Source organism: Salmo trutta, chromosome 23, assembly GCF_901001165.1.
Source record: "Salmo trutta chromosome 23, fSalTru1.1, whole genome shotgun sequence".
NCBI lineage: Eukaryota > Metazoa > Chordata > Actinopteri > Salmoniformes > Salmonidae > Salmo > Salmo trutta.
In genome coordinates this window covers 26,738,129-26,805,051 of record NC_042979.1, presented here as the reverse complement: position 1 = coordinate 26,805,051, position 66,923 = coordinate 26,738,129, and the positions used below count along the sequence as shown (strand labels likewise).

At 42.7% G+C, this 66,923-nt stretch overlaps 2 protein-coding genes across 3 annotated transcripts in view; both read right to left on the bottom strand.

Moving 5' to 3' along the window:
- Positions 1–6,938: 6,938 nt before the first annotated feature.
- Positions 6,939–43,501, bottom strand: LOC115159678 (tumor necrosis factor receptor superfamily member 10B). Its single transcript, XM_029709633.1, has 10 exons — positions 43,277–43,501; positions 21,051–21,222; positions 19,803–19,934; positions 14,765–14,876; positions 14,365–14,498; positions 14,002–14,091; positions 13,827–13,885; positions 12,602–12,907; positions 12,133–12,169; positions 6,939–9,939 (listed from the first exon to the last, which is right to left on the bottom strand). Exons 1-10 carry the CDS (start codon positions 43,310–43,312, stop codon positions 9,638–9,640), a joined length of 1,380 nt encoding a protein of 459 aa, XP_029565493.1. The 5' UTR covers positions 43,313–43,501; the 3' UTR covers positions 6,939–9,637.
- Positions 43,502–60,103: 16,602 nt separating this feature from the next.
- LOC115159677 (netrin receptor UNC5D-like) overlaps positions 60,104–66,923 on the bottom strand; it is a 314,803-nt gene continuing 307,983 nt past the window's right edge. For both annotated transcript variants that reach the window (XM_029709631.1, XM_029709632.1), the window contains one exon: positions 60,104–63,234. In XM_029709631.1, the coding sequence (XP_029565491.1) occupies positions 62,988–63,234 (247 nt within the window). In that variant the 3' untranslated portion in view covers positions 60,104–62,987. The remainder of the gene's footprint in view (positions 63,235–66,923) is intronic.

Genomic DNA, 66,923 nt, shown 5'->3' with positions numbered 1-66,923 from the left:
GCTGAGCGGCCTTTCAGGTTATGTCGATATATGACTTGTTTTAATGTGGATATAGATACATCTTCACAAGGTCCTTTGCTGTTGTTCTGGGATTTATTTGCACTTTCACACCAAAGTACGTTCATCTCTAGAAGACAGAACGCATCTCCTTCCTGAGTGGTATGACAACTGCGTGGTCCCATGGAGTTTATACTTGTGTACTATTGTTTATACAGATGAACGTGGTACCTTCAGGCATTTGGACATTTCTCCCAAGGATGAACCAGACTTGTGGAGGTCTACAATTTTCTTCTGAGGTCTTGGCTGATTTCTTCTGATTTTCCCATGATGTCAAGCAAAGAGGCACTGAGTTGGAAGGTAGGCCTTGAAATACATCCACGGGTACACCCGCAATTGACTCAAAATATGTCAATTAGCCTATCAGAAGCTTCTAATGCCATGACATCATTTTCTGGAATTTTCCAAGCTGTTTAAAGACACAGTCAACTTAGTGTATGTTAACTTCTGACCCACTGGAATTGTGATACAGTCTGTAAACAATTGTTGGAATAATTACTTGTGTCATGCACAAAGTAGATGTCCTAACTGACTTGCCAAAACTATAGTTTGTTAACAAGAAATTTGTGGAGTGGTTGAGTAACGAGTATTAATGACTCCAACCTAAGTGTATGTAAACTTCCGACTTCAAATGTATGTGTATTTCCCTGTACAGGGCAGCTAGAGCTGGAACTAGACTCTGAGCTTGTCCTCATCACTGTGGTGCAGATTCTGGGCTTCACTAACTCTGTGTGTAACCCGCTGGTCTATGCCGCCCTCAACACCAACTTTAAGATGGACTTGTTATGTGTCAGGGGGCTAGGGTCAGTCTGTTGTATCTGGAGTATTTCTCCTGTCTTATTCGGTGTCCTGTGTGAATTTAAGTATGCTCTCTCTAATTCTTTCTGTCTTTCTCTCTCTGTCTTTCTCTCTCTTTCTTTCTTTCTCTCTCTCGGCGGACCTGAGCCCTAGGACCATGCCTCAGGACTACCTGGCATGATGACTCCTTGCTGTCCCCAGTCCACCTGGCTGTGCTGCTGCTCCAGTTTCAACTGTTCTGCCTGCGGCTATGGAACCCTGACCTGTTCACCCGACGTGCTACCTGTCCCAGACCTGCTGTTTTCAACTCTCTAGAGACAGCTGGAGCAGTAGAGATACTCTGAATGATCGGCTCTGAAAAGCCAACTGACATTTACTCCTGAGGTGCTGACCTGTTGCACCCTCGACAACCACTGTGATTACTATTATTTGACCCTGCTGGTCATCTATGAACATTTCAACATCTTGGCCATGTTCTGTTATAATCACCACTCGGCACAGCCAGAAGAGGACTGGCCACCCCTCATAGCCTGGTTTCTCTCTAGGTTTCTTCCTAGGTTCTGGCCTTTCTAGGGAGTTTTTCCTAGCCACTGTGCTTCTACACCTGAATTGCTTGCTGTTTCTGGTTTTAGGCTGGGTTTCTGTACAGCACTTTGTGACATTAGCTGATGGTAGAAAGGCTTTATAAATAAATTTGATTGATTCATTGGTTCACCCTGCTGACTTGGGGCCAGAGGGCCAGAGCCAGCTCGTGGTCAAAAGTGGTGGCCTGCAGGGCAGGGGGGCCCGGGTGGGCATGTTGTTCTTGGAGGGGGGCTCCCACCCCTGTAGTGGAGATGAGGGGGGGGGGCTCAACCAGATGGGGTTGCTGCACCAGTGGAGCAGAGTGGCTTGGGTGCGGCATCCCATGGCCCTAGTGGCACCAGAGCTGGAAGGTGTCACATATAAATCCCCGCCCCCCACACATCTGTTCAGTGTGCGGCTCAAGAAGACGAGCAGTACACTGTTGCTCAGTTTGACGGATCCGCCCCAACGAACAGGGGAGGCAGTAAGTCTGGTACCACAGACTCCTCCTCTCAGTCAAAACCACCCAGCTTCTGAGCTAGCCCACTCACAACTGTTGTCAGAACTGAAAGTAGGACCTTTAGATGCTTACAAAAGGAATAAGGCCATAGATCACTCACTGTGGTGATAGATATAAACAAATTGCACCTGAATGAGGCAGAGAAGAACAATAACCAAAACTGATCTCAGACACGGTTAGATTTAATGCAAACCCCTCTCACTGTGTGTTATGTAGCCTAGGGCTAGATTCAGTGCTCGAGTCAAAACCGCATTGAAGTTCAGCACTATAGAGAGATTGACATTTAAAGGTAATTTCCGATTGAGGTGACACATACGTATTGTAGGGATTTGGTTGTCACAGTGCTTATTACTCCCAATCTAGAGAGTGCTGTGTAATAATTTAAATATTAAAATGTTATTTCTTTGAAAGAACTCATCCATCTGGTCAATTCATGTCAGTATGACAAAACATTGAGGTGAGGGGAATTAATGTTTTTTTCATAGGTGAAAGTTTTTTTTAAAAAGTATTGGTATTTACTTTATAAATGTTTGAATTATGGAAGTATATAACAGCGGCATCTAGTGGCAATAGGAGGGAAATACAGCAGCGTGCATGGAGATGGTGGATAGATAACCTACTCCCTAGATTAATGTGTGTGTGTGGGTGTGTCCAACCCCCCTCCCCAACAAAAAAGAAATACCTTACTGTTGTACTTGTCTTTCTTGCACAAAAGAAATACCTTACTGTTGTACTTGTCTTTCTTGCACAAAACAAATACCTTACTGTTGTACTTGTCTTTCTTGCACAAAATAAATACCTTACTGTTGTACTTGTCTTTCTTGCACAATAGAAATACCTTACTGTTGTACTTGTCTTTCTTGCACAATAGAAATACCTTACTGTTGTACTTGTCTTTCTTGCACAATAGAAATACCTTACTGTTGTACTTGTCTTTCTTGCACAAAATAAATACCTTACTGTTGTACTTGTCTTTCTTGCACAATAGAAATACCTTACTGTTGTACTTGTCTTTCTTGCACAATAGAAATACCTTACTGTTGTACTTGTCTTTCTTGCACAATAGAAATACCTTACTGTTGTACTTGTCTTTCTTGCACAATAGAAATACCTTACTGTTGTACTTGTCTTTCTTGCACTAACGCTCGCACTTGTCTTTTCTTAATAGCACTGATTTAGCTGATAGCTGCTTAATTGAGGAAAGTTCTTGCAATGACGGCGATATATGGTTGTTTCATCTGTAAATGTGAAATGGATCCCCAACTGTAACTAATTGATTGATCAGTTGATTTATTCTTGTGTAAAAGACGTAGGCATATGAGATTTCTACAATAGTGTCACGACTTGTGAGTTATTCAAGAAGAACGATGTAATGTCAATGTAAATACCATCAATACAATATGCCCTCAATTACACTTGTAAAGAGGAGAACACAAACTGTAGGATGAACTTAGCTGTATTTTGGGAGTATTTTGGTTCTCAGTTACTCATGACATGGGTAAGGCCCGATGCCACTATGCATAAAGATCAAGAAATTATGCATTGTCGCTGTCTGGGATCTTCTGCCTTGCTCCTGCCATCTTGCACTGCTCCCTCCCTCTCCCTTCTCTCCCTCCTCTGCGCCTCCCTCCTCCGCTCCCTCTCCTGCTCCTCCCTTCTCCTTCTTCTCCTCCTGCACCTCCTCCTCTCCTCCAGGATCCTTTGGTTCCTCTGGAGGACCGTGGTTCCTCTCGTCTCTAAAGAGGCGGTGTGTTGCAGATGCGGTTGTGACCGTGAGGGTCGTATCTTAGCCCAGCACCACTCCAGAGCCCCACAGATCTTACAACGAGCTCCCTGGAACCAATGGCCCTGTCCAGCCTCCTGGGCTGCCTCACAAGGGCCTGGTGCAGGCAGGGTGGGCTTTGGATATGTCTGGGGCTGAGGTTGGAGCTGGAGTGGAGATGGCTCCTGAAGGAAGGCTCCAGAAGGACCCTGTGGCTCGACCTGAGGTAGCCCAGCAAGAGGCACCTGGGCTGGGGGAGCTTGGGCAGGAGGCCTGGATGGATCCATGGAGGTCTCCTGCTGAATTAGTTGTGCTGGAGAGAAGCTGTAGGGCTGTTGTTGTGGCAGCAGATCCTGTGGTTGTAGGAGCGGAGAGTAGATGGGGCCAGAGTAGTGGGTCGCCTTGTCCTCTCGTTTCACTGGAAAGTCATATTGGAACTCTGTCTCATCTTCACTCATAGGATCATTACTGTGGTCCTTGTACACTCTGTCCCTGGGTGTCCTGATCTCAACGACAATAACTTTACGACTGTCCCGCTGCCCAGACTTCATCCTACTGCTGCGTCTGCTGTGCTGCTGGCTTCCCCTGCTTATTCTTCTGTCATTCTCACTGAGTCTCCGGAGAGGGAGGGTCTCTGGCTCTAGTTCTAGCCCAGCCGGGTGAGAGGGCCCTGGGCTAGGCTGGTGGACCTCCTCCTGGTCCTGCTGCTGCTGGTTCTCAAGCAGGGAAATATGCCTCTGGCCAGACATTTGTCTTGGAGGATGAACTGCTGGTGCTGACAACATGGACACACCATCCTCTGTACGTTTCCTGTTACCCGGTCCCGGTACAGGTCCCAGCACTGCTCCAGCTCGGTGCCTGTGTGACCTTACAACTTCCCCCTCCTCCTCCTGGAGCTCAGCCCGGAGATTATGTCGCCTCTCCAGTCGGGCCCTCCTCTCCTCCTCCATGCGGCGGGCCCTCCTCTGCTGGCGACCCCTGAAGCGTACCAGCTTCCTGGCATTGTCCAGAGGGATGCCAGACAGCTGTACCAGCTGCCGCACAGTGCAGCGGTTCAGGTCGAACGCCCCACTCTTCCTCACCATCTTCACAACCACAACACCACCAGAGCCAGTGGGGGAAAGGTCCCTCTCTCTGCACTGTGTCTGTGTCTCTCAGTGTTACACACAGCCAGGTTGAAAAGTAACAACAAAGAAGTAATGAGAACTGCTGATTGGAATGTCATGGTATTATGACATCACAGACTGCACAGTAGAATTACATTATGACATCACTAATGAGCTAACTATACAGTGGAACAGCATTATGGCATAATGTGGAACAGGGTATGGGTCAATTCTAATTCAGAAAGGGAATCGAATTTAAAATTACAAAGTTGAAAAACGTTTGAAATAGTTTCTCCTTTTCAGTTTATTGAGAAGTAATTGAAAGTACCTAACTCTTTATGGAATTAGAATTTTTCAGTACACTTCCTGAATTGACTGACAATTTTAATTTAACCCAATTCTTATATGGAATGTTGATTTTTTTAAATTTTATTTTATTTCACCTTTATATAACCAGGTAGGCCAGTTGAGAAGAAGCTCTCATTTACAACTGCGACCTGGCCAAGATAAAGCAAAGCAGTGCAACAAAAACAACAACACAGAGTTACACATAAACAAATGAACAGTCAACAACACAATAGAAAAGAAAAATAGAAAATCTATGTACAGTGTGTGCAAATGTAGAAGAGTAGGGAGGTAGGCAATAAATAGGCCATAGAGGCGAAATAATTACAATTTAGCATTAATACTGGAGTGATAGATGTGCAGATGATGATGTGCAAGTAGAGATACTGGGGTGCAAAAGAGCCAGAGTGTAAGGAATAATATGGGGATGAGGTAGTTGGGTGTGCTATTTACAGATTGGCTGTGTACAGGTACAGTGATCGGTAAGCTGCTCTGACAGCTGATGCTTAACGTTAGAGAGGGAGATATAAGACTCCCCCTTCAGTGATTTTTGCAGTTCATTCCAGTCATTGGCAGCAGAGAACTGGAAGGAAAGGAGGCCAAAGGAAGTGTTGGCTTTGGGGATCACCAGTGCAATATACCTGCTGGAGCGCGTGCTACGGGTGGGTGTTGCTATGGTGACCAGTAAGCTGAGATAAGGTGGGGCTTTACCTAGCAAAGACTTATAGATAACCTGGAGCCAGTGGGTTTGGCGACGAAGCAAAACTTCGGCAAATGTATTTCAATCAATCAGGGGTGCTGTGGAACCCCCTGTGGCTATGATTCTATAAGGAAATAAATGACGAAGTGCAACGCTGAAAAGATGAGTGTTGGAGGCTCATGTCTATCAGAGCAGAGAGGGGGAAAGACATAATAGAAAGTTCATCTCTTCAGTTCGGTGCGAGATACAGGCGCGCTTCTCTCTCACCACAGTGTTGTGCTATATAGGCTACAATGTTGCGGAAAACATAAACCCGGCCGCTCCAACATGAATCAATTCTTAGAATATCAAGCACGTTTTCACATTATGTTTTTTAGGGAGCAGTAGAATTATAGAGGAGTCAACATCAATTAAGTGATTGCTTTTATTACACTTATTACATAGCTACCAGTGAAAATAATTTGAAATGCAATAGGAGAGGTACCGGAATTGGTTCCAGAACAAAAAAAATTTAAACGGAGAGGTTTCTGGATCCGGCTCAAATTAAGCACTGACGCCCATCTGACCCAGATTGCGATTTATAATGGACCGTTTTTGGATTGCATAAACAACAATAGTAATTGTGTGCTGGCGGGGATGCAGGGCAGTGTTCCAAACGAAACGACTACAAGTGTGCTTGCTCTAGTTCCTCGACGCCACAGCTAGCAGAGCTAAACAAGTACCTTATAGTTTAAGCCTTTTCTTTGAGTCATAAAAGTGCATTAAAATTGCACTTTGGATTTTTATAAGTACGATTTTCCCTGGACAGTTACTTTAATAATATGCAATTGTTTCACACATTGTTGTATAATATACATTAATACTGCATGCATTCAGTGGTTAATTAATTATTCTAGTTATTCAGTTTTGGAATAAAAAAATCTGTATTTAATACAAGACTTAATCCAGGCTGTATCACATCTGGCCGTGATTGGCCCAGCGTCGTTGGCCCAGCGGCGTTTTTTACTTAACTGACTTGCCGAGTTAAAGAAAAGGTTAAATAAATAAAAAATGTAAAAAATATTTAAAAAATACAAATACAGGATATTTGTACAAACCATTTATTTAAAATTGACATTAAACAAATACAACGGCTTTGCTACATTCGTATCTGAAATCCAGACACAAGCAAACAATTGTCTAAGGGAGAAAATTACTTAAAGAAAACATTTTTGTTCATAAAACATTTACATAGGCAGTATAAACAAGTTTTTAAGCTATGCAACGAATAAACAGAAGTGTGAGGCTTGTAGTAAAATATGAAAAAGTACAAAGAGAAAAAAACAACTATTCTCAAATCAATTGCCAGAGCGCAAACATGATATGAACACCAATTCATAACCCTAACTCCTAAGACTTCATAAAAAAAGCCAAAAGCAGTCTCAAAGGTAATATTGTAACAGAAGGGATGTGTTGAAAAAGGTTGTAGAAAAGCATTATGAAGAAAAAATAAGGTCCCTAGAAATTGATGCAGGCTGGTTTTTCATTGTCTGTCAATAGATGGCAGTGCCAGCACTGTAGCTTCATATCTCAGCTATAAAATATAATGATTTCCTCTTTACATAAGTGTAACCACTAGACTACAGGGAAAAAGGGTCTTAACCAAGTTTAATGTGTCTAACATCATATGCTAGTACTTAGGCCGATTCACCACTTATGGCCTCACTAAGTCTATTCTACACAATTTACTTCACACTTCATTCAGTGCCTTCTGCTTTTAGGTTTTTATTTTTTGTTAATAACTGTATATATGTACATATATATTTTGTGAAGCACATAAATACACTCTTACAAATGTTTGTACAAAAGACGCTACAGGAAATAAATGTGGATTAACTATCCAGAAAAGCATTCATTCATCTTCTTGTCAGAGCCAAACAATGAGAAGCAATGTGATTTGCGTACCTGTATATACATGTTTGTTGACATGTATAAAGGAGTCCAACTTTGTATCAATACATTAGTAGCCTTTTAGTAGCCATTAGTAGCCTTGTACTGGACAATGTGAAAAGTACGGTTTGGGTCGCCCCTATAGTGTGAATCAGGCATATTAGTTCAGGCTTGAAAAATCTGCCCTCTACCACAGAGAGAAAGGCTCACAATAGCCCACAAATAAAAACATTGTTAACAATCACTACAAAAGCCCTAACACAAAACGGACATTATCATGACCACCTTGGTTGAATAAGAAACTCTATGTGCAGAAATGACATATGTAACTATGAACTTCTTTGACCGTATGTGCACTGAACATAGTCTTTGATCAGTGCTCCGGCATCAAGCAGGAAAGGGTTAACCCCAAATGCAGTTCAGCCACTCCTGTCTATTTGATCTCAGTCATGATGCCCTGTAGCTAAATGTAGTCTTGATAATGTAGTAACACATTACTGTGCTCTTTAGTTTTCCAGGGCTGCTTTGTTCGGAATGGCATAAATAATGACACATAATCATCATCCGTTTAAAATAAATATGTCAATGAATATCAATAAATAAAAAATGATGGAACCTTGAGGGCTCTGAGTGTTTGTAGGAACTGTTTAGAAACATTTGACTAACAAAAGAAATAGCTATGGAAATAACTTCCAACAAGTGTCCCACTGGACACACTGGTTGAATCAGCATTGTTTCCACGTCATTTCAATGAAATCACTTGGAACCAAAGTGGAATAGACGTTGAATTGACGTCTGTGCCTAGTGGGGTGAGAATGCATTAACACTGAAAAACAAAATAACTAACAATGCAGTCTCTAAAACATTCAGTTTAGTCACTTCTGCATTTATAAAAAACAGCTTCCTTGCCATTACCTGCACTTTAAATGAGCCTATGGCACATTTCAATTCATAAACAAATTCTGGAATTTGTAAACAGTAACAAGCCACCGTATGAGACATATTTACACACACATGTAAATATTCAAATAGACCATTTCTAACTGTCGTTAAAACTTCTAATACGGTTATGACTCATATCAATCTGCATTGTCAACCATGATATACAGTATGTTCCATATTTTACTGTAATTGTTTTACGGCGTTGCGCTTAAATGGTCTATCTTTACCTGTAGTTTAAACATGTAAACGTCCTCCTAATATGGGCATTTGTTACCTGTTGCTCTAAACCCTACATGTGCCAGAGGCCAGTGCATCAAGAAGACGCAGTATCAGTGACAAAAAGCTAGCTAATGCCACTCCTACAAACCAGTGTATGTCCCTATCCCAGGGGTCAGTATTGGCCTATAAGCCATGTCAGTCTTAGAGAGAAGGGGCAGGGTGTAAAATCATTGAAATCAAAGGTGAGCTTCAGACCCACCCAATCACTTCAGCTTACATCTGACCACAACGGCCGCTAACTTGTGTTGAGGCCATCTCTTAAAATAACCTCAACATCCAACTCCAACTCCTCCATTTAGATTTAGAAAGTGTTGGCCTATCAAGACCGAATACACCAGGCCATATAGGCCGATTACAGTTGATGTCTTCTTGCAAGACAACAACGTCCATCTCTAAACCCTGCATTAGAGAGTACTGGTCTATAGGCCAAATACACCAAACCATTTTGTCCGATCTTCGAAAGACAACAATGTCCATCTCCAACTCCTCCATTTTATAAGAAAGCACTGGCCTGAAAGCTGAATACATCAGACCATTTAGGCCAATAAGAGTTGACGTTGTCTTTCAACAATGTTTTTAATTTAATCGCAATCCACACACGTCTCCAAGGCAGCGCCCACAGTGGGCTGGGGGTGTCAGGGCGTGTCTGCGTGTTTGTAGTAGCCCCTCTTGATGGCAGCTAAGGCGATGCTCTCAGCGGAGCGCCTCTGGTCCAGGCTGAGAAGGGCCTGGAGCAGGGCGTTGATGTCTGCCTTCAGACCCTCCTTCTGCATCCAGTTCTTCAACAGGTCGTACACCTTGTCGCCAGGAGGGGCTCTCTCTGCCATCTTGATGTGGTTGTCATTGACACCGATGTAGCGGAAGAACTTGTTGTGGATCCGCACATCCAGGCACTCGTCGAAGAGGTCGAAGCTCTTCTTCAGGGATGTCTCCTCTCCTGGGGAGAGAAAAGAGAAGAAGTGTTACCTTGGTTACATCTCTGCTAATTCATTGTTGCTGATATCAAAAATAGGGGAGTTTTTCCTGTTTTCCTGACCACCAAGAAAATATGTGCTTTAGTTATAGACAATAAGTTAGGTCCAGACTTTTTTCCTGAACCAGTCACATGTTCAGGAAAAAAACTGCCCTTTATTTTAGAAAGCATAACTCTTTATCGTATTTTTTCTTTTTCCTGATGATTTCACTTAAATGAATTACAATTCTTAAGCTGAAAACAATAATATAGCTTTTCTTAAACAATAGATAAACATGTACAGTCATGCACTGAACTAAAGTAGCTCTGCATCAACTATGATCTGTTCCTGAATCTGTGGCGGTGTGCTTTCCCCGTCACATTTTGTTCATTTTCTCAGCCTTACAATAGAGCTCCTTTTTAGCATCCAAATTGTAAATTGTTTCTAACCTCTTAATGAGGGGAATTAACTCGTAAAGCAATTAACCACTGAATACAGAGCTAACAAGGTTAAACCGTGGAGCCAATAGTAAATAAGTGCTACACACACGCAATTTACTTCAGGCAGAGATAAAAACAAAGCCAAGCTATACTGACTATAGTTCAGTAGCAAAAACTATGCTTTAGGTAAATTCCGTATTCCTGTAGTCCCTATTCATTAAATTCAAATCCCTATTCATCATAGGATGAATGAGTGACAAAGGACATCAAATTCATATATAAAATCCATCAAATTCATGATTGTTTTGACTTGCTGAGGGCTGACATGAACTCAACGTTATTCCATCTCTATGGAGTGTATTTAATAAGTCGAAATGCTCAAACCTTGCATATAAAAATGTAACTTATAGACAATACATTTTTATCAGACTGTTCTGTAACAATTCACTCTTCTGAACAGACCGCAGTCAGGATATGATGAATGTGTTGTTTATGGTGTTTGTGGAACCCCTCCCTACAGTGGTGTAGTGGTGCCTGGAGAAGTGGGTATACTCTAATTTTGCCAAGGTGTCCTGTGTGAAAAAATCTATGAGAAACAGTCACATACACTCTGAATGACCTAAAATGATAAATCCCATATTGGTCTTTCACAGTCAGGTCAACCCAAGCTGTACTGTGCAAGTAGACTTAGATTAGCCTACTATTGAAACAGATAAATGAGTCAGAAATGCATCATTTTCAGATCTTTCCCTATTATATCAGGTTTTCACTCTCAAGGTCACACATCTTCAACAGAAAAAACACAAAATTGTATGTTTTAAGTCCATAACAATGATTGAACCACGTCAGGAGACCACTTTTGAGGTCTGGAAAAAAATCGAAGAAATGTTGAGTTTTGAGTGTAGTTACCCTTTAATTCAAGTGTGCAGGCACCTAGCACTGTTGTTTGGTTAGCTGTGTTTCTGTTGCACATAAGATGGAGTAGGCAAAATAAATGTCCACTGGATTGATGCAAATAATCATGATATCATTCTGACAGGTAGGCATAGGCTACTTTCTAGCTAATTAACATTTAATAGCGAAGGTTTCTGGGAATGCCTTTCCATAAATCAGAAGACGGTTAGGCCTATCATTAGCACTGCTATATATGTTTCCTGTTCCTTAATTGTTTGACACCTGGAAGTTTTACTTCATATTATGAGGCATGTCTTACCTTGCTTAAAGTAGCGTATTGCAAAAATGCCACCATAGAAACATAGAGGCAATTATTTGTATAAAGACTTACTCATGCGTTCTCCTGTTCTATTGTTTTTTTTTGTGTTTTTTTTTACTTTCTTTCATTGTCTAGCAGCCAAAGGCATTATGCTAGTCATATTAGCAACACAGGATACATTTCTAACGGATATTTCCATCTATTTCTATGAAACTGCTTGCATGTGCAGTGCGCATTTTAGAATGGTGTTTTCCAGTAATTGCAATTTGGAACAAATAAATAATAGTTTATCAACATTTTAAGGTAAACATTGTGATCTGTTCCATCAGCCTTATTAATTGGTACAGCGTATTCTTCTACCACACTACTTAAATACGTATCAGTTAGGATTAAGAAGAGAGTACACGCAATGCCCACTGAAAAATAAGTGGGTATAAGGCGTATACCTGCGTATACCCTCCACTACACCACTGCCTCCCTACTAGAACCCGGCCCACACTCGAGCTCTGTGCGGGGTCCCTTACCTAGCAGGGACACCAATCTCTTCTGTAGAGGATCACCCTGAAACATGACAGGAGAAAAAACAAGAGTTAACCACAGCCCTTCTACAGACTACCGGGGACAAAATCTCTTATCTGTTCAGAAATACTGTAAGTAAAATATTATTCGTGTTATGAAAGTCTGCCTTGGTGAAAATACTCAAACTTGTAATGTGCTATTGTTATTGCACTTCTCAGGATATGTGTCTGCTGCAGGAATGCACAACTCGTCTCCGTGCTCACATGATCTGCTGCTAGCAGGGTATGTTTGGTTTTGTGTCCTAGGCCATACCTATCCCCAGGGTTCCTGTCCCCCAATCCCCCCTGATAACACCTTCCCCCTGCTCCCCTGTCTCGCAAGGTACCTGTTCTCTTCTAACCTTCTCTGCCCCAATATTCTTCAACATCTCCCTCCCTCCACCGCCCCCTAACCACCTCTCCCTCCTTCTCTCACCCCGGCTGTGGGCTGCAGTCTCTGGGTGGAGGGGCTGTGTCGGGGAGAGCTGCTCGACGAGGCTGCCCCGGCGGTGGGCAAGGCCGACAGACTTGTCTGGGAGGAGCTGGTGGTGTTGGGCAGGCTGTCACCTAGGCCACGGTCCTCGTCCTCCCCCAGGCTCAGGGGAGGGGAGGCCTTGATCAGCCTACCCTGGGTCTCCTGCAGCAAGGGGCGTGACTCAGGACGGACCTCCTCTGCTTCTTCCTCCTCCAGGCCGGCGTTCTGGCTGTTTTGTCTCTCCTCTGCTGTGGGTCCACTCTCATCCTAAAAGAGAGTATGATTTACATATGGAGAGAAAGAGAGAGAGAGAGATCACATTCATATCATACATGTAATCATAATTAGTTGATATGGTTCAGGCCGGTGTGACTAATCTTCTGCCAAGATCAGAAATAGTGAGTGACGCATCACTATGACCTTTGACTGTGTCACTTAGCAGATCAAAGTACACTGAGACATTCTGAGAAGATGCATGAAAACAATTCCCCACCGAAGATTCATATACAGCCAACAGACATATACTGATATACACCAGGGATGGTCAACTGGCGGCCCAGCCCCCCTTTTATAGGCCCGCGGATACATTTTTAGGAACTCAGTCAGGATCTCAACTTACTGTTGAGAGTTAGAATAGTAGAATACACCAGGTGCAATTTCAAAATTTGGTTGCACATCAGCAGTTTTTCTCTTGTTATGTCAGTAATTGGCAGTCACTCAATCAGCCCATGTCACCTAAAAAGTTAAGTCTACTATCTAAACTTGTAGTAATCCTGGTCGAATTAATGATTTTGTTAGTCACTTAGATATGCAAACATTTCTCTCCGCCCCATGGAAAAATGAGCAGAATTGTATGAAATGAGTTGCAAAATCTTCTCTACGCCCCATGGCAAAATGTGTAGAATTGCAGCAAACTTGCTTTAAAACTGCAACATTTTCTCAACGCATGATATTAACTCTCTGCTGTCAAGAGCGGGGTCACTAAAATGTTGTGCTCACAAGGTAGCGGTGGGGGACACACAACAAAATGTCACATAGGGCCGGATCTGACTACATGTATGTGGGTACGCAGACCCACAAGCCACTGCCCCCTCATAATGAATTCAGATTTTTTTTATCTACACTGATAGATAACATAACCCCAATGACATACTGTAACTAAAGGAATAGAGAGGGGAAAACTTACGATGGGAATCTTCACGATCTCAGTGGAGTCACAGCGACTGTCTGAACCTGAGAGACAAACTAAAACACATGGAGAATTAGACAACAACCATATCAGACAACCAATCTGCAGTGTTGTGTCAATATGTATTTCAATACACAGCGAGTAGCAAGGGACGTTTGTTTTTGTTACTCACCTGGCTGAAATGTACATGGCTTCTTGATACAAAGCCACACACCAATCCCAATGAAGAGGAAGAGCAGGAGCAGACTGACCAATGGCGTAGCTTTTGGGGAGGAGAAATTAAGAAACAGAACCAATCAGAATCACATCTCAGACTTGATAGAAACTATGCTTATTTTTCACAATAAAACACCCCATAACCTATGACTTCACTAAAGTAGGAATTTGCGCTCCACTAACAAGCAAGTATCATGTTATTCACGCTGAAAAAATATCAGTGTATTAACTATATACAGTTCATTCTGTTTATTTAATCTGTCCTCAATAAAAAAAGATTCAGAGCCTATAAAACAGATAAAGACATATGTAGGCCTACCTATGGTCTTTGGTGAGCTGGGGACAGGGGTGGGGAGGGTAGGAAGGTGGAGGGTAGGAGAGACGTCCAGTTTCCTACACAAAGTGTTGGAAATGGGGGTGCATTTCTTCACCTCCTCCTCCCCCACTTTACACCTAGGAAGACAAGAAAAAGGAATTTGTATTTTATTTTTGAAGGGGCTAGTCCAGTAGACACTTGGTTAAAAATGACATAATGCTAAACTCAGATCAATTTGTGCGGTCTTGCCAACTCCTTGACAACTCATGGCAACGACAATAGAAGTTGGCTATAGAGTAAAAACTGATCTGAGACCAGGCTGCTGTTTAGTAGGCCTACAGGGGTGATTTCTTGACTAAATTCTGGTGGTTTTAGTGTTCTAAATGTTTAGGGTGGCACTCACTTGACACATCTCTTGCAGACCTCACAGGCCTGCTCTGGCACACAGAAGGTGCCCGCTCGACACTGGCACTGGGTGTCTGTGGTACTGGTACAGGGTACCGTCTTACTCTGATCTGAAGATGGAGGAGAAAAAAAAGAGAGAGAGAGCGAGCGTAATTAAGGGCACATTTGTACATTCACTCTGGCTATCTACTCCGATTTCAGAGCACTCGTCTGAGTGCCAGAGCGCAGAATAATTGATGAATTTACGAACGCTCAACACCTGCTGAATATGGCCGGTGTCAGTAAAGATCAGCAAAACAGCTTAATTAAATTGTTGCCAGCAGCACAGTTACAGTCACCAAGTGTCCAGTGTGTGCTCTAAACGCTCCAAGAGCGAAGCGCTCTGAATTCACGAACTGACAATCTGACAGATCTCTAAATTTACACTCTCTGGTACTCCAAAGTGAATATACGAACGGTGCGTTCACTAAGTGATAATGCCCGAGAAGCTGGTGTTTAGAGGAAACACCGGCTTCGAGGGCATTATCACTTTTATACAACAGGTTAATACAACATATTCAAATAATGATTGACATTATTAGAATTTATTCATACTATTTCATAATTCCACAAGATATAGTCCCTACACAAATCTAGGGTTGCTGGAGACGCGATCCAGTCGTTCAGTCTTTTTGTTCTCCATCTTTGGACGTGACCCAGTCGTTCGTTCTAAATGTTCTATTGCCATACTGGCTGGCAACGTTCTTATCCCTTGCCTGCTAGCTAGCCAACTACGGCTAAGTTACAGTCATGTGAAAAAGTGCAGCCAGAATAACAGCAATGTAGCTGTATTTGCATTTGTTTAAGTGACATTTATTTGGATACATCCATAACAATAAGCTGATGAGGCACGATTTCGCCTGGCATAGAAAATGTGCTCACTCGTCAGAACACTGTCGTTCAGAGGAGCTAGCCAACAACACAGCTACAGTAACAATCACTTCAAACTCAAGCTGGAAAGACTGCAAATTAGCTGTGTTGTAACTTTAAAAAAAAAAACATTTTTTAAATTTTGTATATAGCCATAAAAACGCTGCCTGCCTGTCTGTCTCGTCCCGACACGTTCATTTCTATGGGACAGCAGGAGATTGAATTTGAATATTAAAAATATTTAGCAAATGTCTACTGATAAAAACTAAATGTTAGTCTAAAAGAAATGTGAGATAATGTCTAGATGCTTTATATAGTGGAGATCAAGATTATAAATTGCTTGGCTGGGCTGATGAGACAATGGATTGCGCAGTCAGATGGAACAGAGTAAATAATCATTTTAACGTCATAGATTTAGCCATTGGCAATTTGTGGAATAGACACCGGCTGGAATGTGGTTTTAACCAATGAGCATTCAGGATTAGACCCAGCCGATTAGACCCACCCACAAGTACTATTATAAACTGTGTGGTTCAAGCCCTGAATGCTGATTGGCTGACAGCTGTGATATATCAAACCGTATACCACGAGTATGACAAAACATTTATTTTTACTGCTCTAATTACATTGGTAACCAGTTTATAATAGCAATAAGGCACCTCAGGAGTTTGTGGTATATGGCCAATATACCATGGCTAAGTGCTGTATCCAGACACTCTGCGTTGCGTCGGGCATAAGAACAGCCCACCCCCACGGGCCTTATTGCTTAAATTATTGCTTAAATATAAAAGTATGTGGACACTTGGTCGTCAAACATCTCATTCCAAAATCATGGGTATTAATATGGAGTTGGTCCCCCCTTTGCTGCTATAACAGCCTCCACTCTTCTGGGAAGGCTTTCCACTAGAGTTCCAAATCATCCCTAAGGTGTTCAATGGGGTTGCTGTCAGGGCTCTGTGCAGGCCAGTCAGGTTCTTCTACACCGATCTCGTAATACCATTTCTGTATGGACCTCGCTTTGTGCACAGGGGCATTGTCATGCTGAAATAGGAAAGGGCCTTCCCCAAACTGTTTCCACAAAATTGGAAGCACAGAATTGTCTAGAATGTCACTGTATGCTGTAGTGTTAAGATTTCCCTTTGCTGGAACTAGCACGAACCACGAAAAACAGCCCCAAACCATTATTCCTCTTCCACCAAACTTTACAGTTGGCACTATGAATTGGGGTAGGGAGCATTCTCCTGGCAATCGCCAAACCCAGATTTGTCCGTCGGACTGCCAGATGGTGAAGCGTGATTCATCACTCCAGAGAACGTGTTTCCACTGCTTCAGAGTCCAATGGCGGCGAGCTTTACACCACTCCAACCGACATTGCACATGTTGATCTTAGGCTTGTGGGCGGCTGCTCGGCCATGGAAACCCATTTCATGAAGCTCCCGACAAACAGTTATTGTGATCACATTGCTTCCAGAGGCAGTTTGGAACTCGGTAGTGAGTGTTGCAACCGAGGACAGATGATTTTTACGCGCTACGTGCTTCAGCACTCTGTGTTCCTGTTCTGTGAGCTTGTGGGGCCTACCACTTTGTGGGGCCTACCACTTTACTCTTCGGTAAGGCCATTCTACTGCCAGTATTTGTCTATGGAGATTGCATGGCTGTGTGCTTGATTTTATACACCTGTTAGCAATGGGTGTGGCTGAAATAGCCGAATCCACTAATTTGAAGGGGTGTCCACATATATTTGTATATACACTGCGTGCACAATTATTAGGCAAGTGAGAATTCTGATCTTATCATTGTTTCTATTCACATTTTCAAACTCCAAACCATATAAACTCGATTGCTTATTGGATTTAATCATTTTCAGGTGATATGTATTTGTGTAATGAGGGAGGGTGTGGCGAAAGTGAATAACACCTTATATCAAGGTGTGCATAATATCAAGGTGTGCTTATATCAAGGTGTGCATTTTACCTCAGGTAAAATGGGCCAAAAAACGAATTTAACTGACACTGAAAAGCCAAAAATGTAAAATGCCTTTCAGACGGATGCGACACTCTTTAAATAGCTAAACTATTGAAGTGTGACCACCGGACATTCAAACGTTTTGTTGCGAATAGTCAACTGGGGCGCAAAAACCGCATGGGGAAGAAAAGGCGCAAATTAACTGTAAAAGACATGCGAAGAATTAAACGTCAAACTACCAGGAACCCATTATCCTCCAGTGCCACCGTATTCCAGAACTGCAACCTACCTGGAGTGTTCAGAAGTACAAGGTGTCAAGTGCTCAGAGACATGGCCAAGGTCAAGAAGACTGAAACAAGACCACCACTGAATAAGATTCACAAGTTGAAGTGTCAAGATTGGGCAAAGAAATACCTGAAGACAGATTTTTCAAAGGTTTTATGGACAGATGAAATGAAAGTGACTCTTGATGGACCAAATGGATGGGCCCGTAGCTGGATCAGTAATGGACACAGGGCACCACTTTGAGTCAGGTGCCAGCAAGGTGAAGGAGGGGTACTGGTATGGGCTGCTATCATTGAGGATGAGGTCGTTGGACCTTTTCGGGTTGAAGATGGACTGAAACTCAACTCCCAAACCTACTGTCAGTTTCTGGAAGATTCTTTCATCAAACAGTGGTACAGGAAGAAGTCCTCAGCATTCTGGAAGGACATCATCTTTATGCAGGACAATGCTCCATCACATGCATCCAAGTACTCCACTGCTTGGCTAGCCAGCAAGGGCCTCAAAGATGCCTGAATAATGACCTGGCGCCCTTCCTCACCTGACTTAAATCCTACTGAGAACTTGTGGGCCCTTCTCAAACGTGAGATTTACAGTGATGGAAGACAATACACCTTTTTAAACAGCATTTGGGAGGCTGTGGTTGCTGCTTCAGCGAAAATTGATCGTGAACAGATCAATAAACTGACAGACTCCATGGATGGAAGGCTCATGGCAGTTATTGAAAAAAAGGGTGGCTATATTGGTCACTGAATATTTTTGAAAGGCCAAAAATGTTATATAATTGTCGTTTTATGTTACTTATCTGTTACACTTACTCTAAAAATTGAGAATAAACAAATGAGTTGAGAGAAATTATTTTTGTAATTTAGTTGCCTAATAATTCGGCACACTAATAGTTGCCTAATAATTGTGCACACTTATACATTTCCCTGAGAAAGACAAAACTCACTTTTCCTTTGTTAAACATTCAGGTTTGAGGTTCAATAACATTTTGGATTGACTGAGAGCATTGTATTTGTTCAACAATAAAATTAATCCTGAGGAACACAATTTGCCTAACAATTTGCCTAATAATTGTGCACTCAGTGTGTGTATGTATATATATATATATATATATATATATATATATACACACACACTGAGTGCACTATATAATATATATATTGTATCATACATTCAATAATTTAGGTAACAGTTTATTTTCAGTTCTGTTTCAGATGGTATATATTACTAAGTTATTAACACTAATCTTTGTAGTGTTTACTGTGAGATATATATGCACTGAAGCACTCACATAATAAAACTCTTTCACAGCACAAAACATGTCCCTCCCCTGTAACAGTTACCTCCTTTCAGTGCGTCAGGCCTTTCACATGGCACAAAGACACACCAAACTGCTTTGCAAGGTAACGTACGCACGCACACACACACACGACTCTCCTGAGACAGGTAATACACGCACTGCATTCAGTTTGTGTGGAAAAAAAACAAAGACAGGCACACCCTCGTACGCCATGTAATACCACTGTATCAAATTATCATGGAGCTTTGAGGACAGGGAGAAAGCGACCATGTATTCTTCTGCACTCTCTGGAACAAAAGTCTATCAAGCTAAACTGTGAATGCCCAATGCTCCATGAGTAGACTCCCGGAATGGGTGTCTACCTTGGTTAATAGTTTATGAATTGGCAACAGATACAAGAGAGAGACATTGTGGTTAGCTAATAGCTAACTTCATGTGAAATGGAGAGTCTCTTCTTCTAACGACACAAACTTGTTGTAAGACAGTTCTTTAAGGACAGCTAAAAGAGGCCAGGTAACAGGTAACTGTTTGTCCTTTTACAGGACTATAAATAAACAGCAGAGGACTTCATTACCTTTGCGGCAGTGCGTGCAGGGCAGGCAGTGGTTCATCCCGTTGGAGTGTTCTGTGTAGGTGTGGCCGTGATCACAGGGCAAGCATCTCCCCTGCTCCATGTCCCGGTCGCACGCCCTGCCCACGAACGTACCTGTCCATCAATAAACCCATCAATCAATACAATTTTTATAAAACAGAAAGTCTGTTATAGTCTGTTTATTTGTTTGATTAATACTTAACAGTAACCTTATTGACGTCAAAATACATATTTAGCCTGAAACATTTCTTTGAGTAAGACAAAGGGGTGGTGTGCTTGTGTGTGTTGTGATGGTGGTAGTGTGTATGCATGTGTGTGTTGTGATGGTGGTAGTGTGTATGCATGTGTGTGTGCTTTTCCTATGTCTAATAGTGGAACAGAGACTCGTAGCCATGGCATATGCAAACTATATACTACTGCAGTGGTTTTGCGTCTACTTTCTTGGTTGTGATGTAACATTAGCATTTTTCCCGCCCCGTTCACGCATGACATGCTTTGGGCACCTGATTATCATGTGTTTAGAGAAAAGACCGATACTATCACACCCAAAAGAGAGAGAGCGATAGAGGGAAGGAGAGAACGTGAGAAATGTACAGAGGAAAAGCTTGAAAAGTTCATTGGCATTCCTGACTAACTAGCTAGAGATATTCAGGAATGCCTTTTCCTATCTGACTGACCTAAAAAGGTCCAAACGGGTCATCTAATTGGAAATAGCAATAGCTTGTTAGCAGTAGCCTGCTTGCAATGGTGCTAGTGTTGCTATAATATCCTTGGCTCATTCCACAGCGCTGGCATCAGTAACGCAGTGGTTAGGTTTTAATGGGACTATTTCAGCTAGTAACACAACTTTTAAAAGAAACCCTACTCCCTCCCTTAATGTTTACTACTGGGTGTTGTTAGAGCCTGGGTTGGGTTCCCTGCCGCTAGCTAGGTGATAGGTTCCGCTCTCCTCTGCTATCCTCACATAGTTTGCATTACTCTGACTCTAATAATGTTAGAGTCAGAGTAATGAGTTCCCTCCTCTATGGAAGGCCTGTTGATCATGTATCATAAGGACTGGTTCTAGCTTGGGTTCTATGTTTTGTTTATAAAGTGTGATTCTAGTTCTGGTTCCGCGCTCAGGTTCTAGTAGCTCTGATTCTGCTGGACTGTACTGATAGCCTGGCACTGTATATAACCAAAGTTCTCGCTTGGGTTCTAGATCAGGTTTTGGGCCTGGGTCCTCCTTACCGGCCTGGCAGTTGAGGCAGCAGAGGTCCTGATGGAGGTACTGCTGGTTCTCCAGACAGGTTTTGTGTCGCTGTGTTCGGTTCCTGTCATCGCCGGACCACTGGGCCGCCAACACGCCACTGAGCTCCGCCCCACAGCACGCCAGCCCTGAGCACAGCAGGAACACCACCACCTAGAGGAGGCAGGGATGGACAACGTTTCATTTACTTATTTAACCTTTACTTAACCAGGCAAGTCAATTAAGAACACATTCTTATTTACAATGACGACCTGGAAAGGGCAGTGCAGCAAGAGAGAGAGTGAGAGAAAGAGTGGGAAAGAGAGAGAGATTGCTCCCATTCATATCATACAGGAGGGAGAGGTTCACATTAGCAGTCTATATAAACACTCACTCGCCCACCCGCATGGGAGCAGGGAGAGAAGAGAGTTTATATTCTCATAAGAAACTGTGTGTGAGCAATCTGGGTCCTAATTTGAACCACCTGATCTGAACATCTGCAGAGGAAAGCCAATTAGGTGGCTGAAGTTAGAAAACAACCTAACATGTGTATGTATGCAGAGTTTACACCATATACTGATGTTAAATGTTGAATTAAGGCCATTAAATACAGTTGTTGAAGTAGGATTCTAGGCATGTTGAATGGCCAGGTCACGTGGCGTCACTGTTCTGGGGTTCAGAGAAGATCCCAGGGGAAAAAAACATAAAAGTTCAAAACAGATTTTTTTTTAAATGTGGTGGAGTGCAATACCATTCTATTCAATAATATCTGATTCTAAACCAGCAAAAATATAAATATGTATACTGTGCATAGATCTTTTTTTAAATGACACCTACACAGACAGACACTTCAAACAGATAGTTCAAAGCGTATCCAAACAATTTCAATCTATTCAAAATGTCATTTTGGTTAAACCCATTGTCTTGGACAACCATAACGTTCTCTAGTGAGGAGACAATGGGGATTGATAGGTATCATATAGCTAAAGCTAGCATGTTGCTGCCCATATCAGATGTGATCCCAGTAATCCATTCATGTGCTGGGTAATAACAGGGCTTGTATGGATGGGGGGGACAGAGTAGAATACAGCAGAGCACTTTAGTGTGGCCCAAAGGCACCGGTGTTTGTTCACATGCCTTTTCACCTTGTCACTGTGAGAAGGTCCTATTCACCGGCAAACAACACACTTTAGTACCTCTACATCAAGTGACCCACATTCTTAAAACCCCAGCGCTTTGACTGGGCCGACATGCGACACCACCACGAAGCCCCTTGGAAGCAATGCGACACCTCCTCGTGTAAATGAGTGGCCTAGTTTTGGTAGGTTTTGTCTCTCTCTCGTAGACCCCACCGTGCCCCACCACCGTGCCCCACCACCCTCCCACCCCCATAACTGGCACACAGCGCTCAGTTCAATCTAACCCACAATATTTACACAATAGCCCTTTTATTTTTCCCATGGTCAAATAACATAACGTATTGAAATCACAGATTTCTGGTACTATAATATTTTTTATAGTAATCCAGTCAAAGGTAGAGTTCCAGTTTTCAGAATAAGTCTTTGTGTGCATGGGGAGTAGTTTGTAAACAAAGACAATGGATGAACATAGCGACTACTCAAATGATGGGTTACATGGAATTCCTGGGAAACTAGTGGAGTTGACTCCTGACAGACTGGAGTTGACTTGTGTAAGACTACAGTAGAGTTGACTCCTGACAGACTGGAGTTGACTTGTGTAAGACTACAGTAGAGTTGACTCCTGACAGACTGGAGTTGACTTGTGTAAGACTACAGTAGAGTTGACTCCTGACAGACTGGAGTTGACTTGTGTAAGACTACAGTAGAGTTGACTCCTTACAGACTGGAGTTGACTTGTGTAAGACTACAGTGGAGTTGACTCCTGACAGACTGGAGTTGACTTGTGTAAGACTACAGTAGAGTTGACTCCTTACAGACTGGAGTTGACTTGTGTTATACTACAGTAGAGTTGACTCCTGACAGACTGGAGTTGACTTGTGTAAGACTACAGTAGAGTTGACTCCTGACAGACTGGAGTTGACTTGTGTAAGACTACAGTAGAGTTGACTCCTTACAGACTGAAGTTGACTTGTGTAAGACTACAGTGGAGTTGACTCCTGACAGACTGGAGTTGACTTGTGTAAGACTACAGTGGAGTTGACTCCTGACAGACTGGAGTTGACTTGTGTAAGACTACAGTAGAGTTGACTCCTGACAGACTGGAGTTGACTTGTGTAAGACTACAGTAGAGTTGACTCCTTACAGACTGGAGTTGACTCCTGACAAACAGACTTGACTCCTGAGTCTAAGCTCCTGTCATTCCTCACTTGGATCTGTGGAAGGCGGCCATGCCTTGTTGTTCACAGGGAGTTTCCTGGCCGGTGCAGCGCTGCTGTGCACCCGCCGAGCCTTTTGCTGGCTCTCTCCTTCTCCCCCCTCCCACCCCCTCTCCCCGCTCACGTCAGACTTTCCACAAACACGGGGAGGCAGAGTAGAGGGGCCGACGACCAGCAGAGCACTCACAATCACACCATTTAGCTTTATCCAAACATAGTGAGAGTGAAGAGGCAAAGAGAGGGGGGAGTGAGAGAAAGAGAGGGCAGAAAGAGTGAATGACAGAAAAGGGGGCGAGAGGAAAAGATAGAGGGGTTAACAGCTTGTGAGATTGTACAGAGGGAGTTAAAGAGTTGAATGTGTGAATGTGAGGGAGGGGAGACGGGGGAAAGCAAAGGACTGAGGCTGTGTGAAAAAGAAGGAGAAGGGGAAAACGACAGCATGCATGTGTGCATTTTGCATTTGTGAAAGCGGGAAAGATAGAAAAAGGAGAAAAGCCCAACCAGGGAAGAGTGAGGAGAGATTGAGCCGTGCATTGGAAGCACACTATAGACAAGAGAAGTAGTGAAACCATGACGAATCCCACAAACAGTAATCAGGCTTGCTTAGAAGCGTAACCATAGTTATGTGCCCAATCAAAAGCCTGAAGGGTATACTACAAAGCCGGATCAATGAGTTATCCCTCTAACTTTGATAAACAAGCAGAAATAACTCGATTTTTTTGTTAATTAAGAAAGCTAAACTTTTTTGTTGTCGAGTCATTTAGACCACGCCCATTTCAAGCTTATCCTCCCCATAAATGTTATTTCAGAATTTTTATGCAAGTTAGATAGCTACTCCTTGATCCTACTTTAGTAGTATACCCCTCAGGTGGCTACTGGAAAATACACGTGCGCATGCGCACACACACACGCACACACACACACACGCACACGCACACGCACACGCACACACAACCACGAAGGGCTGCTGAGCAGTGACATAACATCCTGTCTGAGTGCATTCCTGGGACTGTGGATCACTAGATTCCTCCATGCAGCAGCCATCCCAACCTCACAGACAAACCTGTTCTTGTCTCAGCAGTTTACAGGCGCCCCAAAGAGGAAAAAGGTCACTTTATGGGGAGGAGGAATATCTAACAATGGAATATCCCATTGAGCCATGGCCATTAGAAAGAGAGAGTTTCTTGTGTGACTGAGGTTTGCTGCTCAAGTGTTGAATTGGGGAAAAACTCTGTCTATTCTGCTAAATTACTTCCATATTGTACAGTAAGCTCTTGATATGAAACGGAGTAGTAGACATACATATTGTTCAGTATTGAGTTCTGAATGCAGACAATTTAAATTATGCCTCAAAACATGATCGACCAACATTACAGCTACCTGTACACTTGACTACAGGCCTTACCACTTTTCACACACCTTTTGTGTAACTGCCTGCACTTTCATGTCACACTGGTTATTTCCTTGTAGTTACTAGGGTTGGGCGTCTATTAAATAAAGGTAAAATAAATATTACCAAAATGCAAATTCTATGCTTCAGTTGCACTTTTCCATTCGGAGGAGAATTAACAAACGGTGCATTCTATCAGCAGACAGCGCTACTTTTCTCCAGTACCTTTCGGTGTAGCCTACGTTTCTCAGGTAAAATGCAAGATTAACTTTAAGCAAAACATTAGGAAATGTAGCTGGCTTTCTATGATGAATATTAGACATATAATGGCCATGCATCGTTTTTTACAAAAAATAGCGTTGCACTTCTGTTGTCATCTGATGAAAATGAAACTACAGTTTTTCTGCCAAATGTGTTGCACTAATGTATTTTCTGTGAAGGAAAGCTATAGTTGCATGACCCTGATCACACTATTGAAGCAAAAAACACTGTTGACTTTCAATATAAAACACGACACCTGTCAATACACAGCTGGACTCCACTGCTCCTGCTTTCTCCGTTCCGCTATTTACAAACAAACACGTGACTGGCTCAACTGTTCTGGGGAATGATGGTAAGCTTCATAATGTACAATAATGTGACAGGTAAATTGAAGAACGCAATCAGCTTTATCTCCTAACGTATTGCACAAGTTGACTGCAGGTATTTACTTAAAAAGTAGCTACAAATATGAAAATGTATTGAAAAACTTAAAAGAAATAATTTTAAATGGTATTGATCTGATTATGTAAACACTGGGCAGTACATGCATGCAATGCACACACACACACACACACACACACACACACACACACACACACACACACACACACACACACACACACACACACATTTGGTTAACTATTCTTGTGGGGACCTAACAATTAATTCCCATTCAAAATTCGATTTTCCCTAACCCCTAACCCCAAATCCCTAACTCTAACCCTATACCCTAAGCCTAAAATAGCCTTTTTCTTTGTGGGGACCGAATTTTCCTTGTTTTACTATCCTTGAGAGCAATTCTGGTCCCCACAAGGATAGTAAAACCAAACACACGTTGTCGTGCGCACACACACACACACACTGAGACACACACACACACACACACACACTCTTAGACCAGCCACAATGTGGTAGAGTTTCATAAGGAAGAGGACCGGAGTGGCCACCTTAACCTCAGTGCTGAAAAAGAGCCCTCCAAGTCCTAAAGCCACAATCCCTGGTCTCTGGCAGCCCACCAATACTAAATACTCAAGTGTAGTACAGTACAGCAGACATCCTGGCACATGGCAGAGAGAGAGAGAGGCAAAGAGAGAAACAGAGAAATATAGAGAGAGAGAAAGAAAGAGAGCCAGAGAAAAAGACAGACAGAGAGAGCGAAAGAAAGAGAGAGCGAGAGAGAATGAATGGACTGCAGCCTTTGTGAGCCTCACTGTCCCCCAGTCTGGCAGCAGTTACTCTCATCCAGTTCCTGTCATTGCCAGGGGTACTTCCAAATTGCCCTGGAACACTCGACATATGCCACTGTGTACACTGAAGTTGTATTTATTGCTGAATGACAGGACCCCCTTTCAGCCGAGCAGGTTATCAATGTGGCATTTAGAGGGTTTTATTCCCCTCCTGTGGGTCGTACAGTGAGCCTCATTATCTCAGGAGGGACGGACACACACACACACACACACACACACACACACACACACACACACACACACACACACCAGAAGGGTCAAGTCAGAATGTACTTTATTTGATATAAAACAGATGATTTCAATCAGAGCCATATCTGATAAGGAGCAGCAGGCTGTACCTCATTACACCCCTTGGGAGTGGGACCCTGACCCTCGTCTGTATCCCGATCATGCCTTTCCCATTAGCCACTCATCCATTATCTGGGAGGGAAATACGTGTTAGTGGGGATACTGTACACCCATCCGTTCAGATTAACTGGAAGGCGGATGAAGGAAACAGGCCCTGATATGGAGGTTCAGATTAGTGAAGGAAAGTACTGCTAAGAAGAAGGTAGGCTGAGATAGAAACACAGTGAGTGCAGAGACGCTTAAGGGGTTAGTTCACGCCAAAATCATAGTTTGACAGATGTTTTGAAATTGAAAAAGTTGATGTTAAGTAGTTTATTGTGGGTCAATTGCTTATACTAACTATATTAGGTCAGTTTTACAACTTCCTGAGGACCTACAGTGCCTTTAGAAAGTATTCACACCCCTTGACTTCTTCCACATTTTGTTGTGTTACAAGGTGGGAATAAAATGGATTTAATTCTAATTTTTGTCAGCGATCTGCACAAAATACTCTGTAATGTCAAAGTTGAAGAAGAATTCTAACATTTGTAAAAAAATATATATATATAAAACACAAATATATATTGATTACATAGTATTCAACCCCCTGAGTCAATACATGTTAGAATCACCGTTTGGCAGCAATTACAGCCGTGAGTCTTTCTGGGTAAGTCTCTAAGAGCTTTGCATACATGAATTGTGAAATATTTGCACATTATTCCTTTGAAACTCTGTCAAGTTGGTTGTTGATCATTGAGACACAGCTATTTTCAAGTCTTGCCATAGATTTTCAAGCTGACTTAAGTCAAAACTGTAAGTAGGCTACTCAAGAACATTCAATGTTGTCTTGGTAAGCAAATCCAGTGTATATTTGGCCTTGTGTTTTCCTCTAGGATTTTGCCTGTGTTATTCCTATTCCATTTCTTTTTATCCTGAAAAACTCCCTAGTCCTTGCTGATGACAAGCATACCCATAACATGATGCAGCCACCACCATGCTTGAAAATATGAAGAGTGGTACTCAGTGATTTGTTGTGTTGGATTTGCCACAAACATAACAATTTGTATTCAGGACATAAAGTTAGTTTCTTTGCCACATTTTTAGCACTTTTACTTTTGTGCATTATTGCAAACAGGATCCATGTTGTGGAATATCTTTATTCTGTACAGGCTTCCTTCTTTCCACTCTGTCATTTGGGTTAGTATTGTGGAGTAACTATAATGTTGTTGATCCATCCTCAGTTTTCTCCTATCACAGCCATACAACTGTGTAACTGTTTTAATGTCACCACTGGCCTCATGGTGAAATCCCTGAGCAGTTTCCTTCCTCTCCGGCAACTGAGTTAGGAACAACGCCTGTTTCTTTGTAGCGACTGGGTGGACACACCCTCCAAAGTGTAATTAATAACTTCACCATGCTCTGCTTTATTATGTATTTTTACCCATCTACCAATAGGTGCCCTTCTTTGCGAGGCATTGGAAAATCTCCCTGGTCTTTGTGGTTGAATTTGTGTCTGAAATTCACTGCTCGACTGAGGGACCTTACAGATAATTGTATGTGTGAGGCAGTCATTCAAAAACCATGTTAAACCCTATTATTGCACACAGAGTGAGTCCATTCAACTTATTATGTGACTTATTAAGCAAATCTTTACTCCTGAACTTACACATGTAAAGTGTTAGTCCCATGTTTCATGAGCTGAAATAAAAGATCCCAGAAATTGTCCATATGCACAAAAAGCTTATTTCTCTCTAATGTTGTTGAACAAATTTGTTTACATCCCTGTTAGTGAGCATTTATACTTTCCCGAGATAATCCATCCACCTGACAGGTGTGGCATATCAAGAAGCTGACTGAACAACATGATCATTACACAAGTGCACCTTGTGCTGGGGGCAATAAAAAGGCCACTATAAAATGTGCAGTTGTGTCACACAACACAATGCCACAGATGTCTCAATTTGAGTGAGCATGCAATTGGCATGCCGACTGCATGAATGTCCACCAGAGCGGTTCCCAGAGAATTTTATGTTAATTTCTCTATTATAGGCCGCCTCCAACGTTGTTTTAGAGAATTTGGCAGTATGTCCAATCGGCCTTACAACTGTAGACCATGTGTAATCATACACGCACAGGAACACAAGCATTTCGCTACATCAGCAACAACATCTACTAAATATGTACAGTGGGGGAAAAAAGTATTTGATCCCCTGCTGATTTTGTACATTTGCCCACTGAAAAAGAAAGGACCAGTCTATAATTTTAATGGTAGGTTTATTTGAACAGTGAGAGACAGAATAACAACAAAAAAATCCAGAAAAATGCATGTCAAAAATGTTCTAAATTGATTTGCATTTTAATGAGCCTGCATATTCACCAGACATGTCACCCATTGAGCATGTTTGGGATGCTCTGGATCGACGTGTTCCAGTTCCCGCCACTATCCAGCAACTTTACACAGCCATTGAAGAGGAGTGGGACATTACAAAGGCCACAATCAACAGCCTGATCAACTCTATGTAAAGGAGTTGCGCTGCATGAGGCAAATGGTGGTCACACCAGATACTAACTGGTTTTCTGATACAGGCGCCTACTTCTTTTTTTATGTATTTGTGACCAACAGATTCATATCTTTATTCCCAGTCAGGTGAAATCCACAGATTAGGGCTTAATTAATTTATTTCAATTGACTGATTTCCTTATGTGAACTGTAACTCAGTCAAATCTTTAAAATTGTTGCATGCTGCGTTTATATTTTTTTCAGGGTATTTAAGCTTGCCATAACAAAGGGGTTGAATACTTATTGACTCAAGACATTTCAGCTTTTCATTTTTTATTAATTTGTACACATTTAAAAAAAAACATAATTCCACTTTGACATAATGGGGTATTGCTGTGTGTAGATCATTGACACAAAATCTCAATTTAATCCATTTTAAATTCAGGCTGTAACACAACAAAATGCAGATTAAGTCACGGGATGTGAACACATTCTGAAGGCACTGTATATTACAGGTCGAAGTCTTCACTCGAGGCAACATTCAAGTATTACTCATCTCACTCACCCCTAAGAGATTCCAAAGTACCTGACTCAGAACAAGACACATTGTGGTTTGCATCTTGATTTACTGAAAGTTTAAAACTGAAAGGCAACAACAAAAACAAGGTACTAGGTTTTCAGTTTGACTGTTATTCAAGATACAAACCACAACTTATCTAGTTCTTAGTCTGTTCAGACTCTTGCACTCTTTTCTTTCCTACCGGTATAACCATGTAAATAATAGGTAACCTTCAATAGCATTAGTAAAAGCACTGCCCTGTAGCCAAATGTACAATACTGTATATCATTACATGTCTAACTGATTGTGTACACCCATATACTAGCAACATTCCTCATGGCAGTGTATCATTTTGAAATGCATCCTTTAATGTTTTGATGACACACCACTCTTTTAGTTTACTTTCTCTCCCTCTTTACATCTGGAAATTCCTAAATGAAAGTGTGTTAAATTGACTCACATTACTCTTGAGTAAGCCCACATTAGATACTTGACCATTCAAACCCACATAGATAACCCTGACAAGATGCTGAAAGTAAACTCTTCTTCTACTTGAGAGATAAATCCAGCGTATCTTTTGAAGCTGGGAAGAGAAGATATGCTCTAGCTATATGTCTTTCAGTTATAATCCAGAGTGACATACTGTATACAGTATGCGTACCTCTTCTGTGGTAGGGGTCTGGTACATCACAGCTTGTACCATTACCAACAAGTCACTCACCCACCACAACTGCATTCTTTATCAGACACTAACGAATAACATTAAGATATATGTTGGGGTGAGAGTGTGTGGCTTTATGTTATATACTGCACAGACAAATACAGTGCAGTACATAAAGCCCCTCAAAAACACCAATAACCACACAACACATAAGCATGCACAGTCGCACAAACACACACATTATGTAAACACATACACGACACCACCAAAATTCAATGCCACACATACAGTATCCACCATCAGACGCGCATGCAGACACACGGACACAGCATATCAGTAGGGAGCATGTGAAATGGTGCGTCCCCCTCCTCCCAGGGTGTACAGGAAGGCCCAGACAATGCCGAGGCTTCATGCCGTGTTCAGCTCCACACTGCACTCTCTCTCAATGGCTAGTCCTAGTCCTCCTAGTCCAAGCCTGGCCCGGGCCGAGAGCTTCTAGGTCGTATCCGCTCTGGCAGTTATTTTTAACTCAATGAAGCCACTGCTCCAAGACACACACACTCAGTTTCCTCATCAGAGTAGGGTTCACTGATTACTGTGCCATAGCACAGCGTGTGTACTGTACGTGTGTGTGTGTGTGTGTGTGTGTGTGTGTGTGTGTGTGTGTGTGTGTGTGTGTGTGTGTGTGTGTGTGTGTGACACTGGGTTACAGTGTGTGACAGGTTAGGTTAGTTGACTTTCACCTTCGTACAAGGGGTAGACAACAACCTTTGTGAATTTCCTGCTCAAAGTCAAACAGTTGTGGTTGCTAACACAACTGACAATGAGGCCCTGAGTGACCACAATACATCTGACTTAGTGCCTTGATGAAGTGTGAGAAAGAAGTGGGCTGACATATCTAAGAGCTGTGGTAAAGAGTCAAACAAGTGTCCTTTAGTTAACTACTCTTTATGTTTCAACACATCCAGTGTGCGTACCAGTATGTGCATGCATGTGTGTGGTGGGAGTTGGGGGCAAGGGGGAATTCTGTGAGGTTTATTGTTGCGTAGCTTTACACAAAAACATTGACCTGAAAAGGTCCTTTCAAAATCAACCGCTTGTTGAGTAGGAGTTTGACCTAGGGCTGGGTGATATGTTGAATTTATTTGCACGATTTTCCCAACTGCTTATATCGCAAGAATCTAGGTTTTGTTATTTTTCATTTTTATGAGCGTTTCTGTCCGCTTGTTCTCATATTGTATTTTTGGTCTAGTCTCCTTCGATCCTCTGTGCACCTCCACATTCACACCAGAAATCTGTATACAGTTGAAGTCGGAAGTTTACATTTACTTAGGTTGGAGTCATTAAAACCCATTTTTAACCACTCCACAAATTTATTGTGAACAAACTATAGATTTGGCAAGTCGGTTAGGACATCTACTTTGTGTATGACACAAGTAATTTTTCCAACAATTGTTTACAGACAGATTATTTCACTTATAATTCACGGTATCACAATTCAAGGTCAGAAGTTTACATGCACTAAGTTGACTGTGCCTTTAAACAGCTTGGAAAATTCCAGAAAACGATGTCATGGCTTTAGAAGCTTCTGATAGGCTAATTGACATCATTTGAGTCAATTGGAGGTGTACTCTGTGCCTCTCTGCTTGACATCATGGGAAAATCAAAAGTAATCAGCCAAGACCTCAGAAAAAAAATTGTGGAACTCCACAAGTCTGGTTCATCCTTGGGAGCAATTTCCAAATGCCTGAAGGTACCATGTTCATCTGTACAAACAATAGCATGCAAGTGTAAACACCATGGGACCACGCAGCCGTCATACCGCTCAGGAAGGAGAGGCGTTTTGTCTTCTAGAGATGAACGTACTTTGATGCGAAAAGTGCAAATCAATCCCAGAACAACAGCAAAGAACCTTGTGAAGACGCTGGAGGAAACAGGTACAAAAGTATCGTTAGCCACAGTAAAACGAGTCCTATATCGACAACTTGAAAGGCCGCTCAGCAAGGAAGAAGCCACTGCTCCAAAACTGACATAAAAAAGCCAGACTACTGTTTGCAACTGCACATGGGGACAAAGATCATACTTTTTGGAGAAATGTCCTCTGGTCTAATGAAACAAAAATAGAACTGTTTGGCCATAATTACCATTGTTACGTTTGGAGGTAAAAGGGGGAGGCTTGCAAGCCGAAGAACAACATCCCAACCGTGAAGCACGGGGGTGGCAGCATCATTTTGTCGGGGTGCTTTGCTGCAGGAGGGACTGGTGCACTTCACAAAATAGATGGCGTCATGAGGAAGGAAATGATGTGGATATATTGAAGCAACATGTCAAGACATCAGTCAGGAAGTTAATGCTTGGTCGCAAATGGGTCTTCCAAATGGACAATGACCCCAAGCATACTTCCAAAGTTGTGGCAAAATGGCTTAAGGACAACAAAGTCAAGGTATTGGAGTGGCCATCACAAAGCTCTGACCTCAATCACATAGAAAATTTGTGGGCAGAACTGAAAAAGCGTGTGCGAGCAAGGAGGCCTACAAACCTGACTCAGTTACACCAGCTCTGTCAGGAGGAGTGGGCCAAAATTCACCCAAATTTTTGTGGGAAGCTTGTGGAAAGCTACCCAAAACATTTGACCCAAGTTAAACAATTTAAAGGGAATGCTACCAAATACTAATTGAGTGTATGTAAACTTCTGACCCACTGGGAATGTGATGAAAGAAATAAAAGCTGAAATAAATCACTCTCTACTATTATTCTGACATTTCACATTCTTAAAATAAAGTGGTGATCCTAACTGACCTAAGACAGGGACTTTTTACTAGGATTAAATGTCAGGAATTGTGGAAAACGGAGTTTACATATTTTTGGCTAAGGTGTATGTAAACTTCCGACTTCAACTGTATAATGACGAGATGCCCATCTCTGGCCTAACAATGAGAGTCGTTGTACCAAAGGCGGGAAAAAATAAGCCCATAGAAACGCATGGACTTATTTTGGACAGATTTTAGCCAAATACTGTTATACTAGCTGTCTAGTCTGTGTTTTATAAATGTGCAATAAGCATAAAACACAATTATAAAAAGGAATTGGCAACTCCTTCTCATTCTGAGAAATAAGGTAGGCCACTTGATTTCAACATCAAGGCAAGGTTGGCTACTTTGAAGAATCTAAAATACAAAATATAGTTAGGTTTTTTTAACACTTGTTTGGTTACTACATAATTCCATGTGTTATTTAATAGTTGATGTCTTCACAATAATTCTCCAATGTAGAAAATAGTACAAAATTAAGAAAAACCCTCGAATGAGTAGGTGTGTCCAAACGTTTGACTGCTGTTGTATATATTGTGAACAAAAAAATAAATATATCATTTTTAGGCCGTATCGCCCAGCCCTAGTTTTACCTTCTGTGAAACTAGCTTCACGGTAACACTGTAGATAGCCAACTTAATGCCACCTATTAGCTTGAGTGTAACATTTTGTTATTTTTAGAGCAGAGTTAAGTTCATTTCAACCCATGTATTGAATTTGACCAAGTTAGAAAGAAATGACACAGCTATTGGAGTGTGGAGCGAGATAGAGAGAAGGGAAGACGGAGAGAAAGAGAAGAGTGACTCACTCACAAATCTCTTTAGAGAGTCCATTACCTTGTTCCAAAGACAATCACATTAGTGCCATAACAGGGTGTCTCCAAATAAAAAGCTCTTTGAAGCCACTGGATAGTTTATAGTCTTATCCATAAAGATTCAGACTGTGTGTCTGGTCCAATAGGTCTACAGGGCCTAAGTGACCATCTCAACGTGTGATTTATGTCTTTGTAAACACTATCCCACCCTATGGACAAAGGTTGGGGCGCGTTTAACATCCTCTGAACATTTTTGCGTTATTTGGATCTGAGAGGGAAAAATACATAGAGGACTTGGCAGGGTTGTGAGACACCTCTGAACTAGTAGTCAGTGAAATGCATTATTTTCACAGTAAATCACTGAGCTATAGGAGGTTAATGAATCTCAAAGAAACAACCATGTAGTTAATGTTATTATTATCTAGTTACCATTTTACTAAGTCATTTCTTAGTAAATACCTAGTAACTGATATACCACCAAATAAAGTACATGGTTCACTATCTGTGTTCCATGAGTAACAGGTAATCCTGACAGAATTACTGGATAACAACTGCATCAAACAGATAGATCTAGGTCTCGGATAAAGTTAATCGATTTATCCAAACAATCATAATGAACACTAATGTGACAGAGCTACACATCAATCTAACATCAATAACAGTTAATAATAGTGAAGGCACCAATTTGAGAATGTTAGAGCAACTTCAACTATATGAAAGATGTCTTGGCATGTTCCTCAGGTTAAGTGGGTGTCATAAATGGCAGCTATGTCAGGTGACACTCTTGCACTCTGTCTGTCTGTCTACAGTGGCTACAGTAAACAGAAAACTGAGTTATACATAAGGTGTTGGCAACAGGTGTATTTCCAGATTAACTTGGTCAACACATGACGTCATATTACATTTTAACAGGCAAACAAGTTTTGGTCATGCGCTGTAAGTGGTTCAGATATTTGACTGCATGTCTGGAACGAATGAGTAGTTAATAGAGGAACACGTCACCTTCACTAGTCCTTATCAACCCTTTTCACTGAGGAGATTACAGTAACAGGTGTGATTCAAAGATGTACATTGAATGTCTATTCGATGACATACATATTAAACACCGCCACTCTGTTTGTTCTGGTCCTTGGTGATAAAAATGATAGAGTGAAAAATGTTAACACGATCACACCTTCCCACCACATCCTTCCTTTTATGTTCTGAGGTTTGATATGAACTCTAAATGAGAAGCGATCAGTCAGACCTGTGAGTGAGTGTAACCACCACACTGACAACCTGCCATCTGATTAAAAGGCTTGCACTGGGGTTGCATCATACTGTAGGCTGTAGTCTGCATGTGACTTCTCTACTCTATCAACGCCAGTGCTTGCAGTGGAATGTAAGAGGTGCCAGCCTGGTACTCTTTCCTTTCACTGTTCCATGGTTTGTATCTTTGAGACAGTATTATAAAAGACAGTATCATATAAGAGACATATTCTAAAGTTCCATAGTTTTAGACTAGACCTATATGTTTGCTATGTGACTTTTAATTGTGAACCATACATAGCATGAAGTAGCTTTGGTGACCAATAGTGGATCCTATCCTTAGCCACACTGTTGAACTTGTACTTCTACTAATATAGAAGCAGCAGGCCTATAAATAGGCCTCCCTGATGGTTGTCTTTTCCTTCGTTGCCCATAGAGATAGAGAGTGATTTCCTGTGTGAACCCACACCCAGTAGTAAAGTAAACCAAACCACAGATAACATTTAGTGTAAATGAGTGCGGGCTGGGCATGACTAGATTGATGCCCCTAATAATCTGTAAATCTGTGTATTTTCTACACAGGAAGTTTACTGAAGAGACAAGCAAGTACACTGCAGTCGTTTGGAATGGAGTCGAGGGAGGACCATTGGGGGGGTTGAACGTCCGCTCGATCAGGGGGGTTGAAAGTCTGCTCGCGGTCCCCTAGCAACAAGCATTGACTGGCGAGAAGACTTCAGAAGTTTCTGTCGTTTACAGAAGAGATAAACAATGACATCGCCACCCCAGAGAGAGAAGCAATTTGGTCTAAGTAGCGGAAAAATGCATGACTTCAAACTTGGATGTGATGATTAGGTTACTCTGTCCAAAACAACCTCTGGTGCTAGATTGTACACAGCAAATTGTCCAGTGTTATCTAGTGTTGATTTTCAGTGTAACATTTATTTATTTATTTCTTTTTATTTATTTTATTTTTTACCCCTTTTTCGTGATATCCAATTGCGATCTTGTCTCATTGCTGCAACTCCCCAACGGGCTTGGGAGAGGCGAAGGTCGACTCATGCGTCCTCCAAAACATGATCCGCCAAATCACACTTCTTAACACCCGCCCACTTAACCCGGAAGCCAGCTGCACCAATGTGTCAAAGAAAACACTGTTCAACTGACGACCGAAGTTAGTCTGCAAGCGCCCGGCCCACCACAAGGAGTCGCTAGAGCGCGATGAGCCAAGTAAAGCCCCCCCCGGCCAAACCCTCCCCTAACCTGGACGACGCTGGGCCAATTGTGTGCCACCCTATAAGACTCCCGGTCATGGCCTGGGATTGAACCCAGGTCTGTAGTGACGCGATGCAGTTCCTTAGACCGCTGCACGATTCGGGAGGCCCAGTGTAACATTTCTAGTGTTGATTCAGATATTAAATTACATCTGAAAGTGTTGAAGGCCCAGTGCAGTCAACAACGTAATTTTCCTGTGTTATATATAAATATTTACACACTAATAGGTTGGAATAATACTGTGAAATTGTAAAAAAGTATGATAATGCCCTTTTAAAGCTGTTTGAAAAGACTGAAATTTCAGCCTGTTTTGGTGGGATAGAGCTTTGGCCTTTCCATGGTGACATCTCCATGCAGTAAATTAGTTAATAGACCAATAAGAAAGAATATTCAAAACCTCTCTGCCAATAACAGATAGTTTTCAGTTTTACCCTTCCCACTCAGACCACTCCCAGACAGTCCTAGCTAAATTCTTGCATGAGAAATCGCTCTTTGCTAAGAAGCTATTTTATTTATACCATTTTAATTGAAAACAATCACAGTAAGGTACTTAATTGTTACCAATAAATAATTTGATATTGAGATAAAAACAGTTGCATTGGACCTTTGAATTAACACTGATTGGTGTAAAAGAACCCGTGTTGGTGTTAATAACCAGTATTAAACCAAAACCATCATTATTATATTTCCCAGCATGCTTTATTACAGGTAGATTTTTAAAAAATTGTTTATTTCAAAATCTACGTTTTTGCATGTACATTGACTAATTAATCTTATGTTACTCAAATATAAAGAACATATATTGTGTTAAACTAATCCAATCTGTTACTTGGACCTGTTGCACCCGTTACTGAAATGTGACCGACAGGCTCGATTAGGTCTTATGTAGCAACATTTGAAATTGTGTTTTTTACATTGGATAAAAGTTGACACTCAGAGCTAGAAACTGGTATTTCATACACAACAGTTGAGGGATAATGGGAAAGTAATTATGCATTGAAAGTTGATAAACTTGTAACCCCACTTTAGAGAAAATATCCCTTGAATGTTTTGGAACACCTACTGGAAGGCTCTTCTTTGTCTACACCCATTCAGCATCGTTCACACTCTCTTAAGCCTTAGCCCCACCCATCTCGTTAAGGATTCACATGAGAGGCCATGTGCTAAATAGAGTGAGTACGGTAGTGTACTAAACAACCAAAGATTGGTTAACACGTTTAAATGTTTTACTCACGTTGGCTACAGTGAAGGAGAGCCCGTAGGTTTTGGTAGCAGGCCGTGTCAGTGGCACTGTATTGTCCTCAAAGCGAGCAAAAAAGTTGTTTAGTCTGTCTTTGAGCAAAGCGTTGTGATCCGCGACGGGGCTGGTTTTTCTTTTGTAGTCCATGATTGACTGTAGACCCTGCCACATACCTCTTGTGTCTAAGCTGTTGAATTGCGACTCCACTTTGTCTCTGTACTGACGCTTAGCTTGTTTGATTGCCTTGCGGAGGGAATAGCTACACTGTTTGTATTCGGTCATGTTTCCGGTCACCTTGCCCTGATTAAAAGCAGTGGTTCGCACGTTCAGTTTTGCGCGAAGGCTGCCATCAATCCACGGTTTCTGGTTGGGGAATGTTTTAACAGATGCTGTGGGAACAACATCACCGATGCACTTGTTAATAAACTTGCATACCGAATCAGCGTATTCATCAATGTTGTTGTTCGCAGCAATGCGGAACATATCCCAGTCCACGTGATCGAAGCAATCTTGAAGCGTGGAATCCGATTGGTTGGACCAGCATTGAACAGACCTGAGCGCGGGTGCTTCCTGTTTTAGTTACTGTCTATTGGCTGGGAGCAACAAAATGGTGTCGTGATCAGCTTTTCCAAAGGGAGGGTGGGGGAGGGCCTTATATGCGTTGCGGAAGTTAGAATAACAGTGGTCTAGGGTTTTGCCAGCCCTGGTAGCACAATCGATATGCTGATAGAATTTGGGGAGCCTTGTTTTCAGATTAGCCTTGTTAAAATCCCCGGCTACAATAAATGCAGCCTCAGGATATGTGGTTTCCAGTTTACATAGAGTCCAATGAAGTTCTTTCAAGGCCGTCGATGTGCCTGCTTGGGGGGGAATATACACGACTGTGATTATGATCGAAGAGAATTCTCTTGGTAGATAATGCGGTCAGCATTTGATTGTGAGGAATTCTAAGTCAGGTTAACAAAAGGACTTGAGTTCCTGTATGTTGTTATGATCACACCATGTCTCGTTAATCATAAGGCATACACCCCCAGCTTTCTTCTTACCAGAGAGATGCTTGTTTCTGTCGGCGCGATGCGTGAAGAAACCAGGTGGCTGTACCGACTCAGACAGCGTGTCTCGAGTGAGCCATGTTTCCGTGAAACGAAGAACAATATGTTAACCTGTCTGGGCTAGGGGGCAGTATTTTCACAGCCGGATAAAAAACGTACCCGATTTAAACTGGTTACTACTCTTGCCCAGAAACGAGAATATGCATATCATCAGTAGATTTGGATAGAAAACACTCTAAAGTTTCTAAAACTGTTTGAATGGTGTCTGTGAGTATAACAGAACTCATATGGCAGGCAAAAACCTGAGAAGATTCCAAGTAGGAAGTGGCCTGTCTGCGATTTTGTAGTTCTCCTTTTGCTTGTCTATCGAAACTACAGTATCCGTGGGGTTATGTTGCACTTTCTAAGGCTTCAATTGGCTCTCTAAAGCCGCCAGAAAGCGGATTGGGGCGTCTCCTGTCTCTGGGCAAAGTATAGTAACTCAGTTTGTCAGTGGTCTGCCTGAGGACAAAGGGAATGGAAATGCGCATTCACGAGACCTCGCCATTTTTTATTTTCCTCTTTGAATGAATACAGTATTGTCCGGTTGGAATATTATCGCTATTTTACGAGAAAAATACCATAAAAATTGATTTTAAACAGCGTTTGACATGCTTCTAAGTACGGTAAAGGAACATTTAGACATTTTGTCTCGAAATGCGCTCGCGCGTTACCCTTTGGATAGTGACCTGAACGCACGAACAAAACGGGGGTATTTGCACATAACTATGGATTATTTTGATTATTGTGGAAGTAGCAGTCCTGGGAGTGAATTCTGACGAAGAACAGCAAAGGTAATCTAATTTTTCTAATAGTAATTCTGAGTTTAGGTTGACCCGAACTTGGCGGGTGTCAAATTAGCTAGCCGTGATGGCTGAGCTATGTACTGCGAAATGTGCTTTCGCCGAAAAGCTATTTTAAAATCTGACATAGCGATTGCATAAAGGAGTTCTGTATATATAATTCTTAAAATAATTGTTATGTATTTTGTCAACGTTTATGATGAGTCATTTAGTAAATTCACCGGAAGTTTTGGGTGGGAATGCTAGTTCTGAACATCACATGCTAATGTAAAAAGCTGTTTTTTTTATAGAAATATGAACTTGATTGAACAAAATATGCATGTATTGTATAAAATAATGCCCTAGGAGTGTCATCTGGTGAAGATCAAAGGTTAGTGCTGCATTTAGCTGTGTTTTGGGTTTTTGTGACATATATGCTTGCTTGAAAAATGGCTGTGTGGTTATTTGTGTCTATGTACTCTCCTAACAATCTAATGTTTTGCTTTCACTGTAAAGCCTTTTTGAAATCGGACAATGTGGTTAGATTAACGAGAGTCTTATTTTTCAAATGGTGTAAAATAGTCGTATGTTTGAAATATTTAAATTATTGCATTTTTGAGGTATTTGTATTTCGCGCCACGCGATTCCCCTGGCTGTTGAATAGAATGGGACGCTAACGTCCCATCTAGCCCATAGAAGTTAACAATTGGCTAAATGTGTAATATGTTAGAATTTTGCTGAAAGTATGGTACAGTATGTGTCACGTCTACTCCTGCTCACTGTCTCTGGCACTCGACGTCACCAGTTTACTAACCACTGGTCCTGGCAACCCATCAATACGCACACCAACGCCCAATCATCAGTCAGACCTGGACTTCATTACTACCTTGATTACTTACCAATTATCTAGCACTCTGTTCTGTCAGTTATCAAGTAGTATCGTTTATGTTTCCTTGTTAGACAATTCTCTTGTTTTGTATTCGTTCCATGTTCGTTATCATTAAACTCACACTGCACTTGTTTTCTGACTCCCTGCGTCTACGTTACAGAATATTACCTTACAAAAAATGGAAGCAGCAGAAGAGAAAGATAGGTACAAGACGGTCGGCGAACCTACTCCGTCAACACCACGATCAGCTGGCGCAACTCGGTGAGACTATAGATAAGGTCCTCCGCGTCCCCCACCTCGACACCACCCGAGATGATTCACTTTCAAGTAGCGGAGGGCCTTCTACCACGAGTCGTCCAAGTGAGCCAGTCCCCCAGCCTACCCAGCAGTCCGCCCAGGTCAGTGATGCCCTACTGTCCCTCCCAGACAAATGTCATGGCTTCCGACTCCAGTGTTACCTCTATTTAGCTAATCAGACGGGAACCCCCACCACCGAGAGGTCCAAGGTTATTTCCCTGCTGACCAGGTGGGCGTTGGAGTGAGTTACAGCCGTTTGGGAGAGAGGAGAGGAGGAGCTGGGTTCCTACGAGGGGTTCATGGCTCAGAGAGGGTGGTGAGCAACTACGCCAACTCTGGCAGAGTGCCCAGACCGCTGCGGAGTATGCTATCACCTTCCGGCAGCCTCCAGTGGCTGCAATGAACCGGCGCTCTGCACCCTATTCCGAAGAGCACTGTGCGAGGAGGTCCAGATGGAGTTGGCAAGCCGGGACGACAACCTTTCCCTGGACGCGCTCATCGCAAATGCCATTCGTCTGGACAACTTTCTTCGAAAGCGTTGGCGCACTCCTCGCCCTCCTTTGGCCGTCCTGGGGCATAGCCTGAACCCATGGATATAGGGGTCACACACACCTCTCCGTGGCAGAGCAACAGCGTCGGAGATGGCTGAGGCTGTGTCCCTATTGCGGGCAGGAGGGACACCAGCTACAGCCCTGTCCGGTGCGTCCCAACCCGAAGTCACTAGGGCAGAGGGACGGCCTCGTGATCATCCATCTCCCAGGGTAGACGTGATTATTCCTTCATCATCGTTTTACGCCAAACCCTTCCTGATTTCTATTTCACTGGCCGGCTGTTCCACAGGTGCTGTCTCCACAGCTCTAATGGACTCCGGCGCCGCAGGGATTTTATCGACCAGTCCCTCGTCTCCTCCCTGAACATCACCACATACCTGCTCTCCTTTCCTTTTCCGATCCGAGCCCTGGTAAACAACAATTGGGATCTGGCACCATCACGCACATCACAGCACCACTCACCCTCACCGTGGGACCCATGCACCAAAAAAGCCTTCCTCACCATCACTACCCCTGTAAACAAAGTAATCCTCGGCCTCCAACGTCATGACCCCACCATCTCCTGGTCGAGGATGGAAATCACCGCCTGGGCACCCAGATGTCGGAAGACCTGCTTTCCCTTACCTTGTGGATCCATGTCGGTTGAGTCCTATAAGTGCCCTCCATTCTATCAGTCCGTCCCCCCATATTGTCGGCCCCATGTTTTGGAAAACCCAAAGGGTCTTTTATCCAAGGTTAAGTGTCTCAGGTTTTACTGATGCCATATTTATAGCGTCAGGTTTTGGCACTGCACTGCTGGAAAAAAATCAACAGCACAGCACTGAATGGCCCTTTCTGTGTGGAATAAACTTTACATTGGCAGGACGAGTACGCCTCTATAAAATATATAGGCATGTCTGTGTGTGCGTCTGTCTGTGACCTGGGGATCTAGGACAGTTGAAATTCATTTTCAACAGTACTGTATTCAGTAATATTGAAGCTGGAATATTTTGCAGACCACATTTCTCTGCATACCATGAGTTCTACATACTTTGTACTTCAACTACAAGTAAAGAGGTGCTAAACTATGTCCCACCATGTCGATCAATACAAGTAGGCTAAACTGTAGTGAGGTGTTATTAAAATGTAGGTACAAACTAACATGTATATGTACCCCCATTCACATCAAGGTAATAACTAGCCTATACATTCAATAGAAAAATGCCACACAATCATATCATGAAATCATGAGAAGCATTTAGCCAGTGTTTCAAATTGCTTGAGTAGACCAACCAACCAACCAGGCAATGGTTTGATCCAATGTCCCAGACAGTCAGTGCTGATGCCTGGGGGCTGAATTAATAGGGTGGGATCATGTCCCGCACCAGATGGTGACTGTTGTCATGGGGGAAGGGGTCAACATTATACAACACATGTACAGTTAAGAAGCCTACAGTATACACTTTCAATACTGTACATGAATAGTTACAATGTTTCCCAGTAAACAAACAAATACCACTGATAATACGCAGCATTAATCACGCAATGATGTTCAAGTACAGTGGGCTACAACTTGAGAGACTACCGAAAGTTAGTTGAATAAGGAGTAGAGAACGGACGGCTGAGATTGCTGTAGCCTAGCCTATTGTATCTCGGGTCTGCGGCGAGCGGTGCTCGAGCGTAGCCTCTCGCCCGAGAGCAAGTTGTAAACTTCAGGTAAACGTCAGTCTTCGTTTGTAAACGGTTAAATAAAGTAGCTTAGGTACTCAATATGCATAGCATTGGGCCATCAGTACTATTTCAGCACGAGTAAAAGTTACTTTGTATCGTTCAAACTACACGGAATCCCATTAACAAAGTGGCCTTGATAGGACATATAGTCTATGTTACAACAACATACAATACTATATAATACTTAATAATACTTAAATAAATATAATATTTATTTTCTTACCGAACATTTCATGAACGTCAGATTGAAGATCATCATGGAACTCCAGCGACTATCATTCAAACTTCAACCTCGTGTAGAAATCAAAAAATTCCTTTCAAACACAACTATTTGTTAAAATAATGCATTTTAAGTAAAACATCCAGTTGTTTCCATGTATTTAGTTATAAAAGCGATGCTTTCTGAAGACGCGTCTGTTTTACGCACTCACACTTGAGAGACTATCCCGCCGATGGCATAATTCTTTCGAAGAAAATCCTCTACACTCATTGACGTCATCCCTGCCCATAGACCAATCACATAACTTCATTTGGAGTGGAAAAAACAATGTCAAAAACAATGTCACTCCCAACATTTAGAAGTAGGCGACGTCACTGTCAAAAATGAAACAATATTTTATACACGTTGGACGTTCTTTTTTCATTCAATCCAACAAGTTTTGCTAAATATATTTGGACTAGAATTTTAGGCTATCATTTTAAATATAATATTATAAATCATGAATCTGTTATGATGAATGTAAATTAATGAATATACAATAAGTTCATTATTAATAATTAATTCTACAATAACCTCAATGCTGTAAGTAGGCTGAAGAAGATTTCTTATTTACTTTAAGACAGACCAACACACTCTCTATAAGTGGGGATGTTTAGGTGTTGTAATTGTTCAGAACATTTAGAACTGTGTAGGGTTGACACAATTGCCACATGACAGAGTGACTATCTGAACCTTCGGCAAGGTACCTGAATGAGCTGCATGTATGGCTCTCAGATGAACTGACTCATTAGGACCAGTTATTGCACACAGGGGAATTCCAGCACTTGACTGTGTTCTTTAATAAATCACAGGATCCATTCTGCCAGTGCCAGACAATGATGCAACACAAATATTGTGCAATCAGCAAACCTGTGACTTTACTCAAGTAAAGACTAAAGACGAGTAATTACTATGTCAGTTCACTGGATAAGCTAGGCCAACTTCCCTTTTTATTTGTCTGTAGAGGATTTTTGACCCTGAAATAAAATAAGTGACATTTCATTTACAGTAATTTAACATCTTTAGTGTAGATCTTCAGCCCATCTCTAGAATGTTGTAGTTTTAACAGTGTAATGGTGTAATTCAATACCATTGGATAAAATGTGGCTTCCATTTGACGTGTGTTTTTGGTGTCAATTAAGATAAAGGCTTAGTCAAGCCTAGCAACCCAGGATGCAAGTTAGCTGTATTTCCACAGGTAATACCACATATGTAGGTACGATTATAAGGATGTAGGCTCGGAACTTCACTGATGCAATAGTTCTACAGAGTTACTGTTGGTCACATTGACATCCTCTCTTGCTAGGCTCTTTATGATAACTTACACAGATGGTGAACAAGACTATATTGGCCATATTCTTACTGTATGTAGGATGCAGTATAGCCTGAGCTGAGCAGCATATGTATGAGAGTGTCTGGGTACATGTTGACAACTGTTATGCCAGCTATGCTAGGGAAATGCTCCATTGACAAAATATGTGGTGGAGAGCGAAAGGATTTTCCTTCGCACACTGTACAAACAGAACTCCTTCACTTCTACGTATCTGACTAAAACAATTATCTTTGGGCTGGCCATCACACACCTCTGATGTAAAAAATAACACCAGAGAAAAAAATGAAAGTGCCACTGTAGTGAGACTTGTGTGTAACCATCAAACTACAGAAGGTTTGACTCTGGGCTTGACTCATACTTGTGGCATGCCATTGGAAACCCTAATCCTAGCGAGCATAAACAGTGAGCTCAGTCTTCACATAGAGATGCTGTTTACTCACACTCTGCCTTTGTTTGGCTTGAGTAATGAAATCCTCACTGAATCCTAGAAGGAGAGAAACAAATATAGTGCAGTGGATCTGTTGATAGCCTACTGCCAAAAGGAAGTGTTGAATTTTTCTTAGGTCAAAACTCTGAGGCAAATCAATCATCTCCCTGCTATAGTTTGAAGATATGAACATGACTAAACACTTTAACCTGTTCAATTTTGGAACAACAAAATAGTTCAAGTTGAATAACAGATGCATCATCCCCATTCAAAAGTTTTCACATAAAATAAACTTGTGTTTCAGTTTTTGTACTATCTAGGAAATCGGCGAACATTTATTCCCCTCGGCTCACATCCTGTGTTACTTCTTGTGCATGAGGTCATTGCACGACTCAACAACAGGAAGTGTTGTGATAGGCTTGTTTACAAGCCTCTCTGGCCTCTCCTGACAGAACCAGTAGTTGCTATTACACACTGACTGGTTTGGACACTGGAACTAGTACTGTATGGGCTATCTATAAGTACTCAATGCATTTTAGCACTTAAAAACTTGCAGTGTTTCCCTATATCTGCTCCTCGGACAAGATGGCGCCGACATACATGGTCGCCTTGTTTCTAGCTCCTGGTCAACTTTGCAGTATATTTTATATTTTTTGTCTTATTTCTTACATTATTTGCTCAGAAAGTCTCTGCATTATTACCTACAGCCAAAAATAACTTTTGGATATTAGATCGGCGGTCACTTACCAGCATTTTGACGAGAAATTAGACTTACTGAATTGGATCCTTTGTTTAAACTCTCCAAGGCAATTCCATTTATCCCGGGGGCTGCTCCAAGACCCTGTCGCAGGAGAAGAGGAGTAAGGAGTGAGCTCCTAGTCAGACTCAGGAGGCGTGCATACCATCAAATGCTTCTTTGTATATTACTCGCTAACGTTCAGTCCCTGGACAATAAAGTAGACAAGCACAGGGTGAGGATCTCCTTCCAGAGAGACATCAGGGAATGTAACATACTCTGTTTTACGGAATCATGACTCTTTCCGGATGTACTGTCCCCGTCCATTTAGCCAGCGGGGTTCTCTGTCCATCATGCGGACAGGAAGAAAGACACTGGTGGACACTGACGCCTCGGTCCCGGACAAGTTAAACAACTTATTCGCCAGCTTCGAGAAAAACACAGAGTGGTCGATGCAGTCCACTGCCGCTCACGAGGATTGTGAGCTCTCATTCTCTGTGGCCAACATGAGTAAGACATTTAAGCGTGTTAACCCTTGCAAGGCAGCCGGCCCAGACGGCATCCTAAGACACGTCCTCTTTTTGAGTGTGAACTGTATTACTGTACTGTATTTTATTATACTGTATCATATGGACTGGAATTACTTCATTCAAACCGTTATAAAGCAGGGGGAGAACATGCAATTCTGGTGCAGCACATGCGGCCTACAATGTTCCAATTATAAGCCAGTGAATTTGATTTTAATTTATTTTGAAATATAATAGGGCATATTTGTATAATTCGTAGGCTGACACATATATACCCTACCTTTCATAATATTTCCCCTAATATTATTAGCCTACATCGTCTTTCTCTTTCTATTGTTGCTTCATTCGTTCCTCATTTTCAACTGTTAAATGAAATAAGTTTTGTTGTCCTTATCTTCCTCATTCTCCTAGCACTGTTGGAGCTAGGAAACAAGCATTTCGCGACACCCACAATAACATCTGTTAAATATGTGTATGTGACCAATAACATTTGATTTTATTTGATCCTTGAATAATATAGTACTAGAATTAGATGCAGAATGGTTTCACTTCTCATCATGAAGATTGAATGGTTATGGGTCTAAAAAAATAACTGCTATAGTCTACCGCTATCGCATGTTCGCTCTTCTTTCAAACTACCTGTGAGTTCTATTGGCTGTTGTATTTAACATTCAGCAGACAAGAACTTGCATCCCTCTTCGAATAGTCTATTGGTGGACTTCAGGAAACAGCAGAGGGAGCAGCCCCCTATCCACATCGACGGGACAGTAGTGGAGAGGGTGGAAAGTTCTAAGTTCCTCGGCATACACATCACGGACAAACTGAAATGGTCCACCCACACAGACAGCGTGGTGAAGAAGGCGCAGCAGCGCCTCTTCAACCTCAGGAGGCTGAAGAAATTCGGCTTGTCACCAAAAACACTCACAAACGTTTACAGATGCACAATCGAGAGCATCCTGTCGGGCTGTATCACCGCCTGGTACGGCAGCTGCTCCGCCCACAACCGTAAGGCTCTCCAGAGGGTAGTGAGGTCTGCACAACGCATCACCAGGGGCAAACTACGTGCCCTCCAGGACACCTACACCATCCGATGTCACAGGAAGGCCAAAAAGATCATCAAGGACAACAACCACCCGAGCCACTGCCTGTTCACCCCGCTATCATCCAGAAGGCGAGGTCAGTACAGGTGCATCAAAGCTGGGACCGAGAGACTGAAAAACAGCTTCTATCTCAAGGCCATCAGACTGTTAAACAGCCATCACTAACATTGAGTGGCTGCTGCCAACATACTGACTCAACTCTAGCCACTTTAATAATGGAAAAATGTATGTAATAAATGTATCACTAGCCACTTTAAACAATGCCACTTTATATAATGTTTACATACCCTACATTACTCATCTCATATGTATATACTGTACTCTATACCATCTACTGCATCTTCCCATCTTGATGTAATAAATGTATCACTAGCCACTTTAAACAATGCCACTTTATATAATGTGTACATACCCTACATTACTCATCTCATATGTATATACTGTACTCTATACCATCTACTGCATCTTGCCTATGCCGTTCGGCCATCACTCATTCATATATTTTTATGTACATATTCTTATTCATTCCTTTACACTTGTGTGTATAAGGTAGTTGTTGTGAAATTGTTAGGTTAGATTACTTGTTAGATATTACTGCATGGTCGGAACTAGAAGCACAAGCATTTCGCTACACTCGCATTAACATCTGCTAACCATGTGTATGTGACAAATAAAATGTGATTTGATATAGGAAATGCTAAAAAACAATTATGTCCAGCAAGCTATTCTAGTCTAGCTTTTCCTGCATGGGACTCCAAGAGCTGAGGAGTGTTTTTTTAAGGAGAGAGGCCAGAAGAGCACAAGTGCATGTGTATTGCGCAAGTGACAGCGGCTATAAGTTAGAAGCTTATTATGCAGTACCCATCATTAATTAGCTACATATCAGACTAATACTGCACATAATTTATTACCTGAAAGAGGTAGGCTAGGACATCTATATATAGCGCTATACAGTGCATTCGGAAAGTATTCAGACCCCTTTAATTTTCCACATTTTGTTATATTACAGCCTTCTTCTAAAATAGATTAAAGTGGTTTTTTTCCCCCATCAACCTCATCAATAGATTTTTGGATTTTTTTTACATTTTTGCCCCAAAAATTCAAAAATACACATTTACATAAGTATTCAGACCCTTTACTCAGTACTTTGTTGAAGCACCTTTAGCAGTAATTACAGCCTCAAGTCTTCTTGAGTATGACGCTACAAGCATGTGTGCCACCTGTATTTGGGGAGGTTCTCCCAATCTTCTCTGCAGATCCTCTCAAGCTCTGTCAGGTTGGATGGGGTCTATTTTCTGGTCTCAAGGAGCTCTCAGTAATTTGCTCAGTTCATCTTTCCCTTGATGCTGACTTGTGTCCCAGTCCCTGCTGCTGAAAACCATCCCCACAGCATGATGCTGCCACCACCGTGCTTTACCGTAGGGATGGTGCCAGGTTTCCTCCAGACGTGACACTTCAATATTGGTTTCAATCAGACCAGAGAATCTTTATTCTCATGGTCTGAGTCCTTTAGGTGCCTTTTGGCAAACTCCAAGCGGGCTGTTATGTGCCTTTGACTGAGGAGTGGCTTCCGTCTTGCCACAGTCTTGTATTGAACAGTAATATATTGTTTGTAACCTCTATCTTCCTCTATTTTGTGATTGTGAATAAATGCCCTTTTCTCGAAGTGATTACATTCGATTAATTAGTTGACATGTGACCAGGAGATAACCTTGCATTTCCTGTGTGGACGGATGGGAAGCCAGATAGAGGAGTACTCCACTTGGAGGGATGGGGGACCAAAAAAATGGGAAGGAAAACCATCCTGACCGTCAATGACTTATCTTGTGACGGCTGTTGGGTATTGTTTCTCCAGGCTTTTCAGGAAGGCTGAAAAAAGAGAGAGAAACTGAGCTCGGATGTTGATTTTTCCCAGTTTGCCTGTTGATAACAGGGGGGAAAAGGGTTGTGATTTCACCTGGCTGGAGGACTCACTTTGAAATTCACTTTCAGGGGAGACCTCATGTGGTTCTCCACTCTGATGCTTGGAAATACTTAGTTTTACTGTGCATGAACTATGCCATGAAATACTATTGCTCTTTTTTTGGCACTTTTTAGCACTTTGCACTTTCATCTTTTGTATTCTTTTGAGTATGGATTAAATAAGTATACTTTTGCATCTCGGCCTCATTGGTTTTCTTCCTTTTTGTGGTTTGAGTGCGAGAAAAAATGTTTTACTGAGCATGAACTTCTACATGAAATACTGCATGCAATACTATACTGTGCACAAACAGATTGAACATACAGTTAGAGTTGTCTCATGTTGCACTAAAAATTGTAATGTGGCAGCAACCTGAAGTTAATTTCTAGGATGTGGTACTCTACAGTATGCAAGGGATAATCAACGACAGGCTGAGATGAGAAACTTTGATTTGGTCTATTACAGTGTTCCCTGTATTGGACACAACTGTCTTATGAATGCTAAACATCTGATCAGTTCCATCATGTACTTCAATCAACACATTAGCCCTAGCACTGTGTCTAAACCCCCTTTTGTATTACATTTAGGATTTATCTTTACAAGACACTAAGTGGTAATAAACTGTGTCTAAACCCCCTTTTGTATTACATTTAGGATTTATCTTTACAAGACACTAAGTGGTAATACACTGTGTCTAAACCCCCTTTTGTATTACATTTAGGATTTATCTTTACAAGACACTAAGTGGTAATACACGTGTGACCGAAACATGTTAGTTTGTGATAATCTACACAAACGATAACCTTATCAGAAGTGTAACAACTCATGCCGTACCCAAAGCATTAGTTGACCGACTTGAATTAGACAGGAAACGGTGTATGGTGGTGTCTCCCAATGCAGCATTACAATGACCGTATAGGCACCAGGAAAGGTTGCGAGTGAGTGAGTGAGTTGTTCAACAACACTAATAAACGACAGAAAAGTGACAAACCAGACAGTGGGATCATGAGTTAGTAAACAGCAGTAGTGCAGGCCAGCCTCAACCCACATGACCCATGCATTTACAACATTTAGGCTGTCAACACCCTGACACAGACAGAACAATACAGCCATAGAAACTGTGCATCCCTGCAGTACAGAGTACATTGAACACGCAGTCCTACAAGAACCTCTTGTGGTGTTGCTAAGAAGCAATTCTTGACAATATCATATTAAGCATACAGAAAGAGAATTTCAGTATCTCACAAACACACATTGGGAATTTAATGTTTAAAGGAGCCTTTCTCTTGAATATGTCACACAGATATAGGAATTCAATAAAACTGTTTTAAAGGAACTCTTCTCTTGACTATCTCACCAACACACATTGGGAATTCAAGGAAGTCATTTTTTAAGTACAGGGGTGCTTTAAGAGTGGCAGGGAGTGAGCTAGCCAAGGGCAACAACCGAAGGAGCTGCACCGTCTGTTTACTGTCAAAGGTCAGGGGACGAGGGGGTGAATGTTCTGTTGAGATGGAGGTCAAGGCCGGACAGGCAGGGGATTACGACTGCTGATGTTTCTGCTGCTCTGGTTAGGGGAATGGAGCATGAGACACACGCACACACGCACGCACGCACGCACGCACACACGCACACACGCGCACGCACGCACACACACACACACACACACACACACACACACACACACACACACACACACACACACACACACACACACACACACACACACACACACACACATGCACAGAAGAGGTAGATCTGAAACAGGGTGAGGCAGGCGTGCCTTGGTGGGTCAAGGCCTGGTAAAGGTAGAAACAGACAGAGAGAAAGGCCAGAGAGAGAGAGAGACAGAGAGAGAGAGAGAGAGAAGGAAAGTAAGAGGGAGACTCCTGACCGGCTTCGGTCAGTCGGTTCAGTGCAGTCAGTGTTAACAAGGTGAAGGCTCAGATCTGACTGAGAGAGGAATGCGTCTCTCTTTGTAGGGTCCTGGAGCAGCCGGTGACGTCATGGCGTTTTCCTGGTACTTCGGCAGATTCCACGAGAGGAGACAGGCAGCCAGCTAGACACACACACACACACACACACACACACACACACACACACACACACACACACACACACACACACACACACACACACACACACACACACACACACACACACACACACACACACACACACACAAACAGGAGGGCATGATCAAGCTGCATTGTAATGTGGCCTGATTGGTCACCTGACACTTTTTTCCTTTCCAAATCTAGTAGAGGACAGGGAGGATGCCTCAACTCCCCACAGGATTTACACCATGAATAGGGTGGAAGAATGAGCCTCTGCTCTGGCTGTGTGTGTAGGTGTGTAGATGTGTGTGTGTGTGTGGGGGGGGGGGGATTTGAGAGAGTTTAAGACAATGACACAAGGGAAAAATTAAGAAAGAAAGAAAGAGAAAGAAAGAGGGAGAGAGAGAGAAGAAAGAGAGATGGAAAAATAGGGAAGAGTAGAAGAAAGTGTGAGAGAAAGAGAAAGAGGGAAAAAATTAAGAGAAACAGAGAGAGTAAGGGAAAGGAAGGGAGGGGAGAGAAAGAGAGAAAGTGTGTGAGAGAGAGACAGAGACATTGGAGGAGGAACCATGCCTCAGCCACTGTCTGGTCCAGCGAGAGGCAGTTGGCAGCTGGCTCTCTACCAGGCACAAATGTACAGTAATTCAAAGCTTGCGACTTGACGCCGGTCCTTGGGAGTGGGAGCCGTGCGGTCACACATGCATGCGCACACACACAAACACACACAGTCCACGTGACTGCAATTATGTACATTTCTATAGCAAATGCATACTACAGCTAATCACATTACAGACGCTATGGTCCCTTCAAGAAAAACAACATTTCCCAAATGACTTCCCTGTCCTTTTATAGAGAAATGTATTTATATGCTGCATCCAAATAGCATTACAAAGCCCCAAAGTTCCTCAGAGAGAGCAGATTATGAAGCTATCATGTACTAACCAGACTACAAATGAGGTCAGTAAAATCAGATCTAACGTCTCAATTAGTGTTTGAAAAACAACACAACAATACCTCTGTTTCAATGCACCCAGCAAAGAGTGAACTGTTTTGTTCCAAATTCCAACTCAATTACAGGTACATATCTGATTTTACGTAGGAACATTGCAATATAGATCAACTCAACAAACACAAATGAGTGTGGTTCAAACAACAAGTAATACAGATTTTCATTTCACCAGTTTCTCACAGCAGGAAAATAATCCTGCAGCAACAGGCTTTAATTAATGGACATTTTTGTAGGGGTTGATACATTTTAAAGTAGGAAAATCAAGTCTGAAATGTTAATATGGAAATTACAAACAATTAAACTTTATATGCCTTTTTAAAATTGAAATCCTACAAGCTTGCATTTCCTGCAACAACAGGGTGATCAAATTAAGATCCTACCTCTCTAACAGCAGGAAAGGGAGAGAGTGAAAGACTGTAAGACAAGAAGGGTCATAGATGAAAGAGTGCACTTCAAAACATGCCAGTTGGTGAGCGAGAAAACAAGATTCCGACTTTTGTAAAGATTCGCTCTCATGAGCTTCACATGACTTGCATTTACCCCTCTCTTTATTCTCTCTCTCTCTTTGCTCTTCTCTTTTCTCCCTCTGTACTCTGCTCTCCCTTCTCTCCCCTCCTGCCCCCTCCCCTCCTCTTTGTGCAGCAGCGAGCACACAGACTTCCTGTGTGCCCCGGCCTGAATGGTATGCATAGGGAGTGGGTGTCTGGGAGGCCTTTCATCCGGCCTGGAAAGAAAAGAAAAGTCAAGAGAGGGAACGAAGAAAAGAGAAAGAGAGAGAAGAGAATCATCTTTAATCCGATGGCAGCGCAGTTGTCCAGGGGCAGGCAGGGGGGGGGGGGGGTGTATTAGGGTGTGTTGTAGGGGGAGGGAGTGGGTTAAGGTCTGGGTTTAAACAGGGATGTGTAGTGTCTGGTGGGGAAGAAGGCCTGGTATTGCCGGCCTTGCTGTAGCCAGCCCTGCGACGCATGACGTCTGGGAGAGAGAGGGACACTTTGCATGACTGGGGTACTGAGCTAATGCTAGCTGTACCAAAGTCTTAGAATGAGTAGAACAGACATGGTGTTAGAATCAAGTGAATATTTCACATTTTCCGTCATGAACTGTGGTGGCTGGCATGTAGACTTAGCCATTGCTGCATCTGTCTGAGAAAGGCATTCAATTCTGAGAGATGCCATGCCACAGTGTTTCTTGGGAGTCTTAAACAAATATTCTTTGAAACAAAAGTATACATCTCACACACATGGTTATGGGCTTACAAATGTCAGAGTTAAAAGTTATTCAATTTTGAGTTTGCATCCCAACATTACACTTCATATACTATTCTTTTTTTGTTTGTTTAACCTCACTAGGGTAGGGGGCACTATTTTCACCTCCGGATGAAAAGTGTGCCCAAAGTAAACTGCCTGCTACTCAGGCCCAGAAGCTAGGATATGCATATAATTAGTAGATTTGGATAGAAAACATGCAAATGTTTCTAAAACGGTTAAAATAATGTCTGTGAGTATAACAGAACTGAAATAGCAGGCGAAAACCAGAGGAAAATCCATCCAGGAAGTGCTATTATTTTGAAATGGCTGTTTTTCCAATGAAAGCCTATCCACCATTTAAAGGGATAGGACCCAGATTCCGTTCCCTATGGCTTCCACTTGTTGTGAACAGTCTTTAGACATTGTTTCAGGCTTTTATTCTGAAAAATGAGGAAGAATGACAACTTTGAGTCAGTGGATAGTGGGATGTCCCCAGAGCTGTTTTTGTGCGTGACCAAGAGCGCACCTTTCTTGTTTTTCTTTTATATTGACGACGCTATTGTCCGGTTGAAATATTATCGATTATTTAGGCTAAAAACAACCTGAGGATTGATTATAAACATTATTTGACATGTTTCTACAAACTTTACGGATACTATTTGGAATTTTCGTCTGCCTCTTGTGACCGCATTTGAGCCATTTGATTACTCAACAAAACGCTCCAACAAAATGGAGCTTTTTGGATATAAAGAGGGACTTTATCGAACAAAACTAACATTCATTGTCTAACTGGGTGTCTTGTGAGTGCAACCATATGAAGATCATCAAAGGTAAGTCATTAATTGTATTGCTATTTCTGACTTATCTACTTGGCTGGTAACTGTATGTAATGTTTTGTGTGCTGAGCGCTGTCCTCAGATAATCACATGGTTTGCTTTCGCCTTTTTTAAATCTGACACGGCGGTTGGATTAACAAAAAGTTAAGCTTTATTTTGATGTATTACACTTGTGATTTCATGAAAGTTAAATATTTATAGTAATTTAATTTGAATTTGGCGCTCTGCAATTTCACCAGATGTTGGCCAGGTGGGATGCTACCGTCCCACACCCCCTAGAGAGGTTAAATAACATTTATTAGTTGTGAAATTATTAAAGTAGTAACATTCCACCCATGAGGCCACTATGTAATTTGACTGCAGGAAAGGGCTTCTCTAATCTCAATCTAATTCATCTTAATCTAAATCTTTAGCAAAAAGGATAAATCAAATATATCTGTAGTTAATAAACCTGGGAAAGTTCTCAAATGAAATATCATTCTGTGCACAGAACATTGGTTTGAATGGGAATGTTCATTCTACTTATTCTATGAACTGTTGGAGATGTTTGTTGTTCTACTAATTCAGCTTTTATGAGCTGTGTGGGTTGTCCCAGTCCAAGTGCTGAGGCTTCTGGCATGATCAGACAGGGTGTAGCTAGCTGGCTGTGCACACAGTGCCATGGTAGACTGAGACCCTACACAGACATTTAAATGGCTACACATGCCAGCATGTGAGGCTGCAGAATTTGTCATGGAAACTTCTTACCGCTGACATGCATACATTAACAACATGAAGATGTCTGTATGTGCCAATTCAGTGGTTTCAAATGAGTAAAAATGGCTGGCCAAAAATATAGGAAAAGCATATACCGCCAACTAGTGGTCGATTATACATACTGCACTCTATGGCACAAATTGAGGAATAAGGAGATAACAATATTGGTTTGATAATGATACACAGACTTACCATCAACCACAGGAGGCTTCTGAGGGAACAACGGCTCATAATAATGGAAACCATGTGTTTGATGTATTTGATACCAATCCACCTATTCTGCTCCAGCCATTACCACGTGCCCATTCTCCCCAATTAAGATGCCATCAACCTCCTGTGCCATCAATTTAGGACTCGATTCAATCAGCATCGCCGATGCTGATTGAAATTAAAGTACTGAACTTTGGCCTGTTATACTGCACAGGACAGCCGACGATGCACCTAAAGACATTATCCGGTACTTGTATACTTTTAGCCAGTAATTCTGAAAGTAGCACTCACGTGCCAAAAATTGGTCCCGGAAAATTGCATACTACATCACAGACTGTATGTGCAGATATGTGCACCACATCATTGCGCTCCCTCTAGTTTTGCAGTGTGTGCATTTTGCTAGCTGTCACTCAAATGGAAAGGGGCTGAAGCTCATTGGCTGAAACTCAAATTGCTAGGGGGCTGGTCCACGTGGGGGAGAATTTAGGGAAAATGGCGCAGCACAGCTCCCAGAAAACAGTCACTTTTAAAGTAGGGATTTCGTGGCAAACTGAGGTACAACAGTAATTCTGCTCATTGATTATGCATGTACAGTGCATTCGGAATGTCTTCAGACCCCTTCCCTTTTTCCACAGTTTGTTACGTTACAGCCTTATTCTAAAATGGATTAAGTTAAAAAAATCCTCATCAATCTACACACAATACCTTATAATGACAAAGCGAAAACAGTTTTTTCGAAATGTTACCAAATGTATTAAAAATAAACAACATAAGTATTCAGATCCTTTTCTATGAGACTCGAAATTGAGCTTAGGTGCATCCTGTTTTCATTAATCATTCTTGAGATGTTTTTACAATTTCATTGGAGTCCACCTGTGGTAAATTGATTCAATTGGACATGATTTGGAAAGGCACATATCTGTCTTTATAAGGTCCCACAGTTGACAGTGCATGTCAGAGCAAAAAGCAAGCCATGAGGTCGATGGGAATGTCTGTAGAGCTCCGAGACAGGGATGTGTCTAGGCACAGATCTAGGAAAGGGTACCAAAACACCTCTGCAGCATTGAAGGTCCCCAAGAACACAGTGGACTCAAACATTCTTAAATGGAAAAAGTTTGGAACCACCAAGACCCCGAGAGCTGGCCACCCGTCCAAACTAAACAATCGGGGGCAAGGGCCTTGGTCAGGGAGGTGACCAAGAACCTGATGGTCACTCTGACAGAGCTCCAGAGATCCCCTGAGGTGATGGAAGAACCTTCCAGAGGGACAACTATCTCTGCAGCACTCCACCAATCAGGCCTTTATGGTAGAGTGGCTAGACGGAATCCACTCCTCAGTAAAAGGCACATGACAGCCCGCTTGGAGTTTGCCAAAAGGCACCTAAAAGACTCTGACCATGAGAAACAAGATTCTCTGGTTTGATGAAACCAAGATCGAACTCTTTGGCCTGAATGCCAAGTGTCACGTCTGGAGGAAACCTGGCACCATCCCTATGGCGAAGTGTTGTGATGGCAGCATCATACTGTGGGGATATTTTTCAGCAGCAGGGACTGGGAACCTAGCCAGGATCAAGGGCAAGTACAGAGAGATTCTTGATGAAAACCTGCTCCAGAGCGCTCAGGACCTCAGACTGGGGCGAAGGTTCACCTTCCAACAGGACAATGACCCTAAGCCCACAGCCAAGACAACGCAGGAGTGACTTCGGGACAAGTCTCTGAATATCCTTGAATGTCCCAGCCAAAGCCCGGACCTGAAAATAGCTGTGCAGCGATGCTCCCCATCCAACCTGACAGCGCTTGAGAGGACCTGCAGAGAAAAATGGTAGAAATTCCCCAAATATAGGTGTGCCAAGCTTGTAGCGTCATACCCAAGAAGACTCGAGGCTGTAATCCGTGCCAACGATGCTTCAACAAAGTACTGAGTAAAGGGTCTGAATACTTATGTAAATGTGATATTTTAGTTTTTTTTCTAAAAACCTGTTTTTGCTTTGTTATTATGGTGTATTATGTGTGGATTGATGAGGGAATAAAACGATTTATTCAATTTTAGAAGAAGGCTGTAACATAACAAAATGTGGAAAAAGTCAAGGGGTCTGAATACTTTCCGAATGCACTGTATGAACAACACATTGACAAATCCAGCCCAAAGTGGGAGGTTTAAAAAAGACATATTAGTCGCCAAAGTTCCGTAGCATATCTTTAAAGATGTTTGTGGAGATGTTGTTCACGGTAAACACTGCAAATGTTGGCTCAAGCCAAAAATGTGTTTAGATTGTTGATCAATGTCACGTCCTGACCATAGTAAGATGTTATTTTCTATGGTAGAGTAGGTCAGGGCGTGACAGCTGGTGTTTTGTGTTTTTCTATGTTTTGTAGTTCTATGTTTAGGGTCTAGTTTTCTATTTCTATGTTGTTGTTTTTTGGGATGATCTCCAATTAGAGGCAGCTGGTCCTCGTTGTCTCTAATTGGAGATCATACTTAAGTAGGGTTTTTTTCCACCTGTGTTTGTGGGTAGTTGTCTTCTGATTAGTTTAGGTACCTGACAGAACTGTGCGCTTTTGTTTTTCTCTTTGTTATTTTTCCTTTAGTGTTTTGAGTTATAATAAATATTCATCATGAGCAATCAACACGCTGCGCTTTGGTCCCCTCTCTACGACAGCCGTTACAGAACTACCCACCACAACTGGATCAAGCAGCGTACCCGGGAGGAGATGGATACCTGGTCTCTGGAGGAGTGGTGAGAGAGGATAGACTGGACTTGGGGGCAAGTATTGGACAGATACAGAAGCCTACCGGGGAAGCACGAGAGGCAGCCCCCAATTTTTTTGGGGGGGGGCACACAGGTTGATTGGCAGAGTCAGGAGTGAGACCTGAGCCAACTCCCCATGCTTATCGTGGTGAGCATGTGCCTGCTCCTCGCACTCTCCCTCCAGTGCACCTCCCCAGCCCAGTACATCCTGTGCCTGCTCCTCACACTCTCCCTCCAGTGCGCCTCCACAGCCCTGTATACCCTGTGCCAGCTCTGCGCACCCGGTCTCATTTTACATTTTAGTCATTTAGCAGATGCTCTTATCCAGAGCGACTTACAGTAGTGAATGTATACATTTCATACATTTTTATCCGTACTGGTCCCCCGTGGGAATCGAACACACAACCCTGGCATTGCAAACACCATGCTCTACCAACTGAGCCACACGGGTCTCCAGTGCGTCTCCCCAGTCCGGTGAGACCTGTTCCAGCTCCACGAAAGAAGCCTCCAGTGATGATCTATGGTCCGAAGCCTCCAGTGATGATCCATGGCACGAAGCCTCCAGTGATGATCCATGGCCCGGAGCCTGTAGGGATGATCCATGGCACGGAGCCTCCAGTGATAATCCATGGGCCGGAGCCTGTAGGGATAATCCATGGCAAGAAGCCTGTAGGGATGATCCATGGCCCGGAGCCTGTAGAGATGATCCATGGCACGAAGCCTCCAGTGATAATCCATGGCCGGAGCCTCCAGTGATGATCCATGGCCTGGAGCCTCCTGTGATGATCCATGGCCTGGAGCCTCCAGTGATGATCCATGGCGCGGAACCTGTAGTGATGATCCAAGGCACGTGGCCTCCAGCGACGCTCCCCTGTCCGGAGCCTCCAGCGATGCTCCCCAGTCCGGAGCCTCCAGCGACACTCCCCAGTCCGGAGCCTCTAGCGTCACTCCCCAGTCCGGAGCCTCCAGCCACGCTCCCCAGTCCGGAACCTCCAGCGACGGCCTGCAGCCCGGAACCTCCTGAGACGGCCTGCAGCCCAGAGTCTTCGGCGGCGGCCTGCAGCCCAGAGTCTTCGGCGGCGGCCTGCAGCCCAGAGTCTTCGGCGGCGGCCTGCAGCCCAGAACCTCCGGCGGCGGCCTGCAGCCCAGAACCTCCGGCGGCGGCCTGCAGCCCAGAACCTCCGGCGATGATCTACAGTCCGGTTCCTCCGACGACGATCCACGGTCCGGTGGTACTGAAGCAGAGGGATCAGCGGGTGGAGCGGGGGTTACACCCCGAATCGGAGCCACCTCCTCTGCTGGAGGAACCGCTGGAGGATAAGGTTATGTGGACTGCACTAGAGCCGCCATAGACAGGAGTTACCCACCCTACCCTCCCTTTTGTTTTTTTTTGGGGGGGGGGGGTTGTTGTGTTTAGGTGCGGTCAGAGTCCGCACCTTTGGGGGGGGGGGGGGTACTGTCACGTCCTGACCATAGTAAGATGTTATTTTCTATGGCAGAGTAGGTCAGGGCGTGTCAGCTGGTGTTTTGTGTTTTTATATGTTTTGTAGTTCTATGTTTAGTTTAGCTGGTCCTCGTTGTCTCTAATTGGAGATCATACTTAAGTAGAGGTTTTTTCCACCTGTGTTTGTGGGTAGTTGTCTTCTGTTTAGTTTAGGTACCTGACAGATCTGTGCGCTTTTGTTTTTCTCTTTGTTATTTTTCCTTTAGTGTTTTGAGTTATAATAAATATTCATCATGAGCAATCAACACGCTGCGCTTTGGTCCCCTCTCTACGACAGCCGTTACAATCAAATCCCAGCCTACAATAAAATCTAATTTTTAGACCAAAGAAAACAAGAGAATTTCACTGCATATTTATTTCAAAACATGATAGAGTATATACATTTGCAAATCATGTTGAGGAAAAAATAGAACAAAAATCTGCTAAAATATACATCAAATAGTGATAAGCAGAATAATAATCATCGTACTATTCACCTGATTAACATAAACATTCAAAATGTAGAGCGTCATAAAACAAAGCCAAGTAAATAAGATGTGATTATAGACAATGTTTACAGAACTTTCATGGCTTAATTCATTAAATGAATGATAAATGCCCCTCACTGTATACATAATATTTTCAGGATAAAATCATTATTCAACTATTTTCAGTCGTTACTCTTTACTCTAAACAAAAATATAATAATTGTAGTATGAGAACTAAGTAGGATCTCTAAGAATTCAAAGGTATGTTTCTTCCTAGTAAGGAAAGGCCGATTATGTAAAAGCAGCTCAGAATAAAAGCGATACATTTTCGGATGAAAATATCAGTATATCTCTGACAAATGGATATGGTTTTACTCAGTACTGTTTCTTTATTTTCTCCAAATGAATACAGATCTAAAGACAGTAGCTTGCGAGATACATACATTACACACCAGGATAAACTCAAATACTAGCACTAGGCTGGATTCTCCAACGGGACAAAGACAGATCTTCAAAGTCATGTCACACACATACACACACACACACACACACACACACACACACACACACACACACACACACACACACACACACACACACACACACACACACACACACACACACACACACTCACTGCAGGTGTGCACACATCCATCCACACATACGCACACGCACACTCGCCCTGTCCATAGATAGCTCCTTAAGACGATCACTGTAGTGACATCCGTCTGCATGTTCAATTAGGCATACACCTCACCACATTGGGGAACTGTGTGTGTGTGGTTGTGAGTGTGTGTGTGCACACATGGTGTATGTGTGTGTATGCATGTTTGCCCAGAGTGTGTGTCAGTTCATCATCTCCTAGCTGCAGCTCCTCCGATTGTGTTTGATGGGTTTAAATGCTATAACAAAGTGCGGGTCACCTCTGTCACATGCCTGGTGTGACCCACACTTTAGGTAGTGGAGACTGGAGAGCTTACTATAATTTGGTACTGGCATGTAAAAACACTGTCAATTCCATGAAACAATAGTATGGCAGTTTTGCACACTGTTCCTCAGTTTAATTTTTGTATTATTTTGTGTGTGTGTGTGTGTGTGGGGGGGGGGATTTTTTGAGGATGAAAAATATTGGGTTTGCATTTTCTGTTAGTAGGCTAAGGGTTAGTTAGTTCGTTTTTCTGATTTGGCCTACAGCACCACTGGAGCAAGAGTTTAAAGTGATAAGTCGGATTTTGGCAATGCCCTTTATCTACTTCCCCAGAGTCAAATGAACTCGTGGATACCATTGTTATGTATCTGCGTTCAGTTTGAAGAAAGTTGCTAACTAGCATTGGTGCAATTGCTAACAAGCGTTAGCGCAACGGCTAGAAGTTTATGGGAACAGCTAGCATGCTATCGGTTCCTGTCGACTTCTAGTCATTGCGCTAACACTAGTTAGCATTGGCTCACGAAACTACCTCCCTTCATACTGGACGTAGATATGTAAAAATGGTATCCACGAGTTCATCTAAATATGGGGAAGTAGATTAATGGCTTCATTGCCAAAATCTTGAACTATCCCTTTAAGGGTTAACAGCACACATAAATACTCTAATCACTTTAATTCATTTTCGGACCAATACATGTAGGTAAAATAAAAACATGCCAAATTGCCATTCTGCTTGTGTGTTGATCTTACCCATGTGACAGCGAGGGAAAAGTTTAGCCCATCCCTAACACATTCGCTTTCATTCATCTGCAGATATGCATTTCTTAATTACTCTCACTGCTCTAGTATGTCACCAGAAGTTTTACAGTGACTTTCAGTAAAATGACATATTGGCTACGTTCCAATATCCACACCAGCATACCACACTGAATGCATGCCCCAATACAATGCTTCATTCTAAGTAGAATGCATGCTCGTGTGGGTATTGGAACAGAGCCTAGGTGTGGGTAAACCAAATGTTTGTGACATCATATGACAGATGTCATAACTGACTGTTTTTCATAAATATTGTCAACATCCGAATACTTCGAAAGTGTTCCTTGTTTCTCTCTGGTTCCACAGTAGGCCTATGCACTGAACACACCATCACTGTGCAGGAAAAACACAAGAAAATAAAGAAAATATATTATAAATATAAAATAAACGACAACAACTTCACGTAACACAAAGCATTCTGGCTTCCCAGGTGAATGGCTAGAGGGACAGGACCTAATAGTCCAGGTTAGGAAGAGTGTTTCTTGTTGGTTTGTGGTTCAGTTGAGGTTTACTTTTTGACTAGTTTGTGGTTTAGTCCCTTGGTTAGTTAGTTCCTCTGTGTCTACCGAAACAACAATAGCTTCCCTCTTGACCAGGACCTCTAGAACCCCTATCTCTTGAACACTGCTATCTTGTCCCCCTCTCCCTTACCACCGTCTCCTTTTCCACCCCTCGCCATTGGCCTGCGTTCCTCTCCTCACAAACCCTTGTCCCTGGGCCCCCTCAGCCCTTTTCCTCTCTCCCTTGTACCCTTCTTCTGTAGCACCCCTTGTTCCCCTGTCATCTTGTCCCTATTCCCCCTCCATACAGCCTGGTGGTTTCTGACTTTAGTTACAGTAGTTCGTTTTTTCCCCTTTAGTCCTTAGTCCTCTCTGCTCTCGGGCCCAATCCTCCACTGGCTGGATTAGTCTACTGGAGTTCTCTGTATGTACTCCTCCTTGTTAGGGTCCATCCATTCATCCCCAGCCTTGAGGTCCTCTACTGGGGATCCTGTTCGTCCGTTCCTCCCCTTGTTAGGTGAACTCAGTGTCCAGCTCCTCAGTGCTGCAGCCCAGGGTAGTTGTGGTCCTTGTGGTGGTCCCTGTGGTGGTCAGCGTGGTGGCCCTACTGGAGGTGGAGTGGGTGGAGGAGTGGACCTTGCCGATCTCCTCCAGGGCGCTGGCCAGAGAGTCCAGGTCCCCTGTGTCCTGGTGCTGGGCCTCCCACAGGCTGAGGATCACCGCTGATGGGCTCTCCTGACGTGCAAAGTAACACAGGTTCCTGAAGGGAGGGAGGGAGGGAGCAAGGTGGGAGAGAGCGAGAGAGAGAAAGAGAGAGAGTGTTAATGTAGAATGCAGCTTGATGATTCAGGTATGCTTGTTCTGGAATAGATCCAATAAAAGAAACTGGCTGGGGTTACTCAGGAAGAGGTTTGGGAGACACTGGCCAAAAAAGAAGATGATGAAAAGGAAGAAGGAAAGAAATACATGCATATTGCATATTGTTGAGATCATTATGCTGAATGTCAAATTCAGCTTAAACTTCCTGCTATATCGCCACCTCAGCTGTTGTTACAACTCACATCCACCAGAGGGCACTGTTTCATTACAGTAGAGCTCGACCTCTCTCCCCTCCCTTTTTGTCTAAGGTGTGGTGATGATGCTCCCACATACCAAAATAAATAATTGCTTAACATAAGATAAATCTGCTTAACAAGGTACAGACGTTCTCATTACATGCTGCTGGTGGCTTCCACTGGGTCGAAAATGCACCTTAAATTCTTCTCCCATTCCAAAACGCCCCACGTTTGTTTTCCGACAGTTTGCTGGAAAATGATTTGATGCACATGGACATTCCTGGTCACACGGCTTATGTCACACTTTTATTCAGTAAACTTTGTTCCCCTTTTCCACACTCCTTATTGACTGTTTCTTCTTCTGCTGAGGGAATAGAGATCACCCATTACCGCTAAAATCTCCAACATCCTTGACAAATAACGGGTTGAGGGCTAGGGAAAATAGGAATTTGAATGGGACTGAATTGTGTGTCTCTACAAGGTTACTTATACAAGACTGTGTGTGTGTGTGTGTGTGTGTGTGTGTGTGTGTGTGTGTGTGTGTGTGTGTGTGTGCAGATCTATAATGATATCAGCAGAGTGTGTCTGTGACCTGGTCACTGGTAGGGTTGCTTGGTGTTAGCAGATAAAGACTGGCACAGTGGCGAAGGCCCAGATAAAAAGCCAACCATTATGCCAATGACTAGGCACATCCATAGGGAGACTGGTAGAGTTGATCTTTTCTCAAATTTTGTTCTATCTTTTCTCAAATTTTGTAACTTCAAAATTAGTCATTTGCAAACACATTGACCAAGGCAATAGAGCAATAAAATAGACTTGAGACACATTGCTGGACCTTGCAGTATCATTATTGGATTTCCCCGGATTTCTATCGCAAGCTCTGGACATTTACACCTGGATCTTGCAGCTAGCTAGCTGCTATCGAGTGACTATTGGCTAACGTCGGTCCCAGAGCAAACATCAATTATTCCGGAGCTAGCCAGCTGAAGAGTTCCATCAGCCACTCCTGGGCTACAATCACCTATCCGGACCCGTTTTACTGCCGATGCGGAGCTCCATCGGGCCTTCATGACTGGACTACCGACGTTATCTGCCCGAGGGAGTTATCCAACTGGCCCCTCCGTCGCGACGTAACCTGAACGCCCATCTGCGGCCCGCTAATTGTTAGCTGTCTTATCGGCTGCTATCTGAATAGGTCTAACGGACAATTTTCTTGGGCCACTATAACTATAACTATTTTGCCAATTGGATTGGTCCCCTCTACCACACGGAACCCCACTAATCTACAGACGGAAACACACGAGGTGGCTAAAAACAGACCTCCCTCCATCTTCTGCCAGCTTGCTACCTATGGCCCGGCTAGCTGTCTGAATCTCACTGGACCCTTATGATCACTTGGCTAAGCACGCCTCTCCTTAATGTCAATATGCCTTGTCCATTGCTGTTCTGGTTAGTGTTTATTGGCTTATTTCACTGTAAAGTCTCTAGCCCTACTCATACCTTATCCAACCTTTCAGTTCCACCACCCACACATGCTATGACATCACCTGGTTTCAATGATGTTTCTAGAGACAATATCTCTCTCATCATCACTCAATGCCTAGGTTTACCTCCACTGTATTCACATCCTACCATACCTTGGTCTGTACATTATACCTTAAAGCTATTTTATCGCCCCCAGAAACCTGCTCCTTTTACTCTCTATTCCGGACGTCATAGACGACCAATTCTCATAGCTTTTAGCCGTACCCTCATCCTACTCCTCCTCTGTTCCTCTGGTGATGTAGAGGTTAATCCAGGCCCTGCAGTGCCTAGCTCCACTCCTATTCCCTAGGCGCTCTCTTTTGATGACTTCTGTAACTGTAATAGCCTTGGTTTCATGCATGTTAACATTAGAAGCCTCCTCCCTAAGTTTGTTTTATTCACTGCTTAGCACACTCTGCCAACCCGGATGTCCTAGCCATGTCTGAATCCTGGCTTAGGAAGACCACCAAAAACTCTGAAATCTTCATCCCTAACTACAACATTTTCAGACAAGATAGAACGACCAAAGGGGGCAGTGTTGCAATCTACTGCAGAGATAGCCTGCAGAGTTCTGTCCTACTATCCAGGTCTGTACCCAAACAATTTGAACTTCTATTTTTAAATATCCACCTCTCTAAAAACAAGTCTCTCACCGTTGCCGCCTGCTATAGACCACCCTCTGCCCCCAGCTGTGCTCTGGACACCATGTGAACTGATTGCCCTCCATCTATCTTCAGAGCTCGTGCTGCTAAGTGACCTAAACTGGGACATGCTTAATACCCCAGCCATTCTACAATCTAAGCTTGATGCCCTCAATCTCACACAAATGATCAATGAACCTACCAGGTTGCACCCCAAAGCCGTAAACACGGGCACCCTCATAGATGTCATCCTAACCAACTTGCCCTCTAAATACACCTCTGCTGTTTTCAACCAAGATCTCAGCGATCACTGCCTCATCGCCTGCATCCGTAATGGGTCAGCGGTCAAACGACCTCCACTCATCACTGTCAGACGCTCCCTGAAACACTTCAGTGAGCAAGCCTTTCTAATCGACCTGGCCCTGGTATCCTGGAAGGACATTGAACCCATCCCGTCAGTAGAGGATGCCTGGTTATTTTTTTTTAAATGCCTTCCTCACCATCTTAAATAAGCATGCCCCATTCAAGAAATTTAGAACCAGGAACAGATATAGCCCTTGGTTCTCTCCAGACCTGACTGCCCTTAACCAACACAAAAACATCCTGTGGCGTTCTGCATTAGCATCGAACAGCCCCCGTGATATGCAACTTTTCAGGGAAGTTAGAAACCAATATACACAGGCAGTTAGAAAAGCCAAGGCTAGCATTTTCAAGCAAAAATTATCTTCCTGCAACACAAACTCAAAAAAGTTCTGGGACACTGTAAAGTCCATGGAGAATAAGAACACCTCCTCCCAGCTGCCCACTGCACTGAGGATAGGAAACTCTGTCACCACCGATAAATCCACTATAATTGAGAATTTCAATAAGCATTTTTTAACGGCTGGCCATGCTTTCCACCTGGCTACCCCTACCGCGGTCAACAGCACTGCACCCCCACAGCAACTCGCCCAAGCCTTCCCCATTTCTCCTTCTCCCAAATCCAGTCAGCTGATGTTCTGAAAGAGCTGCAAAATCTGGACCCCTACAAATCAGCCGGGCTAGACAATCTGGACCCTTTCTTTCTAAAATTATGTGCCGAAATTGTTGCAACCCCTATTACAAGCCTGTTCAACCTCTCTTTCGTGTCGTCTGAGATTCCCAAAGATTGGAAAGCAGCTGCGGTCATCCCCCTCTTCAAAGGGGGGGACACTCTTGACCCAAACTGCAACAGACCTATATCTATCCTA

What these genes read in the sequence shown, in the direction of transcription:
- LOC115159678 (XM_029709633.1), bottom strand. Translation starts at nt 43,312, where the DNA reads ATGATGATCTTCAATCTGACGTTCATGAAATGTTCG. An exon ending in CTGCCTCAACTGCCAGGCCG is followed by an intron (nt 19,935 to 21,050) that starts GTAAGGAGGACC and finishes ATTGATGGACAG; the next exon opens with GTACGTTCGTGGGCAGGGCG. An exon ending in CTGCACGCACTGCCGCAAAG is followed by an intron (nt 14,877 to 19,802) that starts GTAATGAAGTCC and finishes CTCCATCTTCAG; the next exon opens with ATCAGAGTAAGACGGTACCC.